The sequence below is a fragment of the Rutidosis leptorrhynchoides genome, chromosome 1 (assembly GCF_046630445.1).
Source record: "Rutidosis leptorrhynchoides isolate AG116_Rl617_1_P2 chromosome 1, CSIRO_AGI_Rlap_v1, whole genome shotgun sequence".
NCBI lineage: Eukaryota > Viridiplantae > Streptophyta > Magnoliopsida > Asterales > Asteraceae > Rutidosis > Rutidosis leptorrhynchoides.
The window spans coordinates 336,845,860-336,917,948 of NC_092333.1; positions in this window are offsets into that span (position 1 = coordinate 336,845,860).

The following is a 72,089-nucleotide window of genomic DNA, read 5'->3' on the forward strand; positions in this document are numbered from 1 at the left end:
TTATTATTTTTATTATTTTTATTATTATTATTATTATTATTATTATTATTATTATTATTATTAATAATTATTATTTATTTTTTTTTCTTTTTTTATTTTTTTTTTTTTTTTGAAAAGCAGTAGACTTTATTAACTCAATTGAAACAATACAATGTTTACAACTCACAAGACATTAGCTTTAATCCTATCCTCACAATGTTAACTAACGAGGCATTGTGCTAACAATTTAAATAATGATACACTTAGGATTATGAAGCCACTCATGCCACTCATTCTTTTTTGGTTTACATCTTTTCGAGATCCATTCGAATGATTTAACTTTTATTTCACATAGAGCAACCGAAGGTGTCCCACAATTATTGTTGAAAACCTTTTGATTCCGATTCCACCATATGAAGTACCCGCATGTCCAAAGCATAGCTTGCCATATCAAACAACCAACTTTCGTCATCGCAATACTTGGAGAAGTCGTGAACATTTCGTTAATACTTAGTGAGGAAGCCATATTCAAACCCCACCAATCAAACACCTTAGACCAAACATCGAACGCGTGCTTACAAAATAAGATGGCGCAGTCAACCGATTCCACATCATCGTCACAAAGAGGGCAACGAATGGTGTGCAAGTCGATCCCACGCTTATCCAATTTTATAAGTGTTGGAATCCTTTTCTTTCTCGTACGCCAAACAAAGACTTCTACTTTTTTGGAACAAATTTGTTTCGAAGTGTATCCGCAAAATTCAACCCGGCACATAAGAGTTTAGAGTCAAGCAGGCGCGATAATTCCTTTGTAATGAAATTACCACTTCCGCCTAACTTTCAAACCCAAGAATCTGGTTTATCACTTAATCTGATGTCCGCAACCAACTCGCATAGCTCACGAAACTGTCCTTCCCCTCGACCTGTCAGAACCCGAAGCCAATCCCACCGTCCGACACCATTGAAGATGATTCTGTCGTTAACCGTCGCATTAGGGTCTCGGTCAAGCCTATAGAGTCTTTCGAACCTGTTTTTGAGGATGGCCGAGCCCACCCAAATGTCTGTCCAGAACTTTGTTGCACACCTATCGCCTAGTGATTTGCTGAAGGAGTCTTTAAACGTAGCACCGAAGGAGTCCATTGAAATGTCCCGTTCATATTGATTATAAACGTTCCATATTAATTGATTTCGTCGCGAGGTTTTGACCTCTATATGAGACGTTTTTCAAAGACTGCATTCATTTTTAAAACAACCATAACCTTTATTTTATCGATAAAGGTTTAAAAGCATTACGTAGATTATCAAATAATGATAATCTAAAATATACCGTTTACACACGACCATTATATAATGGTTTACAATAAGAATATATTACATCAAAAAATAAGTTTCTTGAATGCAGTTTTTACATAATATCATACAAGCATGGACTCCAAATCTTGTCCTTATTTTAGTATGCAACAGCGGAAGCTCTTAATAATCACCTGAGAATAAACATGCTTAAAATGTCAACAAAAATGTTGGTGAGTTATAGGTTTAACCTATATATTATCAAATCATAATAATAGACCACAAGATTTCATATTTCAATATACATCCCATACATAGAGATAAAAATCATTCATATGGTGAACACCTGGTAACCGACATTAACAAGATGCATATATAAGAATATTCCCATCATTCCGGGACACCCTTCGGATATGATATAAATTTCGAAGTACAAAAGCATCCGGTACTTTGGATGAGGTTTGTTAGGCCCAATAGATCTATCTTTAGGATTCGCGTCAATTAGGGTGTCTGTTCCCTAATTCTTAGATTACCAGACTTAATAAAAAGGGGCATATTCGGTTTTGATAATTCAACCATAGAATGTAGTTTCACGTACTTGTGTCTATTTTGTAAATCATTTATAAAACCTGCATGTATTCTCATCCCAAAAATATTAGATTTTAAAAGTGGGACTATAACTCACATTCACCGATATTTCCTTCCTCGGAAATAAGACTTGGCCACGGATCGATTCACGAACCTATACAAATATGTACATATATATCAAAGTATGATCAAAATGTAATTACAACCATTTTTATTATGTTTTAAAGATTTGAGTGTATTAAGTCAGTTGTCCTCGTTAGTAACCTACAACTAGTTGTCCATAATTAGATGTACAGAAATAAATCGATATATATTATCTTGAATCAATCCACGACCCAGTGTATACACGTCTCAGGCTAGATCACAACTCAAACTATATATATTTTTGGAATCAACCTCAACCCGGTATAGCTAACTCCAACATTACTGCATATAGAGTGTCTATGGTTGTTCCAAATAATATATATAGATGGGTCGATATGATATGTCAAAATATTTGCATACGTGTCTATGGTATCCCAAGATTACATAATATATTAGAATACATGTATAATACAATATAAGTTAGCTAGGATATGATTAATATAGATTTGTTACCAATTTTCACGTAGCTACAACAAGCAAAAATAACCAATCTTGTTTTACCCATAACTTCTTCGTTTTAAATCCGTTTTGAGTGAATCCAATTGCTATGGTTTCATATTGAACTTAAGTTTATGAATATATACAGAAAAAGTATAAGTTTATAGTCGGAATTACAGGTTACAAGTCGTTTTTGTAAAGGTAGTCATTTCAGTCGAAAGAACGACGTCTAGATGACCAATTTGGAAAACATACTTCCACTTTGAGTTTAACCATGATTTTTGGATATAGTTTCATGTTCATAAGAAAAATAATTTTCCCAGAAGAACAACTTTTAAATCAAAATTTATCATAGTTTTTAATTAACTAACCCAAAACAGCTCGCAGTGTTACTACAACGGCGTATATCCGGTTTTACGGTGTTTTTCGTGTTTTCCGGTTTTAAATCATTAAGTTAGCATATCATATAGATATAGAACATGTGTTTAGTTGATTTTAAAAGTCAAGTTAGAAGGATTAACTTTTGTTTGCGAACAAGTTTAGAATTAACTAAACTATGTTCTAGTGATTTCAAGTTTAAACCTTCGAATAAGATAGCTTTATATGTATGAATCGAATGATGTTAAGAACATCATTACTACCTCAAGTTTTGTGGATAAACCTACTGGAAAAGAGACAAATGGATCTAGCTTCAAAGGATCCTTGGATGGCTTGAAAGTTCTTGAAGCAGAATCATGACACGAAAACAAATTCAAGTAAGATCATCACTCGAAATAAGATTGTTATAGTTATAGAAATTGAACCAAAGTTTGAATATGAGTATTACCTTGTATTATAAAGATATCTTACTGTAAATAAAAAAGATTTCTTGAGGTTGGATGATCACTTTACAAGATTGGAAGTAAGCTAGCAAACTTGGAAGTATTCTTGATTTTATGAAACTAGAACTTATAGAATTTATGAAGAACACTTAGAACTTGAAGATAGAACTTGAGAGAGATCACTTAGATGAAGAAAATTGAAGAATGAAAGTGTTTGTAGGTGTTTTTGGTCGTTGGTATATGGATTAGATATAAAGGATGTGTAATTTTGTTTTCATGTAAATAAGTCATGAATGATTACTCATATTTTTGTAATTTTATGAGATATTTCATGCTAGTTGCCAAATGATGGTTCCCACATGTGAGTCACCTAACACATGTGGGAACCATCATTTGGCAACTAGCATGAAATATCTCATAAAATTACAAAAATATGAGTAATCATTCATGACTTATTTACATGAAAATAAAATTACATATCCTTTATATCTAATCCATACACCAACGACCAAAAACACCTACAAACACTTTCATTCTTCAATTTTCTTCATCTAATTGATCTCTCTCAAGTTCTATCTTCAAGTTCTAAGTGTTCTTCATATATTCTACAAGTTCTAGTTACATAAAATCAAGAATACTTTCAAGTTTGCTAGCTCACTTCCAATCTTGTAAGGTGATCATCAAACCTCAAGAAATCTTTGTTTCTTACAGTAGGTTATCATTCTAATACAAGGTAATAATCATATTCAAACTTTGGTTCAATTTCTATAACTATAACAATCTTATTTCAAGTGATGATCTTACTTGAACTTGTTTTCGTGTCATGATTCTGCTTCAAGAACTTCGAGCCATCCAAGGATCCGTTGAAGCTAGATCCATTTTTCACTTTTCCAGTAGGTTTATCCAAGGAACTTAAGGTAGTAATGATGTTCATAACATCATTCGATTCATACATATAAAGCTATCTTATTCGAAGGTTTAAACTTGTAATCACTAGAACATAGTTTAGTTAATTCTAAACTTGTTCGCAAACAAAAGTTAATCCTTCTAACTTGACTTTTAAAATCAACTAAACACGTGTTCTATATCTATATGATATGCTAACTTAAAGATTTAAAACCTGAAAACACGAAAAACACCGTAAAACCGGATTTACGCCGTCGTAGTAACACCGCGGGCTGTTTTGGGTTAGTTAATTAAAAACTATGATAAAATTTGATTTAAAAGTTGTTATTCTGAGAAAATGATTTTTATTATGAACATGAAACTATATCCAAAAATTATGGTTAAACTCAAAGTGGAAGTATGTTTTCTAAAATGGTCATCTAGACGTCGTTCTTTCGACTGAAATGACTACCTTTACAAAAATGACTTGTAACTTATTTTTCTCACTATAAACCTATACTTTTTCTCTTTAGATTCATAAAATAGAGTTCAATATGAAACCATAGCAATTTGATTCACTCAAAACGGATTTAAAATGAAGAAGTTATGGGTAAAACAAGATTGGATAATTTTTCTCATTTTAGCTACGTGAAAATTGGTAACAAATCTATTCCAACCATAACTTAATCAACTTGTATTGTATATTATGTAATCTTGAGATACCATAGACACGTATACAATGTTTCGACCTATCATGTCGACACATCTATATATATTTCGGAACAACCATAGACACTCTATATGTGAATGTTGGAGTTAGCTATACAGGGTTGAGGTTGATTCCAAAATATATATAGTTTGAGTTGTGATCAATACTGAGATACGTATACACTGGGTCGTGGATTGATTCAAGATAATATTTATCGATTTATTTCTGTACATCTAACTGTGGACAACTAGTTGTAGGTTACTAACGAGGACAGCTGACTTAATAAACTTAAAACATCAAAATATATTAAAAGTGTTGTAAATATATTTTGAACATACTTTGATATATATGTATATATTGTTATAGGTTCGTGAATCAACCAGTGGCCAAGTCTTACTTCCCGACGAAGTAAAAATCTGTGAAAGTGAGTTATAGTCCCACTTTTAAAATCTAATATTTTGGGATGAGAATACATGCAGGTTTTATAAATGATTTACAAAATAGACACAAGTACGTGAAACTACATTCTATGGTTGAATTATCGAAATCGAATATGCCCCTTTTTATTAAGTCTGGTAATCTAAGAATTAGGGAACAGACACCCTAATTGACGCGAATCCTAAAGATAGATCTATCGGGCCCAACAAGCCCCATCCAAAGTACCGGATGCTTTAGTACTTCGAAATTTATATCATATCCGAAGGGTGTCCCGGAATGATGGGGATATTCTTATATATGCATCTTGTTAATGTCGGTTACCAGGTGTTCACCATATGAATGATTTTTATCTCTATGTATGGGATGTGTATTGAAATATGAAATCTTGTGGTCTATTATTATGATTTGATATATATAGGTTAAACCTATAACTCACCAACATTTTTGTTGACGTTTTAAGCATGTTTATTCTCAGGTGATTATTAAGAGCTTCCGCTGTCGCATACTTAAATAAGGACGAGATTTGGAGTCCATGCTTGTATGATATTGTGCAAAAACTGCATTCAAGAAACTTATTTTGTTGTAACATATTTGTATTGTAAACCATTATGTAATGGTCGTGTGTAAACAGGATATTTTAGATTATCATTATTTGATAATCTACGTAAAGCTTTTTAAACCTTTATTTATGAAATAACGGTTATGGTTTGTTTTAAAAATGAATGCAGTCTTTGAAAAACGTCTCATATAGAGGTCAAAACCTCGCAACTAAATCAATTAATATGGAACGTTTTTAATCAATAAGAACGGGACATTTCAGTTGGTATCCGAGCGTTGGTCTTAGAGAACCAGAATTTTGCATTAGTGTGTCTTATCGAGTTTGTTAGGATGCATTAGTGAGTCTGGACTTCGACCGTGTTTACTTGAAAAATGATTGCTTAACAAATTTTGTTGGAAACTATATATTTTTAACATGTGAATATTATGTGATATATTAATCTCTTAACGCGTTTGATATTATGTGATAGATGTCTACCTCTAGAACAAGTCTCATTGACTCACCTAATAATAATGAAGAGTCAAATGTAAATTGGAATGATTCGTGGACTGATTCACAAGTTCCCGAAGAGGAACCGGAAGAAGAGTCGGAACCGGAAGAAGAATCGGAAGAAGAATCGGAACCGGATGAAGAAATAGAACCGGTGGGGGAAATAATAAAACGGTTAAGTAAAAGAAAATCCTCAACCAACCGACCAAGGTTAATTATGGTCAATGGTGTTTCCGCCAAGGAAGCAAAATATTGGGAGGATTACCAATTCTCCGATGAATCGGATTCCGACAAGAATTCCGATGATGTTATAGAAATTACCCCAACTGAATTTAAAAAGGCAAAAGAAAATAATAAGGGAAAGGGCATAAAAATAGAGAAATCTAATTCCAACCCCGATGAACTTTATATGTATCGTCAACCCCCGAAGTCCTTAAGTTGTAACAATGACCCGGGAACCTCTAAACCACCAGGTTTTTCTAAACCAATGTGGATAACGACGGCTCGTATTAGGGGAACATCATATATCCCTAGAAACTTGGCAAAACGAACCAAAACCGAAGAAGAAGAAGAAACAAGCGAGTCGGAATACGATAGTTGTATTCGTGTGGTGTAATATATGTAATATAGTGTGCTTATGCTTTATGATATATGTAAAAATTGCTTATATTAATAAGTATTTTTTTTATGAATCTAACTCTTGTCTATTTTACAGTATAAAAACACAAAATGGATAGACAACCCAATATTTTAAGAGACCTACCCGGAGACATGATTGATGAAATCTTGTCTAGAGTCGGTCAGAATTCTTCGGCACAACTATTTAAGGCGAGATCAATTTGTAAGACATTCGAAGAACGTTCCAAGAATGCCTTGGTTTATAAAAGGCTTTCGTTCGAAAGATGGGGGATATCACATTGAGAAATCCATAAGTTACGATGTGTTTACTTTGACGCATATATTGCGGGGAACCCAAATGCTATTTTACGCAATGGGTTAAGAAATTATTTTGACTCAATATATCCGAATATTGGACTTCGTGATTTAGAAAAAGCGGCTAACATGCAACATAAAGAAGCATGTTATACTTACGGATTAGTAATGTTCGCTTCTCACCAAAGTGAGAACAAGAACATCGGCCTACAACTATTAAACAAAACGTTCCCACAAGTGACGGAGTCGGTAATTGGGGTAAGAAATGAGGTTTTTAGATTGTTACGGGACTGTTGGACATTACGTAACCCTCGTCCCTTTGATGACGTTACAACACGCTGTCTTATCAACGGCCATAACGGTTATGTTCCACAAGACCAAGGATGGGAAGTAGTCCTAGTAAAACCAGAATGCATGACTTGTTTCTGGACGTATGAATTACGTGTCTTTATTGCCTTTGCTGAACGACTTGTGTACTAGCTAGAATTATCTTCACAACTATCTTGTATCAAAGTTATTGTGTGCTATATTTCATGCTTTATGTAAAATAAACGGTATTGTAAGTTTGTAAAATATTGTATAAAAGTTTGAACGCGAAATATTATTATAATCAGTTTTTCATATAGAATTGTAGTAGTTGAATTGTATATTAGCTACTAAGTATGAACTTAACGGGTAGGTACTACCCGAATTTAAACTTATAAAACGCTAATATGAAGAAAAAGCTTTTATAAATGAGTTCATATTATGCTACGAAATACTATTAACTACTCTTAATATTCTGTATGATTAACTTGTTCCATTTGACTATTTTGAAGGAAATGGCACCGACTACTCGACACACCGTGAATATGAATGAAGAGGAATTCCGTACTTTTCTAGCTTCAAACATAGCCGCAGTACAGGCTGCGCTACATACCAACAATAACCTTGGATCTAGCAGTACAGGAAATCGTGTAGGATGCACCTACAAAGAATTCACTGCCTGCAAACCTTTGGAATTTGATGGAACCGAAGGAACGATCGGATTGAAACGGTGGACCGAGAAGGTCGAATCGGTGTTTGCCATAAGTAAGTGTACTGAAGAGGACAAAGTGAAGTACGCTACGCATACCTTCACAGGTTCTGCGTTAACATGGTGGAATACCTATCTAGAGCAAGTGGGACAAGACGATGCGTACGCACTACCGTGGTCAGCATTCAAGCACTTGATGAACGAGAAGTACCGTCCCAGAACCGAGGTCCATAAGCTCAAGACAGAACTTAGAGGGTTACGAACCCAAGGATTTGATATTACCATGTACGAAAGACGATTCACAGAATTGTGCCTATTGTATCCGGGAGCATTCGAAGATGAGGAAGAGAAGATCGACGCGTTTGTGAAAGGATTACCGGAAAGAATCCAAGAAGATATAAGTTCACACGAGCCCGCCTCCATACAACAGGCATGTAGAATGGCTCACAAACTAGTGAACCAGATTGAAGAAAGAATTAAAGAACAGACTGCTGAAGAGGCCAATGTGAAGCAAGTTAAAAGAAAGTGGGAGGAAAACGGTGATAAGAACCACCAATACAACAACAACAGCAATTACAACAATAATCGCAACAATTATCCCAACAATCGCAACATCAATCGCAACTACAACAAACGGCCCAACAACAACAACAACAACAGCAACTACAACAATCATCCCAACAACAATAATAACCGCAACAACAACAACAATCAGAAGCAGCTATGCCAAAGGTGTGAAAAGTATCACTCGGGGTTCTGCACCAAATTTTGCAACAAGTGTAAAAGAAATGGTCATAGCGCGGCGAAGTGTGAGGTCTACGGACCAGGGGTTAATAGAACGAAAGGAACAAATGGTGTCGGAACGAGTAATGGCGGAGCAAGTAGTGTCGGAGCAAGTTATGCCAATGTAGTTTGTTATAAATGTGGAAAACCGGGCCACATTATTAGAAATTGCCCGAACCAGGAGAACACGAATGGACAAGGCCGCGGAAGTGTTTTCAATATTAATGCGGCAGAGGCACAGGAAGACCCGGAGCTTGTTACGGGTACGTTTCTTATTGACAATAAATCTGCTTACGTTTTATTTGATTCGGGTGCGGATAGAAGCTATATGAGTAGAGATTTTTGTGCTAAATTAAGTTGTCCATTGACGCCTTTGGATAGTAAATTTTTACTAGAATTAGCAAATGGTAAATTAATTTCAGCAGATAAGATATGTCGGAATCGAGAAATTAAACTGGTTAGCGAAACATTTAAGATTGATTTGATACCAGTAGAGTTAGGGAGTTTTGATGTGATAATCGGTATGGACTGGTTGAAAGAAGTGAAAGCAGAGATCGTTTGTTACAAAAATGCAATTCGCATTATACGAGAAAAAGGAAAACCCTTAATGGTGTACGGAGAAAAGGGCAACACGAAGCTACATCTTATTAGTAATTTGAAGGCACAAAAACTAATAAGAAAAGGTTGCTATGCTGTTCTAGCACACGTCGAGAAAGTACAAACTGAAGAAAAGAGCATCAATGATGTTCCCGTCACAAAAGTATTTCCCGATGTATTTCCGAAAGTATTACCGGGATTGCCCCCACATCGATCCGTTGAATTTCAAATAGATCTTGTACCAGGAGCTGCACCAATAGCTCGTGCTCCTTACAGACTCGCACCCAGCGAGATGAAAGAACTGCAAAGCCAATTACAAGAACTTTTAGAGTTTGGTTTCATTCGACCAAGCACATCACCGTGGGGAGCTCCTGTTTTGTTTGTCAAGAAGAAAGATGGTACATTCAGGTTGTGTATCGACTACCGAGAGTTGAACAAACTTACCATCAAGAACCGCTACCCACTACCAAGAATCGACGACTTATTTGATCAACTACAAGGCTCGTCTGTTTATTCAAAGATTGACTTACGTTCCGGGTATCATCAAATGCGGGTGAAGGAAGATGATATTCCAAATACTGCTTTCAGAACACGTTACGGTCATTACGAGTTTATGGTCATGCCGTTTGGTTTAACTAATGCACCAGCTGTGTTCATGGACCTTATGAACCGAGTGTGTGGACCATACCTTGACAAGTTTGTCATTGTTTTCATTGATGACATACTTATTTACTCAAAGAATGACCAAGAACACGGTGAACATTTGAGAAAGGTGTTAGAAGTATTGAGGAAGGAAGAATTGTACGCTAAGTTTTCAAAGTGTGCATTTTGGTTGGAAGAAGTTCAATTCCTCGGTCACATAGTGAACAAAGAAGGTATTAAGGTGGATCCGGCAAAGATAGAAACTGTTGAAAAGTGGGAAACCCCGAAAACTCCGAAACACATACGCCAGTTTTTAGGACTAGCTGGTTACTACAGAAGGTTCATCCAAGACTTTTCCAGAATAGCAAAACCCTTGACTGCATTAACGCATAAAGGGAAGAAATTTGAATGGAAGGATGAACAAGAGAAAGCGTTTCAGTTATTGAAGAAAAAGCTAACTACGGCACCTATATTGTCATTGCCTGAAGGGAATGATGATTTTGTGATTTATTGTGATGCATCAAAGCAAGGTCTCGGTTGTGTATTAATGCAACGAACGAAAGTGATTGCTTATGCATCTAGACAATTGAAGATTCACGAGCAAAATTATACGACGCATGATTTGGAATTAGGCGCAGTTGTTTTTGCATTAAAGACTTGGAGACACTACTTATATGGGGTCAAAAGTATTATATATACTGACCACAAAAGTCTTCAACACATATTTAATCAGAAACAACTGAATATGAGGCAGCGTAGGTGGATTGAATTATTGAATGATTACGACTTTGAGATTCGTTACCACCCGGGAAAGGCAAATGTGGTAGCCGATGCCTTGAGCAGGAAGGACAGAGAACCCATTCGAGTAAAATCTATGAATATAATGATTCATAATAACCTTACTACTCAAATAAAGGAGGCGCAACAAGGAGTTTTAAAAGAGGGAAATTTAAAGGATGAAATACCCAAGGGATCGGAGAAGCATCTTAATATTCGGGAAGACGGAACCCGGTATAGGGCTGAAAGGATTTGGGTACCAAAATTTGGAGATATGAGAGAAATGGTACTTAGAGAAGCTCATAAAACCAGATACTCAATACATCCTGGAACAGGGAAGATGTACAAGGATCTCAAGGAACATTTTTGGTGGCCGGGTATGAAAGCCGATGTTGCTAAATATGTAGGAGAATGTTTGACGTGTTCTAAGGTCAAAGCTGAGCATCAGAAACCATCAGGTCTACTTCAACAACCCGAAATCCCGGAATGGAAATGGGAAAACATTACCATGGATTTCATCACTAAATTGCCAAGGACTGCAAGTGGTTTTGATACTATTTGGGTAATAGTTGATCGTCTCACCAAATCATCACACTTCCTGCCAATAAGAGAAGATGACAAGATGGAGAAGTTAGCACGACTGTATTTGAAGGAAGTCGTCTCCAGACATGGAATACCAATCTCTATTATCTCTGATAGGGATGGCAGATTTATTTCAAGATTCTGGCAGACATTACAGCAAGCATTAGGAACTCGTCTAGACATGAGTACTGCCTATCATCCATAAACTGATGGGCAGAGCGAAAGGACGATACAAACGCTTGAAGACATGCTACGAGCATGTGTTATTGATTTTGAAAACAGTTGGGATCGACATCTACCGTTAGCAGAATTTTCCTACAACAACAGCTACCATTCAAGCATTGAGATGGCGCCGTTTGAAGCACTTTATGGTAGAAAGTGCAGGTCTCCGATTTGTTGGAGTGAAGTGGGGGATAGACAGATTACGGGTCCGGAGATTATACAAGAAACTACCGAGAAGATCATCCAAATTCAACAACGGTTGAAAACCGCCCAAAGTCGACAAAAGAGCTACGCTGACATTAAAAGAAAAGATATAGAATTTGAAATTGGAGAGATGGTCATGCTTAAAGTTGCACCTTGGAAAGGCGTTGTTCGATTTGGTAAACGAGGGAAATTAAATCCAAGGTATATTGGACCATTCAAGATTATTGATCGTGTCGGACCAGTAGCTTACCGACTTGAGTTACCTCAACAACTCGCGGCTGTACATAACACTTTCCACGTCTCGAATTTAAAGAAATGTTTTGCTAAAGAAGATCTCACTATTCTGTTAGATGAAATCCAAATCAACGAAAAACTCCAATTCATCGAAGAACCCGTCGAAATAATGGATCATGAGGTTAAACGACTTAAGCAAAACAAGATACCAATTGTTAAGGTTCGATGGAATGCTCGCAGAGGACCCGAGTTCACCTGGGAGCGTGAAGATCAGATGAAGAAGAAATACCCACATCTATTTCTAGAAGATTCGTCAACACCTTCAACAGCTTAAAATTTCGGGACGAAATTTATTTAACGGGTAGGTACTGTAGTGACCCGAACTTTTCCATGTTTATATATATTAATTGAGATTGATATTTACATGATTAAATGTTTCCAACATGTTAAGCAATCAAACTTGTTAAGACTTGATTAATTGAAATATGTTTCATATAGACAATTGACCACCCAAGTTGACCGGCGATTCACGAACGTTAAAACTTGTAAAAATGACATGACGATATATATATGGATATACATATGGTTAAAATGAGATTATGATAAGTAAGTATCTCCATAAGTATATTAACAATGAGTTATATACATATAAACAAGACTACTAACTTAAGGATTTCGAAACGAGACATATATGTAACGATTATCGTTGTAACGACATTTAAATGTATATATATCATATTAAGATATATTAATATATCATAATATCATGATAATATAATAATTTAAAATCTCATTTGATATTATAAACATTGGGTTAACAACATTTAACAAGATCGTTAACCTAAAGGTTTCAAAACAACACTTACATGTAACGACTAACGATGACTTAACGACTCAGTTAAAATGTATATACATGTAGTGTTTTAATATGTATTTATACACTTTTGAAAGACTTCAATACACTTATCAAAATACTTCTACTTAACAAAAATGCTTACAATTACATCCTCATTCAGTTTCATCAACAATTCTACTCGTATGCACCCGTATTCGTACTCGTACAATACACAGCTTTTAGATGTATGTACTATTGGTATATACACTCCAATGATCAGCTCTTAGCAGCCCATGTGAGTCACCTAACACATGTGGGAACCATCATTTGGCAACTAGCATGAAATATCTCATAAAATTACAAAAATATGAGTAATCATTCATGACTTATTTACATGAAAACAAAATTACATATCCTTTATATCTAATCCATACACCAACGACCAAAAACACCTACAAACACTTTCATTCTTCAATTTTCTTCATCTAATTGATCTCTCTCAAGTTCTATCTTCAAGTTCTAAGTGTTCTTCATATATTCTACAAGTTCTAGTTACATAAAATCAAGAATACTTTCAAGTTTGCTAGCTCACTTCCAATCTTGTAAGGTGATCATCCAACCTCAAGAAATCTTTGTTTCTTACAGTAGGTTATCATTCTAATACAAGGTAATAATCATATTCAAACTTTGGTTCAATTTATATAACTATAACAATCTTATTTCAAGTGATGATCTTACTTGAACTTGTTTTCGTGTCATGATTCTGCTTCAAGAACTTCGAGCCATCCAAGGATCCGTTGAAGCTAGATCCATTTTTTCTTTTCCAGTAGGTTTATCCAAGGAAATTAAGGTAGTAATGATGTTCATAACATCATTCGATTCATACATATAAAGCTATCTTATTCGAAGGTTTAAACTTGTAATCACTAGAACATAGTTTAGTTAATTCTAAACTTGTTCGCAAACAAAAGTTAATCCTTCTAACTTGACTTTTAAAATCAACTAAACACATGTTCTATATCTATATGATATGCTAACTTAAAGATTTAAAACCTGAAAACACGAAAAACACCGTAAAACCGGATTTACGCCGTCGTAGTAACACCGCGGGCTGTTTTGGGTTAGTTAATTAAAAACTATGATAAACTTTGATTTAAAAGTTGTTATTCTGAGAAAATGATTTTTATTATGAACATGAAACTATATCCAAAAATTATGGTTAAACTCAAAGTGGAAGTATGTTTTCTAAAATGGTCATCTAGACGTCGTTCTTTCGACTGAAATGACTACCTTTACAAAAACGACTTGTAACTTATTTTTCTGACTACAAACCTATACTTTTTCTCTTTAGATTCATAAAATAGAGTTCAATATGAAACCATAGCAATTTGATTCACTCAAAACGGATTTAAAATGAAGAAGTTATGGGTAAAACAAGATTGGATAATTTTTCTCATTTTAGCTACGTGAAAATTGGTAACAAATCTATTCCAACCATAACTTAATCAACTTGTATTGTATATTATGTAATCTTGAGATACCATAGACACGTATACAATGTTTCGACCTATCATGTCGACACATCTATATATATTTCGGAACAACCATAGACACTCTATATGTGAATGTTGGAGTTAGCTATACAGGGTTGAGGTTGATTCCAAAATATATATAGTTTGAGTTGTGATCACTACTGAGATACGTATACACTGGGTCGTGGATTGATTCAAGATAATATTTATCGATTTATTTCTGTACATCTAACTGTGGACAACTAGTTGTAGGTTACTAACGAGGACAGCTGACTTAATAAACTTAAAACATCAAAATATATTAAAAGTGTTGTAAATATATTTTGAACATACTTTGATATATATGTATATATTGTTATAGGTTCGTGAATCAACCAGTGGTCAAGTCTTACTTTCCGACGAAGTAAAAATCTGTGAAAGTGAGTTATAGTCCCACTTTTAAAATCTAATATTTTGGGATGAGAATACATGCAGGTTTTATAAATGATTTACAAAATAGACACAAGTACGTGAAACTACATTCTATGGTTGAATTATCGAAATCGAATATGCCCCTTTTTATTAAGTCTGGTAATCTAAGAATTAGGGAACAGACACCCTAATTGACGCGAATCCTAAAGATAGATCTATCGGGCCCAACAAGCCCCATCCAAAGTACCAGATGCTTTAGTACTTCGAAATTTATATCATATCCGAAGGGTGTCCCGGAATGATGGGGATATTCTTATATATGCATCTTGTTAATGTCGGTTACCAGGTGTTCACCATATGAATGATTTTTATCTCTATGTATGGGATGTGTATTGAAATATGAAATCTTGTGGTCTATTATTATGATTTGCTATATATAGGTTAAACCTATAACTCACCAACATTTTTGTTGACGTTTTAAGCATGTTTATTCTCAGGTGATTATTAAGAGCTTCCGCTATCGCATACTTAAATAAGGACGAGATTTGGAGTCCATGCTTGTATGATATTGTGTAAAAACTGCATTCAAGAAACTTATTTAGTTGTAACATATTTGTATTGTAAACCATTATGTAATGGTCGTGTGTAAACAGGATATTTTAGATTATCATTATTTGATAATTTACGTAAAGCTTTTTAAACCTTTATTTATGAAATAAAGGTTATGGTTTGTTTTAAAAATGAATGCAGTCTTTGAAAAACGTCTCATATAGAGGTCAAAACCTCGCAACGAAATCAATTAATATGGAACATTTTTAATCAATAAGAACGGGACATTTCATATATACCAATAGTACATACATCTAAAAGCTGTGTATTGTACGAGTACGAATACGGGTGCATACGAGTAGAATTGATGATGAAACTGAACGAGGATGTAATTGTAAGCATTTTTGTTAAGTAGAAGTATTTTGATATGTGTCTTGAAGTCTTTCAAAAGTGTAAGAATACATATCAAAACACAACATGTATATACATTCTAATGGAGTCGTTAAGTCTTCGTTAGTCGTTACATGTAAGTGTTGTTTTGAAACCTTTAAGTTAACGATCTCAATTAATGTTGTTAACCCAATGTTTATTATATCAAATGAGATGTTAAATTATTATATTATCATGATATTATGATGTATGAATATCTCTTAATATGATATATACATTAAAATATCGTTACAACGATAATCGTTACATATAAGTCTCGTTTCGTAATTCTTGGGTTAGTAGTCTTGTTTTTACATATGTAGTTCATTGTTAACACACTTAATGATATATTTAAATATCATTTTATCATGTTAAATATAGTATATCAATATCTTAATATGATACATATGTATTTAGTAGACGTTATCATAACGATAATCGTTATATATATCATTTCGAGTTTCTTAACTTAGTAATCTCATTTCTTATGTATATCACACATTGTTAATATACTTAGTACAATACTTACTCATCATAATCTTATGTCAACCATATATATATGTTTATATATATATACCACAGCATGTAGTTTTTACAATTTTGTAACGTTCGTGAATCGCCGGTCAACATGGGTGATCAATTGTCTATATGAAACTTATTTCATTTAATCAAGTCTTAACAAGTTTGATTGCTTAACACGTTGGAAACATTTAGTCATGTAAATATCAATCTCAATTAATATATATAAACATGGAAAAGTTCGGGTCACTGCATCCATGATGTCACCTGCTTTAATGATATTTGCCCAAGTAGTGTTACAAGTGATAAGATTAGGATTTCGATCCAAATCGAACCCGCCCGAGGGACCATAAATGCTCGAAATAACTTTGACCCACAAAGTGGTGGGCTCGGTTAAAAACCTCCACCACTATTTTCCGATCAAAGCCAAATTTTTTCTTTTTAAAGAACCCAAGTTTAACCCACCCTCCCCGTATGGTAAAAGAATCTCCTCCCATTTAACCCATGAAATTTTTGAGTCGTTCCCCGTCCCGCCCCAAAAAAAATTACATCTCACACTCTCAAGTTTTTTGATCACGCAAGGCGGTGCACGGAAGAGTGAGAAGAAGTACAGCGGAAGACTAGTTAGCATAGATTTAACAAGAGTTAGGTGTCCACCAATTGACATCATACGTGCTTTCCAATCCGAGAGCCTTTTTGAGAACTTTTCGATAACCGGTTCCCAACTACTAAATTTATTCAATTTTGAACCAATTGGTAACCCTAGATAAACAAATGGCAATTTATCAAAGTCACACCCGAATTGTTTTGCCATAGATTCGACCTCACAATTATTGACTCCCACTCCGTATAATTTACTCTTTTTATAATTGACTTTAAGGCCCGAAGTTAATTCAAAGCATTTGAGGAGTTTCATCAAGTTCCGGAAATTTTGTGTACTCCAATCTCCAAAGTAGATTGTGTCGTCCGCATATTGTAGATGTGAGACACAAATTTTATCGCTACCAATTTCACAACCGACAAAAAGATTCGAGTTAACCGCGGCTTTAGTAAGTGCATTAAGGCCTTCGGCCGCAAGAATAAAAGGAAAAGGAGAAAGTGGGTCTCCTTGTCGCACACCTCTTTCCAAATTAAACTCACTAGTTGGGGAGCCATTGACTAGAACCGAAATAGAGGCCGATTTAAGACAAGAAAGAATCCAATGCTGCCACCGAACACCAAAACCCATAAATTCCATCACCTCTAAAAGAAATTCCCAACTCAAACAATCGAATGCTTTCTCAAAGTCCACTTTGAAAATGAGACTTTTCAAGCGTGCTCTCTTTAAAAAATCTAGCGTTTCGTTTGCAATTAGTACGCCATCTAAAATATTCCTACCTTTAATAAAAGCGCTTTGTTCATTACCCACAAGTTTTGGAACGACTTTACGAAGGCGATTTGAAAGCAATTTTGTGACAATTTTATAGTAGCTCCCAATCAAAATAATCGGTCGGTATTCATTTAGTGAGGTTGGATCCGTCTTCTTTGGTACAAGGGTAATGAATGACGCATTACAACCATTGGAAAATTCGCCCTTATCCCAAAAAGAGTTGATTGCATTTAAGAGATCACTTTTGATTAAGTCCCAATATTTTTTGTAGAATTTTAGATTGAACCCATCGGGACCCGGAGCCTTTGAACTCCTACATTCCTTAATTGCTTCCCAAATTTCCATTTCACAAAACTTATCCTCTAATCCAGCAGCTTCCTCGACCGTGAGTTGGCCCACAGTCGGCCCAACAGGCCCGATATTCGGAGTAGGCCCAGACTGATTGAAACAGCCCGATATACTCGGCCTGTTACTATTTTTTACACCGAAAATGTATTGGAAGTGGAGCCTGACATGATTTTTGACCTCAATTGGATTATTGTTCCATTCATCATTAATGTTAAGGCCTCGGATGTTGCACTTATTGTACTTTATTTTGAGTGAGGAATGGAAGAACTTTGAATTTTCATCACCCTCGACGATCCAACGATTCCTAGCTTTTTGTTTCAACATATTTATCTTTGTGTTTTCTTTCTCCAACCACAATTTCCTAGTCTCGAGCCATAATTTCCTCTCGTTGTCATCAAGAGGACATGTTTCAGCCTTTTCTTCCCATACACTTACCTTCTCCTTAAGATTGTTGATTTCATTCTCAAGATTACCGAACTCCTTGTTGCTCCATTCCTTAAGTACAAATTTCACATTTTTCAATTTATCTCGAAAAATACAACCAAGACATCTACTAGTAACTGGTTTCCCCCACGCACCTTGAATGATGTTGTCTACCCCATCCTTTTGAAACCACACATTAAATACTTTAAACGGCTTAGGACCATAATCAATAATTTTATCTCTCAAGATTAGAGGGCAATGATCTGATATTCTTCGATCTAATGGATCCACCAAGAGGTCTTTCCAAAGATCAAGGAATAAGTTGGAAACGAGAAATCTATCAAGCTTACTAAACTTAATCCCGTCGTCACTTATTCTCGTGAATTTTCTACCGTTGATTGGGATCTCAATTAGCTTGTTCCGATTGATGAAATCATTGAATCTAGAAGCCCTCCGTCTAATGAATTCACAATTCTTTCTATCCGACTCAACCCTAACCTCATTAAAATCACCACATAACACCCATTCCGAGTCAATTCCCCACATAATACTATCCAAGGATCTCCACATTATTTTTTTACTTGCATCGTCGTGAGGCCCATATATGTTGACAATAATTGAATCTTTCCCAGACCCGACCCAATTGCCACGCACCGCCAAAAATACTCACTACACTTAGTACTAGAGGCTTTAAAAGATTTTGTATCCCATATCAATAACATCCCTCCTGAATTCCCAACCACTTCTTTTTGTATGTACCCAAAATCACTACTCCCCCAAAGTAAACCAACCCACTGATCATTTACAAATTTACACCTTGTTTCTTGAAGTGCCATAAAATTCGGTTTCTCACTAGAGCATAAGCTCTTTACCCACCCGAATTTCCCCTTGACCCCAAAACTACGTACATTTAAAGTAAGTATCTTCATAAAAAAGATTAACTAATGAAAAAGGGGGTATGGCACTTACTGAGGGTTGAAGGTATTCCACCTTAACCCAATTTGGTTGCCGAACTCCCTGATTTCTTCCTCACTGATCGAATGTAAATGAGAATTGGTGCACCTGCTGGATCTTCTAGGTCTTGGCTTCGGTTTAGAACCACAAGATTTACACTTATGTGTATCATCAAGATTAATACCCCTTCTGGCCATATCCTTCATTCTTTTTATTCTGGAAGAAGCTCTATGATTACCAATTGCACTCCAGTAGCAATTATTACAGAATGAAATCTCTGATCCACTTTTTGAGCTAGAAGTCGAATTTGAGTTACGATTGGAACCTGGTCGTGGTTGTCGGCAGGAATTGGGATTAGGAATATTTAGAGTTGGACCATTGGTTTTGTATGCATGACTTTTATTGATAAAATCTTCTTGGATAACTGACGGCCCAGCCATATTCGAGTCAGGCCCAATGCTTGTATTCTTAGGCCCAACTGAAGGTAATTTTTCTGGCTCATTTTCAACGACATCATTTGGATCACTACTTGGCCCATCACCATTTTGGTCCGTTACAGGAACAAAATTAATATCATCACTTAAGGATGGCCCACCTTCATAATCATTACACTTTTTATTAGAAGAAGGGGAGCTCGTAACATCTTTTTTGGGACTAGGGTTTACAAAATTGCAACTCATCGTTTCTGCCACCATGTCATCATTATTGTTATTCTCAACAGATTCATTAGTTCCCATGCATCCTGACGGTAGGTCTTCCACCGGAGAGTTAACCACTGGTGAGTTAAAGGTAACTGGAATAACTCCCTCACCGTCGATAAAATCATCAAACTCATCATCTACGTCTTCATCGCCATACACATCTGACGCCTTGGAGGATCTATCGTCGCCTGACAGATCGTCTTGACTGTGTGCCCAATCATCAGAATCAATAAAATCTGAACTATAAAATGATTCCTCATCATCATCTGAAGGATAATCAATGCTTGACCGGACATTCTTTTCTTCCTTTACAGTAATGAAATAACACTTCGAACAATACATCAACTTGAGATTGCATTTGACCTTGTCAGGGGTAATAAGCTTCACAAAAACTCTCCCATGATTGAGAGTTTGGTGTCCTTCAAGAGAACAATTATCTAATTCATACGGAACCCCCCATAGGTTAGCGATAGCCATGAACGTGCCATCAGTCCAACAATGGATAGGCACACCGGTGATCCTTAACCATACCATTCTACCTTTCGGCCAAAAATCATCATCCCATAGTTGGACCTTGTGAATCCACTTCTTGAGAGGGTGGTTAGTCTCGTGTACTACCTTAGAGGCTGTATCAATGTCTTTGAAGATGATTAATACACTAAGACCCCCAGACTTCTAATCTGGGTATCCACATGCCCTTCTTCAAAACAGATGCTTCTTAGATTTTTAAGTATTTTAAGTGTTTTAGCCTCACACAAGATTGCTCGATTCAACAGGTTGTTATTGTTATTATCTTCCTTGATCAGCACAATCTTATCTTTTTCCTGTCCCATAGCATTCGGAGCCGAGGTTGTATTTCTTCCCTCATACCCACCTTCTTCCTGCATTCTTTTGGAGTTTAGGGTAGATCTAAGGTCTTCTTTGTTGTTATTGATTTTTGACCTTAAATCTTCCACCTTGTCGTTTAACACCTCATTAAATCGACGACCATCCTGGAACCTGTTCCCCACCAGGAACACACGCGCTTGTTGTCTATTCGCCATATTAGGATTAGGGTTGTGTGTGTGACGACCTGGAAACTTCCGACCAAATTTAAACTTTAATCTTTATATATTTTGACACGATAAGCAAAGTATGTTAGATTGAGTCTCAAAAATTTTAAACTGTTTCTTATATTTATTTACCCTTTGACTGTGCTCGACGATTCACGAACAACGGATGTAAATAAATATGTATGTATGTATGTATATATATATATATATGTATGTATATATATATATATATATATATATATATATATATATATATATATATATATATATTTCTATACTTAATTGATGATTATACGTATAGGGTAATATATTAAAATGTATAATATTGAATATTTAATATATGATATTATATATACATTATATAATTTCTAAATATTACATAACTAATAATATGTGCTATTAATATATTTAATTACAAATTAAGAAATAGTTGCTGTTGTAATATTATTATTATTACTTTTAGTATTACTACTAATATTAATATTAGTATTATTAATACTATTATTTTAATTATAATTAAAAGGTTATGATTATCAAAATAAAGATGTTAAATATAAATATTATTATAGGAATGACTAAAACTATAATTGTAATTATTATTATGATTAATATTATTATCATTATTATTACTAAAATTATCATTTTTATTTAAAAATATTATTATCATTACTTTTATCATTAACCTTATTGTTATTATCATATTATTATCATCTTTATTATTAATAGTATTATTATTAATATTAATTTAATCATCATTATTATTTGTATTATTATTATTATTAATATATTCATTAGTAAATATTTTATTAATTACACATAAAAACAATGACATATAACAGTATTTGATTCCTATCTGCTTTACTATTATAAATTGATTTTCTGGTTCCCTTGCTTTTTGACTTTGTCACCGAATCTTTTTGTTGTATACACCCTACACATGCATACTAACAAGAATCCATCTATTTTACTACAATTGAGAACCATTACATTCCCATCTAGCAATCACTCTACCTTTCTGCTCTCTTTCTTATTCTCTTGATCAAATAAACCACAACCATTGAAGAACACCACTACCCACCACAATTATAAATTAACCGTCACTGTTTTTGCTCTGATCGAACTAATCTCCTTACTTGGAAACAACTGTGAAGTTCTTGTCCAACGGGTTTCAAATTCAAGCTAATACTATGGGTAAGCTATCTATCTATCTCTGTGTAAATTTAACTTATGGTTTGATCATCACCACAAAATCACCACAAACACCTTCATTATATCGAAACCCAAACCACCACCTTCGAACCCCATATTCAATCACCACGACACCACTTCTACTGCTCCTGTCTCCCGCCTCATGACTATCCATTCCGTTATCATGAACAACCACAAGAATAACCATTTAAAACACCATAGACCGCCACATGGTTAACTCAGGCTGCTACTACTCAGCTTTCTATTTCTGTTTCTAAACTATAACGAACCACCACTTTATTGTTCCTTTTGTTTTAAACCTTGTTAACCAAACCCCACGAATAAGATTATCACCTCACGGCCACCATTACCATCCCTCAACCGTCATCTCCTTCATCATCATCTCTCTTGTTCTCTCTCTTAATTGAAACCGAGACCACCATCGAACCACACCATCATCTTTTGCAACCTCCATTTATACTGCAGTTTTCTATTTTTATGTTTCTGATCAAACACCATAACCAACGCCATTTTTCTTTTCTGCACGATCATACTGCTTTTACTCTTGTTTGAATCAAACAAATCCCAAACACAATCAAAAATCACGATTACTATTCTTGATGTTGTTGAACCTTATTCTTCTGTCGAGTTTTTTTTAACAAAAGGTGAGGGGTAGGATATTTTCACAATATAAAATTTTGCCAAGTTGATTATAGAATAATAATATATGGCGTTTTATAAATAAATCTTGTGGGGCAAATGAGGCTTCAAGACCGACCAACATGGGTCGCCAATATTGACGATTCACATTTTTTTTATAAGTAATGGCGTATGATTATGACCATATGGTTAATGAACACAATAATTGATGGTGGAAGATGATGAGATAATGATGGCTTGATGATGCGATAACAATAAAAATTGTTGAAGTCTTATCTCTGTTTAATCTACTTCCTGATATCAAGACACAATAAATGGACTGGATACTTGAATATATTTTGGGCTTTAAACGAAGGAGATGTTGGGCTAATTAGTATTAGGATAACTTGAAACTTAGGGCTGTATTTGTTGTGCTATTGGGCTGTGAAACCAGCTCACGCTTTCTCTTCTTTTAGACTGAGCGAATGACCAATGAGTCATAAAGACAGGAATATGATGATGAATGAGATACAATGATTATGATAATAATTTGGAATATGATCATGAATATGATAACGATGTTATGTTAATATGAATATGATGATGATGTAAGGTTGATGATAAAGATGTAAATGGGTTTGTATTAAGAAGGTGGTAGACACTTAAGGTTAAAAGAAATAAATGAACATATTGAAATAGAAATGATTAAGCAGAACCATGGTTAGGAGTGTTGGGTGTAACCGAGAGGTCTCGGGTTCGAGCCTAAGTTGTAACATTTTTTTTATAAAGAAGAAGTAGAAGAAACAGTTAACAGGTTAAACAAATTTAAGTATAGTTATTATCAGAAAATATGAAATAGAGGAGTGGTTTTGGTGTTATCGGGTTAGCGGGACGTCGCGGGTTCAAATCCGGACTTGGGCATTTTTTTAGAACTACTTCTATGAGGTAGTTTACTTATTACTCATTATTATTACTATTATTATTATTAAAGATGAGTATTATTGTTACCATTAACATTATTATCATATTATGTATTATTATTATCATGACTATTAAAAATTATCATTTTTAAAATTACCATTAGTATTATTATTAAAATTATTATTATTAATCTTATTCGTAGTAGTATTATTTTTAGTGACATTATTATCATTTTTATCATTATTATTATTATCATTATTTTAGTAATATTATAATTATCTTTTAACAAACAAATGATATTTATATAAAAATATATATTTTACATACAACTAAATTAATATTACTTACTATTTTGTTAATTGTTATTATTTATAATAATATAACACAATATCTATATATATAACATTTGGATTAACAATTATATTACTAAAATAAAATAAGTGATATAGTGTATATATATATATATATATATATATATATATATATATATATATATATATATATATATATATATATATATATATATATATATAAGTTGTTGGATTGTGATTACATGTTTTAATATACATAACTGATATAGGTTCGTGAATCCGAGGTCAACCCTGCATTGTTCAATTTTGTTATATGTATTTTTACTACAAAATACATTAGGTGAGTTTCATTTCTCCCTTTTTAAATGCTTTTGCAATATATATTTTGGGGACTGAGAATACATGCGTTGCTTTTATAACTGTTTTACGAAATAGACACAAGTAATCGAAACTACATTCTATGGTTGAATTATTAAACCGAATATGCCCCTTTATAGTCTGGTAATCTAAGAATTAGGGAACATACACCCTAATTGACGCGAATCCTAAAGATAGATCTATCGGCCTAACAAGCCCCATCCAAAGTACCGGATGCTTTAGTACTTCAAAATTTAAATCATGTCCGAACGAGGATCCCGGAATGATGGGGATATTCTTATATGCATATTGTGAATGTCGGTTACCAGGTGTTCAATCCATATGAATGATATTTTTTGTCTCTATGCATGGGACGTATGTTTATGAGAAATGGAAATATGAAATCTTGTGGTCTATTAAAATTATGAAATGATTATTTATGTTAAACTAATGAACTCAAAAACCTTTTGGTTGACACTTGAAAGCATGTTTATTCTCAGGTATGAAAGAAGTCTTCCGCTGTGCAATTGCTCATTTTAAAGATATTACTTGGAGTCATTCATGACATATTTCAAAAAACGTTGCATTCGAGTCGTTGAGTTCATCAAGATTATTATTAAGTCAATTATAGTTAGATATATTATAAAATGGTATGCAAGCCGTCAACTTTCGATGTAATGAAAGATTGTCTTTTCAAAAACGAATGCAATGTTTGTTAAATGTATCATATAGAGGTCAAGTACCTCGCGATGTAATCAACTGTTGTGAATCGTTTATAATCGATATAGACTTCGTTCGGATGGATTAGGACGGGACTTCAAGTTGGTATCAGAGCAGTGGTCGTAGCGAACCTGGTCTTGCATTAGTGTGTCTAACTAGCAGTCGTTAGGATGCATTAGTGAGTCTGAACTTCGACCTGGTCTGCATGTCAAAAAGTTTTGCTTATCATTTTGTGTCAAAAATTATCTGCTTATCATTCTTAGTCTATACACGTCTTGCTGCATTGATTGCATGAATAGTATAGATAAAATCCATATCTTAGCGTATCTGTCAATGTAGACCTTATCTGACACGTTTCCTTAATTTTTTCCGTAATTCACGGGATCTTTGGAAGTATGTGTAGATATTCTATATATAATTAGAATATCATTCGATATTCAAAAATCATTTCATATCAAAACCCTTTAACTGATCGTGAGAGATGGATCCTACACCTAGCTTAGATTCCATTAGTTCTGGAAGCGATTTCAAGATGTATATTGAAGCAGACTCCGAAGTCAATGAACCAGAAGTGCCTCAACTAAATAGTTATTTTTCTTTCTGGAGGAGATGGGGGTGGGTCCGAGACTTACTCACTCGATGGAGAAATGAAGAAGGCGAGCCCTACCGCGAACCAAACCTACCACCTAACATCGAAGAAAATGATGTACTCACCGGTGAACCTATGCGCAACACTGTATTCACCCTTCTTGCTAAAATATTCCGCCTCGAAGGTCGCATTACTGCAATCTCAGAAAATATTCAACCTCTACTTCCGAATACCAATCGAAGGGGAATATTAGAAGAAGTTAGTGAACTTCGAATTGATAATCAAGATCTATCGAATCAGATGAGTGGATGGATAGAAATGATAGCGGGTAGGATAGAAACCCTGACAAGAATGGTGCGTGATCTACAAGCTATATTTACTACACCAACATCATCACCAACCTCAACACCAACAACACTTGTAGCACCGACAGCAACAGTACCACCATCAGCAGCACCAGTAGCATAACCAGTACCAACAACAACAACATCATCACACCTCTCAACCTCGCAATATATACCTCAAGCATAATCATCGTTCTACGAATTGTTCTACATAAACTATCTTCATCCTTCGTGATGATTATGTAATCTCTAATGTTTTAGAGATTACGTACTCTAGTTCTAGCCATAAATCTGATGAGTTTAATATCACATTGACTCATTAAATCTGTAGTGACCCGAACTTTTCCATGTTTATATATATTAAATGAAATTGATATTTACATGATTAAGTGTTTCCAACATGTTAAGCAATCAAACTTATTAAGACTTGATTAATTCGAATAGGTTTCATATAGACAAATGACCACCCAAGTTGACCGGTGATTCACGAACGTTAAAACTTGTAAAAACTATACGATGACATATATATGGTTATATATATAGTTAACATGATTTTATTATAAGTATGTATCTCATTAGGTATCTCATTAGGTATTTTAACGCTAATTTTTCAAAGTGTGCATTTTGGTTGGAAGAAGTTCAATTCCTCGGTCACATAGTGAACAAAGAAGGTATCCAGGTGGACCCGGCAAAGATCGAAACCGTTGAAAAGTGGGAAACCCCAAAAACTCCGAAGCATATACGTCAATTTTTAGGATTGGCTGGTTACTACAGAAGATTCATCCAAGATTTCTCCAAAATAGCAAAACCCTTGACTGCATTAACGCATAAAGGGAAAAAATTTGAATGGAAGGATGAACAAGAGAAGGCGTTTCAATTATTGAAGAAAAAGCTAACTACGGCACCTATATTGTCATTGCCTGAAGGGAATGATGATTTTGTGATTTATTGTGACGCATCAAAGCAAGGTCTCGGTTGTGTATTAATGCAACGGACGAAGGTGATTGCTTATGCGTCTAGACAATTGAAGATTCACGAGCAAAATTATACGACGCATGATTTGGAATTAGGCACGGTTGTTTTTGCATTAAAGACTTGGAGGCACTACTTATATGGGGTCAAAAGTATTATATATACCGACCACAAAAGTCTTCAACACATATTTAATCAGAAACAACTGAATATGAGGCAGCGTAGGTGGATTGAATTGTTGAATGATTACGACTTTGAGATTTGTTACCCCCCGGGGAAGGCAAATGTGGTAGCCGATGCCTTAAGCAGAAAGGACAGAGAACCCATTCGAGTAAAATCTATGAATATAATGATTCACACTAACCTTACTACTCAAATAAAGGAGGCGCAACAAGGAGTTTTAAAAGAGGGAAATTTAAAGGATGAAATACCCAAAGGATCAGAGAAGCATCTTAATATTCGGGAAGATGGAACCCGGTATAGGGCTGAAAGAATTTGGGTACCAAAATTTGGAGATATGAGAGAAATGGTACTTAGAGAAGCTCATAAAACCAGATACTCAATACATCCTGGAATGGGGAAGATGTACAAGGATCTTAAGAAACATTTTTGGTGGCCAGGTATGAAAGCCGATATTGCTAAATATGTAGGAGAATGTTTGACGTGTTCTAAGGTCAAAGCTGAGCATCAGAAACCATCAGGTCTACTTCAACAACCCAAAATCCCGGAATGGAAATGGGAAAACATTACCATAGATTTCATCACTAAATTGCCAAGGACTGCAAGTGGTTTTGATACTATTTGGGTAATAGTTGATCGTCTCACCAAATCAGCACACTTCCTGCCAATAAGAGAAGATGACAAGATGGATAAGTTAGCACGACTGTATTTGAAGGAAGTCGTCTCCAGACATGGAATACCAATCTCTATTATCACTGATAGGGATGGCAGATTTATTTCAAGATTCTGGCAGACATTACAGCAAGCATTAGGAACTCGTCTAGACATGAGTACTGCCTATCATCCACAAACTGATGGGCAGAGCGAAAGGACGATACAAACACTTGAAGACATGCTACGAGCATGTGTTATTGATTTCGGAAACAGTTGGGATCGACACCTACCGTTAGCAGAATTTTCCTACAACAACAGTTATCATTCTAGTATTGAGATGGCACCGTTTGAGGCACTTTATGGTAGAAAGTGCAGGTCTTCGATTTGTTGGAATGAAGTGGGGGATAGACAGATTACGAGTCCGGAGATAATACAAGAAACTACCGAGAAAATCATCCAAATTCAACAAAGATTGAAAACCTCCCAGAGTCGACAAAAGAGCTACGCGGACAGTAAAAGAAAAGATATAGAGTTTGAAATTGGAGAATTGGTCATGCTTAAGGTTTCACCTTGGAAAGGCGTTGTTTGATTTGGTAAACGGGAGAAACTAAATCCAAGGTACATTGGACCATTCAAGATTATAAATCGTGTCGGACCAGTAGCTTACCAACTGGAGCTACCTCAACAACTAGCAGCTGTACATAACACTTTCCACGTCTCAAATTTGAAGAAATGTTTTGCTAAAGAAGATCTCACTATTCCGTTGGACGAAATCCAAATCAATGAAAAACTTCAATTCATTGAAGAACCCGTCGAAATAATGGATCGTGAGGTTAAGAGACTTAAACAAAAAAAGATACCGATTGTTAAGGTTCGATGGAATGCTCGTAGAGGACCCGAGTTCACCTGGGAGCGTGAAGATCAGATGAAGAAGAAATACCCGCATCTATTTCTAGAAGATTCGTCAACACTTTCAACAGCTTAAAATTTCAGGACGAAATTTATTTAACGGGTAGGTACTGTAGTGACCCGAACTTTTCCATGTTTATATATATTAAATGAAATTGATATTTACATGATTAAGTGTTTCCAACATGTTAAGCAAGCAAACTTATTAAGACTTGATTAATTGGAATAGGTTTCATATAGACAAATGACCACCCAAGTTGACCGGTGATTCACGAACGTTAAAACTTGTAAAAACTATACGATGACATATATATGGTTATATATATAGTTAACATGATTTTATTATAAGTATGTATCTCATTAGGTATTTTAACAATGAGTTATATACATAAAAATGAGACTATTAATTTAAGAAACTCGAAAACGATATATATAACGATTATCGTTATAACAACGTCTTACTAGGTACATATGAATCATATTAAGATATTGATACACTTGGTTAATTATGTTAAATGATAAGTAAATATATTATTAAGTGTATTAACAATGAAATACATATGTAAAAATAAGACTACTAACTTAATGATTTCGAAACGAGACATATATGTAACGATTATCGTTGCAACGACATTTAACTGTATATATATCATACTAAGATATATTATATATCATAATATCATGATAATATAACAATTTAACATCTCATTTGTTATAATAAACAATGGGTTAACAACATTCAACAAGATCGTTAACCTAAAGGTTTCAAAACAACATTTACATGTAACGACTAACGATGACTTAACAACTCAGTTAAAATGTATATACATGTAGTGTTTTAATATGTATTCATACACTTTTGAAAGACTTCAAGACACTTATCAAAATACTTCTACTTAACAAAAATGCTTACAATTACATCCTCGTTCAGTTTCATCAACAATTCTACTCGTATGCACCCGTATTCGTACTCGTACAATACACAGCTTTTAAATGTATGTACTATTGGTATATACACTCTAATGATCAGCTCTTAGCAGCCCATGTGAGTCACCTAACACATGTGGGAACCATCATTTGGCAACTAGCATGAAATATCTCATAAAATTACAAAAATATGAGTAATCATTCATGACTTATTTACATGAAAACAAAATTACATATCCTTTATATCTAATCCATACACCAATGACCAAAAACACCTACAAACACTTTCATTCTTCAATTTTCTTCATCTAATTGATCTCTCTCAAGTTCTATCTTCAAGTTCTAAGTGTTCTTCATAAATTCTAAAAGTTCTAGTTTCATAAAATCAAGAATACTTCCAAGATTGCAAGTTTACTTCAAAGTTTTCTAAATCCATTCCAAGTAATCATCCAAGATCAAGAAACCTTTGTTACTTACATTAGGTTATATTTCTAATACAAGGTAATAATCATATTCAAACTTTAATTCAATTTCTATAACTATAACAATCTTATTTCGAGTGGAAATCTTACTTGAAATTGTTTTCGTGTCATGATTCTGCTTCAAGAACTTTCAAGCCATCCAAGGATCCTTTGAAGCTAGATCTATTTTTCTCATTTTCAGTAGGTTTATCCAAGGAACTTGAGGTAGTAATGATGTTCATAACATCATTCGATTCATACATATAAAGCTATCTTATTCGAAGGTTTAAACTTGTAATCACTAGAACATAGTTTAGTTAATTCTAAACTTGTTCGCAAATAAAAGTTAATCCTTCTAACTTGACTTTTAAAATCAACTAAACACATGTTCTATATCTATATTATATGCTAACTTAATGATTTAAAACCTGGAAACACGAAAAATACCGTAAAACCGGATTTACGCCGTCGTAGTAACACCGCGGGCTGTTTTGGGTTAGTTAATTAAAAACTATGATAAACTTTGATTTAAAAGTTGTTATTCTGGGAAAATGATTTTTATTATGAACATGAAACTATATCCAAAAATTATGGTTAAACTCAAAGTGGAAGTATGTTTTCTAAAATAGTCATCTAGACGTCGTTCTTTCGACTGAAATGACTACCTTTACAAAAACGACTTGTAACTTATTTTTCCAACTATAAACCTATACTTTTTCTATTTAGATTCATAAAATAGAGTTCAATATGAGACCATAGCAATTTGATTCACTCAAAACGGATTTAAAATGAAGAAGTTATGGGTAAAACAAGATTGGATAATTTTTCTCATTTTAGCTACGTGAAAATTGGTAACAAATCTATTCCAACCATAACTTAATCAACTTGTATTGTATATTATGTAATCTTGAGATACCATAGACACGTATACAATATTTCGACCTATCATGTCGACACATCTATATATATTTCGGAACAACCATAGACACTCTATATGTGAATGTTGGAGTTAGCTATACAGGGTTGAGGTTGATTCCAAAATATATATAGTTTGAGGTGTGATCAATACTGAGATACGTATACACTGGGTCGTGAATTGATTCAAGATAATATTTATCAATTTATTTCTGTACATCTAACTGTAGACAACTAGTTGTAGGTTACTAACGAGGACAGCTGACTTAATAAACTTAAAACATCAAAATGTATTAAAAGTATTGTAAATATATTTTGAACATACTTTGATATATATGTATATATTGTTATAGGTTCGTGAATCAACCAGTGGCCAAGTCTTACTTCCCGACGAAGTAAAAATCTGTGAAAGTGAGTTATAGTCCCACTTTTAAAATCTAATATTATTGGGATGAGAATACATGCAGGTTTTATAAATGATTTACAAAATAGACACAAGTACGTGAAACTAAATTCTATGGTTGAATTATCGAAATCGAATATGCCCCTTTTTATTAAGTCTGGTAATCTAAGAATTAGGGAACAGACACCCTAATTGACGCGAATCCTAAAGATAGATCTATCGGGCCCAACAAGCACCATCCAAAGTACCGGATGCTTTGGTACTTCGAAATTTATATCATGTCCGAAGGAGGATCCCGGAATGATGGGGATATTCTTATATATGCATCTTGTTAATGTCGGTTACCAGGTGTTCACCATATGAATGATTTTTATCTCTATGTATGGGATGTGTATTGAAATATGAAATCTTGTGGTCTATTGTTACGATTTGATATATATAGGTTAAACCTATAACTCACCAACATTTTTGTTGACGTTTAAAGCATGTTTATTCTCAGGTGAATACTAAGAGCTTCCGCTGTTGCATACTAAAATAAGGACAAGATTTGGAGTCCATGTTTGTATGATATTGTGTAAAAACTGCATTCAAGAAACTGATTTCGATGTAAAATATTTGTATTGTAAACCATTATGTAATGGTCGTGTGTAAACAAGATATTTTAGATTATCATTATTTGATAATCTACGTAAAGCTTTTTAAACCTTTATTTATGAAATACAGGTTATGGTTTGTTTTAAAAATGAATGCAGTCTTTGAAAAACGTCTCATATAGAGGTCAAAACCTTGCAACGAAATCAATTAATATGGAACGTTTTTAATCAATAAGAACGGGACATTTCAGTTGGTATCCGAGCGTTGGTCTTAGAGAACCAGAAAATTTGCATTAGTGTGTCTTATAGAGTTTGTTAGGATGCATTAGTGAGTCTGGACTTCGACCGTGTTTTCTTTAAAAATGATTGCTAAACATTTTTGTTGGAGACTATATATTATTAACATGTATATATTATGTGATATATTAATCTCTTAACATGTTTGATATTGTGTGATAGATGTCTACCTCTAGCACAAATCCCATTGACTCACCTAATAATAACGAAGAGTCGAATATATATTGGACTGATTCACAAGTTCCAGAAGAAGAACCGGAAGAAGAATCAGAACCGGAAGAAGAATCAGAACCGGAAGAGGAGGAACCGGAGGAGTAAATAGAACCGGTGGGGGAAATAATAAAACAGTTAAGTAAAAGAAAATCCTCAACCAACTGACCAAGGTTAATTATGGTCAATGGTGTTTTCGCCAAGGAAGCAAAATATTGGGAGGATTACCAATTCTCCGATGAATCGGATTCCGACGAGAATTTCAATGATGTTATAGAAATTACCCCAACTGAATTTAAAAAGGCAAAAGAAAATAATAAGGGAAAGGGCATAAAAATAGAGAAATCTAATTCCAACCCCGATGAACTTTATATGTATCGTCAACCCCCGAAGCCCTTAAGTTGTAACAATGACCCGAGAACCTCTAAACCACCAGGTTTTTCTAAACCGTTGTGGAAAACGACAGCTCGTATTAGGGGAACATCATATATCCCTAGAAACTTGGCAAAACGAACCAAAACCGAAGAAGAGGAAACGAGCGAGTCGGAATAAGATAGTTGTATTCGTGTAGTGTAATATATGTAATATAGTGTGCTTATGCTTTATGATATATGTAAAAATTACTTGTATTAATAAGTATTTTTTTTAAGAATCTAACTCTTGTCTATTTTACAGTATAAAAACACAAAATGGATAGACAACCCAATATTTTAAGAGACCTACCCGGAGACATGATTGATGAAATCTTGTTTAGAGTCAGTCAGAATTCTTCGGCACAACTATTTACGGCGAAATCAGTTTGTAAGACATTCGAAGAACGTTCCAAGAATGTCTTGGTTTATAAGAGACTTTCGTTTGAAAGATGGGGGATATCACATTGGGAAACCCATAAGTTACAATGTGTTTACTTTGAAGCATATATTGCGGGGAACCCAAATGCTATTTTACGCAACGGGTTAAGAAATTATTTTGACTCAATGTATCCGAATATAGGACTTCATGATTTAGAAAAAGCGGCTAACATGCAACATAAAGAAGCATGCTATGCTTACGGGTTAGTAATGTTCGCTTCTCACCAAAGTGAGAAAAAGAACATCGGGCTACAACTATTAAACAAAATGTTCCCACAAGTGACGGAGTCGGTAATTGGGGTAAGAAATGAGATTTTTAGGTTATTACGAGACTGTTGGTCATTACGTAACCCTCGTCCATTTGACGACGTTACAACACGCTGTCTTATCAACGGCCATAACGGTTATGTTCCACAAGACCAAGGATGGGAAGTAGTCCTAGTAAAACCAGAATGCATGACTTGTTTCTGGACGTATGAATTACGTGTCTTTATTGCCTTTGCTAACGACTTGTGTACTAGCTAGAATTATCTTCACAACTATCTTGTATCAAAGTTATTGTGTGCTATATTTCATGCTTTATGTAAAATAAGCGGTATTGTAAGTTTGTAAAATATTGTATAAAAGTTTGAACGTGAAATATTATTATAATCAGTTTTTCATATAGAATTGTAGTAGTTGAATTGTATATTAGCTACTAAGTATGAACTTTACGGGTAGGTACTACCCGAATTTAAACTTATAAAACGCTAATATGAAGAAAAAGCTTTTATAAATGAGTTCATATTATGCTACGAAATACTATTAACTACTCTTAATATTCTGTATGATTAACTTGTTCCATTTGACTATTTTGAAGGAAATGGCACCGACTACTCGACATACCGTGAATATGAATGAAGAGGAATTCCGTACTTTTCTAGCTTCAAACATAGCCGCAGTACAGGCTGCGCTACATACCAACAATAACCTTGGATCTAGCAGTACAGGAAATCATGTAGGATGCACCTACAAAGAATTCACTGCCTGCAAACCTTTGGAATTTGATGGAACCGAAGGACCGATCGGATTGAAACGGTGGACCGAGAAGGTCGAATCGGTGTTTTCCATAAGTAAGTGTACTGAAGAGGACAAAGTGAAGTACGCTACGCATACCTTCACAGGTTCTGCGTTAACATGGTGGAATACCTATCTAGAGCAAGTAGGATAAGATGATGCGTACGCACTACCGTGGTCAGCATTCAAGCACTTGATGAACGAGAAGTACCATCCCAGAACCGAGGTCAATAAGCTCAAGACAGAACTTAGAGGGTTACGAACCCAAGGATTTGATATTACCACGTACGAAAGACGATTCACAGAATTGTGCCTATTGTGTCCGGGAGCGTTCGAAGATGAGGAAGAGAAGATCGACGCGTTTGTGAAAGGATTACCGGAAAGAATCCAAGAAGATATAAGTTCACACGAGCCCGCCTTCATACAACAGGCATGTAGAATGGCTCACAAACTAGTGAACCAGATTGAAGAAAGAATTAAAGAACAGACTGCTGAAGAGGCCAATGTGAAGCAAGTCAAAAGAAAGTGGGAGGAAAACGGTGATAAGAATCACCAATACAACAACAACAGCAATTACAACAATAATCGCAACAACTATCCTAACAATCGCAACATCAATCGCAACTACAACAAACGGCCCAACAATAACAACAACAACAATGACAACAACAACAACAACAACAACAACAACAACAACAACAACAGCAACTACAACAATCATCTTAACAACAATAATAACCGCAACAACAACAACAATCAGAAGCAACTATGCCAAAGGTGTGAAAAGTATCACTCGGGGTTCTGCACCAAATTTTGCAACAAGTGTAAAAGAAATGGTCATAGCACGGTGAAGTGTGAGGTCTACGGACCAGGGGTTAACAGAACGAAAGGAACAAATGGTATCGGAACGAGTAATGGCGGAGCAAGTAGTGTCGGAGGAAGTTATGCCAATGTAGTTTGTTATAAATGTGGAAAATCGGGCCACATTATTAGAAATTGCCAGAACCAGGAAAACACGAATGGACAAGGCCGCGGAAGAGTTTTCAATATTAATGCGGCAGAGGCACAGGAAGACCCGGAGCTTGTTACGGGTACGTTTCTTATTGACAATAAATATGCTTACGTTTTATTTGATTCGGGTGCGGATAGAAGCTATATGAGTAGAGATTTTTATGCTAAATTAAGTTGTTCATTGACGCCGTTGGATAGTAAATTTTTACTCGAATTAGCAAATGGTAAATTAATTTCAGCAGATAATATATGCCGGAATCGAGAAATTAAACTGGGTAGCGAAATATTTAAGATTGATTTGATACCAGTAGAGTTAGGGAGTTTTGATGTAATAGTTGGCATGGACTGGCTGAAGAAGGTGAAAGCAAAGATCGTATGTTATAAAAATGCAATTCGCATTGTACGAGAAGAAGGAGAACCCTTAATGGTGTACGGAGAAAAGGGCAACATGAAGCTACATCTTATTAGTAATTTGAAGGCACAAAAACTAATAAGAAAAGGTTGCTATGCTGTTCTAGCACACGTCGAGAAAGTACAAACTGAAGAAAAGAGCATCAATGATGTTCCCGTCGCAAAAAAATTTCCCGATGTATTTCCGAAAGAATTACCGGGACTACCTCCACATCGATCTGTTGAATTTCAAATCGATCTTGTACCAGGAGCTGCACCAATAGCTCGTGCTCCTTATAGACTCACACCCAGCAAGATGAAAGAACTACAAAGCCAACTGCAAGAACTATTAGAACGTGGTATCATTCGACCAAGCACATAACCATGGGGAGCTCCTATTTTGTTTGTCAAGAAGAAGGATGGTATATTTAGGTTGTGTATTGACTACAGAGAGTTGAACAAACTTACCATCAAAAACCGTTATCCACTACCGAGAATTGACGACTTATTTGATCAACTACAAGGCTCGTCGGTTTATTCGAAGATCGATTTACGTCCTGGATATCATCAAATGCGAGTAAAGGAGGATGATATTCCAAAAACTACTTTTAGGACGCATTATGGTCATTACGAGTTTATGGTTATGCCGTTTGGATTGACTAACGCACCAGCTGTGTTCATGGACCTTATGAACCGAGTGTGTGGGCCATATCTTGACAAGTTTGTCATTTTTTTCATCGATGACATACTTATTTACTCAAAGAATGATCAAGAGCACGAAGAACATTTGAGAAAAGTGCTAGAAGTATTGAGGAAAGAAAAACTGTACACTAAGTTTTCAAAGTGTGCATTTTGGTTGGAAGAAGTTCAATTCCTCGGTCACATAGTGAACAAAGAAGGTATCCAGGTGGACCCGGCAAAGATCGAAACCGTTGAAAAGTGGGAAACCCCAAAAACTCCGAAGCATATACGTCAATTTTTAGGATTGGCTGGTTACTACAGAAGATTCATCCAAGATTTCTCCAAAATAGCAAAACCCTTGACTGCATTAACGCATAAAGGGAAGAAATTTGAATGGAAGGATGAACAAGAGAAGGCGTTTCAATTATTGAAGAAAAAGCTAACTACAGCACCTATATTGTCATTGCCTGAAGGGAATGATGATTTTGTGATTTATTGTGACGCATCAAAGCAAGGTCTCGGTTGTGTATTAATGCAAGGGATGAAGGTGATTGCTTATGCGTCTAGACAATTGAAGATTCACGAGCAAAATTATACGATGCTTGATTTGGAATTAGGCGCGGTTGTTTTTGCATTAAAGACTTGGAGGCACTACTTATATGGGGTCAAAAGTATTATATATACCGACCACAAAAGTCTTCAACACATATTTAATCAGAAACAACTGAATATGAGGCAGCGTAGGTGGATTGAATTGTTGAATGATTACGACTTTGAGATTCGTTACCACCCGGGGAAGGCAAATGTGGTAGCTGACGCCTTGAGCAGAAAGGACAGGGAACCCATTCGAGTAAAATCTATGAATATAATGATTCACACTAACCTTACTACTCAAATAAAGGAGGCGCAATAAGGAGTTTTAAAAGAGGGAAATTTAAAGGATGAAATACCCAAAGGATCGGAGAAGCATCTTAATATTCGGGAAGACGGAACCCGGTATAGGGCTGAAAGAATTTGGGTACCAAAATTTGGAGATATGAGAGAAATGGTACTTAGAGAAGCTCATAAAACCAGATACTCAATACATCCTGGAACGGGGAAGATGTACAAGGATCTTAAGAATCATTTTTGGTGGCCAGGTATGAAAGCCGATATTGCTAAATATGTAGGAGAATGTTTGACGTGTTCTAAGGTCAAAGCTGAGCATCAGAAACCATCAGGTCTACTTCAACAACCCAAAATCCCGGAATGGAAATGGGAAAACATTACCATGGATTTCATCACTAAATTGCCAAGGACTGCAAGTGGTTTTGATACTATTTGGGTAATAGTTAATCATCTCACCAAATCAGCACACTTCCTGCCAATAAGAGAAGATGACAAGATGGATAAGTTAGCACGACTGTATTTGAAGGAAGTCGTCTCCAGACATGGAATACCAATCTCTATTATCACTGATAGGGATGGCAGATTTATTTCAAGATTCTGGCAGACATTACAGCAAGCATTAGGAACCCGTCTAGACATGAGTACTGCCTATCATCCACAAACTGATGGACAGAGCGAAAGGACGATACAAACGCTTGAAGACATGCTACGAGCATGTGTTATTGATTTCGGAAACAGTTGGGATCGACACCTACCATTAGCAGAATTTTCCTACAACAACAGTTATCATTCTAGTATTGAGATGGCTCCGTTTGAGGCACTTTATGGTAGAAAGTGCAGGTCTCCGATTTGTTGGAATGAAGTGGGGGATAGACAGATTACGGGTCCGGAGATAATACAAGAAACTACCGAGAAAATCATCCAAATTCAACAAAGATTGAAAACCGCCCAGAGTCGACAAAAGAGCTACGCGGACAGTAAAAGAAAAGATATAGATTTTGAAATTGGAGAAATGGTCATGCTTAAGGTTTCAACTTGGAAAGGCATTGTTCGATTTGGTAAATGGGAGAAACTAAATCCAAGGTACATTGGACCATTCAAGATTATAGATAGTGTCGGACCAGTAGCTTACCAACTGGAGCTACCTCAACAACTCGCAGCTGTACATAACACTTTCCACGTCTCAAATTTGAAGAAATCTTTTGATAAAGAAGATCTCACTATTCCGTTGGACGAAATCCAAATCAATGAAAAACTTCAATTCATTGAAGAACCCGTCGAAATAATGGATCGTGAGGTTAAGAGACTTAAACAAAACAAGATACCGATTGTTAAGGTTCGATGGAATGCTCGTAGGGGACCCGAGTTCACCTGGGAGTGTGAAGATCAGATGAAGAAGAAATACCCGCATCTATTTCTAGAAGATTCGTCAACACTTTCAACAGCTTAAAATTTTGGGACGAAATTTATTTAACGGGTAGGTACTGTAGTGACCCGAACTTTTCCATGTTTATATATATTAAATGAAATTGATATTTACATGATTAAGTGTTTCCAACATGTTAAGCAATCAAACTTATTAAGACTTGATTAATTGGAATAGGTTTCATATAGATAAATGACCACCCAAGTTGACCGGTGATTCACGAACGTTAAAACTTGTAAAAACTATACGATGACATATATATGGTTATATATATAGTTAACATGATTTTATTATAAGTATGTATCTCATTAGGTATTTTAACAATGAGTTATATACATAAAAATGAGACTATTAATTTAAGAAACTCGAAAACGATATATATAACGATTATCGTTATAACAACGTCTTACTAGGTACATATGAATCATATTAAGATATTGATACACTTGGTTAATTATGTTAAATGATAAGTAAATATATTATTAAGTGTATTAACAATGAAATACATATGTAAAAATAAGACTACTAACTTAATGATTTCGAAACGAGACATATATGTAACGATTATCGTTGCAACGACATTTAACTGTATATATATCATACTAAGATATATTATATATCATAATATCATGATAATATAACAATTTAACATCTCATTTGTTATAATAAACAATGGGTTAACAACATTCAACAAGATCGTTAACCTAAAGGTTTCAAAACAACATTTACATGTAACGACTAACGATAACTTAACGACTCAGTTAAAATGTATATACATGTAGTGTTTTAATATGTATTCATACACTTTTGAAAGACTTCAAGACACTTATCAAAATACTTCTACTTAACAAAAATGCTTACAATTACATCCTCGTTCAGTTTCATCAACAATTCTACTCGTATGCACCCGTATTCGTACTCGTACAATACACAGCTTTTAGATGTATGTACTATTGGTATATACACTACAATTATCAGCTCTTAGCAGCCTATGTGAGTCACCTAACACATGTGGGAACCATCATTTGGCAACTAGCATGAAATATCTCATAAAATTAGAAAAATATGAGTAATCATTCATGACTTATTTACATGAAAACAAAATTACATATCCTTTATATCTAATCCATACACCAACGACCAAAAACACCTACAAATACTTTCATTCTTCAATTTTCTTCATCTAATTGATCTCTCTCAAGTTCTATCTTCAAGTTCTAAGTGTTCTTCATAAATTCTAAAAGTTCTAGTTTCATAAAATCAAGAATACTTCCAAGATTGCAAGTTTACTTCCAAGTTTTCTAAATCCATTCCAAGTAATCATCCAAGATCAAGAAACCTTTGTTACTTACAGTGGGTTATATTTCTAATACAAGGTAATAATCATATTCAAACTTTAATTCAATTTCTATAACTATAACAATCTTATTTCGAGTGGAAATCTTACTTGAAATTGTTTTCGTGTCATGATTCTGCTTCAGCAACTTTCAAGTCATCCAAGGATTCTTTGAAGCTAGATCTATTTTTCTCATTTCCAGTAGGTTTATCCAAGGAACTTGAGGTAGTAATGATGTTCATAACATCATTCAATTCATACATATAAAGCTATCTTATTCGAAGGTTTAACTTGTAATCAGTAGAACATAGTTTAGTTAATTCTAAACTTGTTCGCAAATAAAATTTAATCCTTCTAACTTGACTTTTAAAATCAACTAAACACATGTTCTATATCTATATGATATGCTAACTTAATGATTTAAAACCTGGAAACACGAAAAACACCGTAAAACCGGATTTACGCCGTCGTAGTAACACCGCGGGCTGTTTTGGGTTAGTTAATTAAAAACTATGATAAACTTTGATTTAAAAGTTGTTATTCTGGGAAAATGATTTTTATTATGAACATGAAACTATATCCAAAAATTATGGTTAAACTCAAAGTGGAAGTATGTTTTCAAAAATGGTCATCTAGACGTCGTTCTTTCGACTGAAATGACTACCTTTACAAAAACGACTTGTAACTTATTTTTCCGACTATAAATCTATACTTTTTCTGTTTAGATTCATAAAATAGAGTTCAATATGAAACCATAGCAATTTGATTCACTCAAAACGGATTTAAAATGAAGAAGTTATGGGTAAAACAAGATTGGATAATTTTTCTCATTTTAGCTACGTGAAAATTGGTAACAAATCTATTCCAACCATAACTTAATCAACTTGTATTGTATATTATGTAATCTTGAGATACCATAGACACGTATACAATGTTTTGACCTATCATGTCGACACATCTATATATATTTCGGAACAACCATAGACACTCTATATGTGAATGTTGGAGTTAGCTATACAGGGTTGAGGTTGATTCCAAAATATATATAGTTTGAGTTGTGATCACTACTGAGATACGTATACACTGGGTCGTGGATTGATTCAAGATAATATTTATCGATTTATTTCTGTACATCTAACTGTGGACAACTAGTTGTAGGTTACTAACGAGGACAGCTGACTTAATAAACTTAAAACATCAAAATATATTAAAAGTGTTGTAAATATATTTTGAACATACTTTGATATATATGTATATATTGTTATAGGTTCGTGAATCAACCAGTGGTCAAGTCTTACTTTCCGATGAAGTAAAAATCTGTGAAAGTGAGTTATAGTCCCACTTTTAAAATCTAATATTTTGGGATGAGAATACATGCAGGTTTTATAAATGATTTACAAAATAGACACAAGTACGTGAAACTACATTCTATGGTTGAATTATCGAAATCGAATATGCCCCTTTTTATTAAGTCTGGTAATCTAAGAATTAGGGAACAGACACCCTAATTGACGCGAATCCTAAAGATAGATCTATCGGGCCCAACAAGCCCCATCCAAAGTACCAGATGCTTTAGTACTTCGAAATTTATATCATATCCGAAGGGTGTCCCGGAATGATGGGGATATTCTTATATATGCATCTTGTTTATGTCGGTTACCAGGTGTTCACCATATAAATGCTTTTTATCTCTATGTATGGGATGTGTATTGAAATATGAAATCTTGTGGTCTATTGTTACGATTTGATATATATAGGTTAAACCTATAACTCACCAACATTTTTGTTGACGTTTAAAGCATGTTTATTCTCAGATGAATACTAAGAGCTTCCGCTGTTACATACTAAAATAAGGACAAGATTTGGAGTCCATGTTTGTATGATATTGTGTAAAAACTGCATTCAAGAAACTGATTTCGATGTAACATATTTGTATTGTAAACCATTATGTAATGGTCGTGTGTAAACAGGATATTTTAGATTATCATTATTTGATAATCTACGTAAAGCTTTTTAAACCTTTATTTATGAAATAAAGGTTATGGTTTGTTTTAAAAATGAATGCAGTCTTTGAAAAACTTCTCAAATAGAGGTCAAAACCTCGCAACGAAATCAATTAATAAGGAACGTTTTTAATCAATAAGAACGGGACATTTCAAAATCCATGATTATGTCTGAAGAAAATATATATGTATATATGTTTTCATAAAGATTGTAATTAAAATTTTTATTGTACAAACTGTTAATGATGAAAATATTTTAACGGGTAGGTAATACCCGGGGAATATTTAAATTTCGCATTAATAAGTTACACTGTACATTTTACGAATTTGATTCAACTGTTATTTACTATCTTACTTACAACCACAGCTATACGAATCCGTTCACCACAAAATAACCATATTCATCCAATTTCATATTTGGATTTTGATTTATCAGAATCTAACAAGTGGCATAATGAAGAAAATATTTGACAAAATAAAATTTGTTAGAAAAAACAAATTAACTATGAGTAATTTTGTTAAGAATCCACGCTAACTGTTCCTAGCTAATTATTCCTAGCTAACTGATTACATTTTATTTATCGCAATTTAATTATCGCAATTTACATTCTCTCAATTTTCTTTATCGTCATTTAATTTCTGTTATTTACTTTACGCACATTATTTATCGTCATTTAATTTCTGTTATTTATTTTTATGCACTTTAAATATCGGGATATGTATACAAGGTTTTGACATATCATATCGACACATCTATATATATTATTTGGAATCACCATAGACACTCTATATGCAGTAATGATCGAGTTCTCTATACAGGGTTAAGGTTGATTCTCAAATAATATATATACTTTGAGTTGTGATCGAGTCTGAGACATGTACACGGGTCACGATATGAATTAATTAATTCAAATATTATATATTAAACTATGTATGAATTATTGGACTGTTAACTGTGGACTATCGACTGTGGACTGCCAACATTGGACAATTAAAATGAATTAAAATACTGATTATAACATATAAAACTAAACAATTCTTCAAGTTTGCCACTTGATTTCATCTTAAACCTCATTTGTATCTTGACGATTACAATCCGTGTTCAAACCATTCATGATTCTTGAAAACACCTCAATTGAGAGGATGAACCAACCTCACTTCATCTACGGAAGGAAAGATTTATGCATATAGTATTGCACAGGAAAAACTCTCGGAAACTGAGTAAACGTTTAACGCGTAGCTGTGCTAATTTCTTTAGTGTTATTATTACCCAAAATAACTTGGCAATCCCTTTTCAAATTAGACAATTTTGTCACAGCTTCAACAAGTCAACTTCGACTTTTCACTCGGATTAGCTTATTATAACCCTGATATATAAGTTGTCTTTCGTCATCGATACCGGGAAACCGTTTATATCTCACCACATTAGCAGTAAATTTACCAACAACTCCGTTGATCTCTGACTTTTCAAAAAATCACTATATTCAGTGAAACCCTATCATTTACTCATTTACATCTTATAACAAGAATTACTATACCAACCATCGGGAATTAGCAATCAGTATTTAGAAATCTCGCAGCATGTCTACATCAATAGTTATATGTATACAAATAACAATTATCTCCTAGAATTACAATCTTCAATTCTGAAATTTTGAAAAGGCACCCGCTTACGAATCAATACATTGAACTTTGAAAAAGCTGAATGAAGCAGCAAAAACTGTAGGCAACCGTAAACGACCTTAGTCGTCGGAAGTTTGATGATAAAGAATAGTATGTTGGAAAAGCTCAGAAACGTTGGAACTGGAAAACGGATTTAGCTAACCACGAAGGAAACCAAGGACAAATACAAGGACCATACCATATATTCAAAGAATCCAGGTAATTCTGGATCCGATGAAACCTTCAACGAATATCTTCCTCCGTACTCATGATAAAATCTTGCGTAAAGCCTTCCCCATCAACCATCGAACTTAGAAATTCCAAAATATCATCATAAATATCTTCGATATTTCTGAAGATATTTTCATAAATATTCTTGACCGAATTTATTTATCTATTCGTGCTATCTATATTACATCATAAAGTTAACTACTTTAGTTTCTAAAATTCTTTAAGATTCGAGTTTAAATTATGAATGTTTTTGAAGTAGTCTTGGGAATTGATGCATGAGTTAGTATAATATAATGACACTTGATCAACGTGATTATATTACAGTAAGTCATGCTGAGTTTCTAATGGAACGTGATGATTCACAGATCATAACGTCATCATGTGCCATGTTACATGACTCGTTCATTCTACCTCACCTCCGAACATATCAAGAAAATATATTCTTGATAGTTCATTCCGAAGTTTATATCTGCGAATTCTGAACCATTACAAGCAATGCTTAATCGCAAGAAGAAGAAACGAAGGGACAAATCTCTGAAATAGAAATTGGGGTATAAATCACAGTAAATAAAAGAGAGCATTAACTGGGGATGACAATGGGTATGGAAAACATAAGAAGGGACTTTGAAATATAAGGGAGAATATACAGCTCGATAACAACACATAAATTATAAACTGTGTATATCAATGTTTATTGTAACATAAAGACACGGGAGAATTAAAAATAATATAACACCAAGGGCGAAGTGGAAGAAAATAGAATCCTCCTGTGGAAATTAGAAAAGGAGAATGAGTATTGCGATAGCCAGGATAAGGACAAGAAGTAGAACTGGATTAAGCATTTTTACAATCTTTTAGATGTAGGAAATAAGAAAGAAAGTATAGGAATGGTGTGAATAATGGAACGGAAGAGTTTAATTTATAATGGAAATATCAGACAGAGTAATCGAGGCAGATCACCGTATTTAATTATAGAAATCTTAATCTCCTTATTCGCCGAAGAATCAAATCTCTCATATTTCGAAGATTTACTTAAATCCCTTGAATTCCGGAATTCAATCGCGACTACGTCAAAAATTATGGAAAATCTCCATTTCTTCATCTCGATCTTTTGTGATAACTTCATTTATACGTTTCGATTAATCGAATCATTTTATCCATGTTACTCAATAATAATAAAACTCTATTTATCAACACATATTCGTCATGAAAACATTTTATTGTTAACCATGACCACCTCACTCAAATTTCAAGACGAAATTTCTTTAACGGGTAGGTACTGTGACGACCCGGAAACTTCCGACCAAATTTAAACTTTAATCTTTATATATTTTGACATGATAAGCAAAGTATGTTAGATTGAGTCTCAAAAATTTTGAACTGTTTCATATATTTATTTACCCTTTGACTGTGCTCGACGATTCACGAACAACGGATGTAAATAAATATGTATAATATTTATACGTATATATATGATTATACGTATAGGGTAATATATTAAAATGTATAATATTGAATATTTAATATATAATATTATATATACATTATATAATTTCTAAATATTACATAACTAATAATATGTGCTATTAATATATTTAATTACAAATTAAGACATAGTTGCTGTTGTAATATTATTATTATTACTTTTAGTATTACTATTAATATTAGTATTATTAATACTGTTATTTTAATTATAATTAAAAGGTTATGATTTTCAAAATAAAGATGTTAAATATAAATATTATTATAAGAATGACTAAAACTATAATTGTAATTATTACTATGATTAATATTATTATCATTATTATTACTAAAATTATCATTTTTATTTAAAAATATTATTATCGTTACTTTTATCATTAACCTTATTGTTATTATCATATTATTATCATCTTTATTATTAATAGTATTATTATTATTAATATTAATTCAATCATCATTATTATTTGTATTATTATAATTATTAATATATTCATTAGTAAATATTTTATTAATTACACATAAAAACAAGGAAATATAACAGTATTTGATTCCTATCTGCTTTACTATTATAAATTGATTTTCTGGTTCCCTTGCTTTTTGACTTTGTCACCGAATCTTTTTGTAGTATACACCCTACACATGCATACTGACAAGAATCCATCTATTTTACTACAATTGAGAACCATTACATTCCCATCTAGCAATCACTCTACCTTTCTGCTCTCTTTCTTATTCTCTTGATCAAATAAACCACAACCATTGAAGAACACCACTACCCATCACAATTATAAATTAACCGTCACTGTTTTTGCTCTGATCGAACTAATCTCCTTACTTGGAAACAACTGTGAAGTTCTTGTCCAACGGGTTTCAAATTCAAGCAAATACTATGGGTAAGCTATCTATCTATCTCTGTGTAAATTTAACTTATGGTTTGATCATCACCACAAAATCACCACAAACACCTTCATTATATCGAAATCCAAACCACCACCTTCGAACCCCATATTCAATCACCACGACACCACTTCTACTGCTCCTGTCTCCCGCCTCATGACCTCCATTCCGTTATCATGAACAACCACAAGAATAACCATTTAAAACACCATAGACCGCCACATGGTTAACTCAGGCTACTACTACTCAGCTTTCTGTTTCTGTTTCTAAACTATAACAAACCACCACTTTATTGTTCCTTTTGTTTTAAACCTTGTTAACCAAACCCCACGAATAAGATTATCACCTCACGGCCACCATTACCATCCCTCAACCGTCATCTCCTTTGTTAACACCTATTTCCTTATGAGGTAAGGCTTAGTGTGCCAACAAGATACTAGAAGTAATCTAGCTTTAGGAGGGCGGAGTGTTGCCGATTGATTTTTACCCTCGTGAAATAATCCCTGCAGACCCGGTTCACAAGTGTAGAAACTTGTGGGGTGGCTTAATCAATCTGTCGTCCGTAGATCGTAGAAATGCTAGCCGGATGACTTCTAGTGAGAGAAAGTAGAGGGAGAAAAGAGAAGTGAAGTCTCAGCTCTCAAAGTTGTCAGAATATCTGAACTGTGTAAAATGACGACCCAAGGGGTCTATTTATAGTGTCAGATCCACCAGATTGCTTGGGGACACGTGGTAGATGATGATACGTTCTGTTATTCGTGATCCGAAATTTATGCTGAAGGTGGCGTTCTCCGGCCAGGGCTTACGCGCTAGGCGACCTTCAGGGCTTACGCATGACGGAGCAGCCTGTACAGCGGGGAACGCTGGATGGATAACTCTACAGAACTGTTGTTTCCAGCCTTCTTAATGCTACTTTTATGCAACCATTATGCCTTTTATGCGTGTATACGATAGGATACACCATTAAGTCCCCCCAGTTTAATGACTTAAGCATTTGAAGAATGATGAAGTCGTTAAACTTTTGAAAACGCATGCCAAACCAGCCTGCTCATTGCCCACTTGCATTGGGGAAAACATTTTAGGCATTAAATGCAGACGAATTTACTGACGCTGTTATGATTAATTTTTTACGGCTGAGATCATCCACGCGCCTCCAGCTGTAAAAAGTGTTACTTCATACCCTTTGTTTAAACTAACCCATACACGTGTCTCAATCATGGCCATAAAAATTGCACCGATGAACCCCTATAAAAACCGTCATAACCCTGTTACCATCACTTTTATACTTTTGCTAAGATCTAAAAAGCGTATTTCTCCCCCAAATCTTCATCGCCTTCTTCAATCTTCAACTTTTTAAGGTTTACCGTCTTCCAAGGTCAATACACTTCATCTTACTGCTATTTTCTTCTTGTTGATATCTTTTACTGTATTATCATGGCTTCTTCACGGAGTACTGGCCAAGAGCACGCCAAGCCTTCTTCATCAAATACCGCTAACATTCCAGAAGTTAGCACGATGGCTTTATCATTAACCAGTGAATATTTTGATGGCTTAAAGATTGCCTTTCGTCATCTCAATCAATACAACCCTGTTCTTCCCACCATCGGACAAACTGCTGACAACCCTCCTGAGGGGAAAATTACTTTATACGCTTTACAAATTACACACGGCAACCTCCGTGTTCCCCTTACTAACTTTCTTCTTCGCCTTCTTAGATATTATGGGGCCTGTCTTAGTCAGATGCATCCCCATGGCCTTCAAAAAAACATCCTTTTTGAAATGTATTGCAATGCTATTAATATAAAGCCTCGCATTAATGTTTTTATCCCTTTATTTAGAATCCGCACAATTAGCGATTGCTGGCTTACTATTGATAGTAAGAAAAATAATCATTTTGTTGGTCTAAATAGAGTTTCAAACTTGAAGGACTGGAAAAGTCCATTTTTCTTTGTTGATGAAACTGTTATTCCGGAGGAATACTTCGTTGTCCGGGAGTGGGGTGCTATTGATGCTGGCATAGGAAAGGGTGTTAAGATTTCTCCCGCAGAACAGCGGATAGTAAATAGTTTGAAAGGACTCCGTCTTCCGCCCAGATCATATGAAAGGTATGAGGGAATTCTTGTGCTGTGCAAAGTGAGCCAAGAATGGTCGAGCAATTCTGTGCCAGTACTTCGTGGGAAAAAATAGGGTAGGATGTGATATGATCATCCTATTATATATATATATATATATATTGATTTGTGTCTACTGTTTGTCATGTGTACTTATATTGCTATTCATGTGTAACTTTTGCAGGCAACTCCGTGATGCAGGTTCGCTCTGCTCTTTTATCCGCTGATCTTGATGATGATGTAGAGGTCACTGCCCGTGACAAAACTGCTGAAGAGCTAGAGGAGGAGAGAGTTGCAGCTGAAACTAAAGCTGCTGCTCATGCCGAAAAGGGAAACGAAATTGCTGTGAGCAGCTCAGACAGCGAATCCGGGTCTGAACATACAGACACTGAGCGGACAACGGATGATACCACCACCGCCGATCAGCAAACATCGGCATCAGTTGACATCACAGGTGAAACTAACCCTACTCCTCCTCCAACCCAAAAGACAAGAAAGAAGAGCATAGGCTCTAAAAGGGCGAAGAGTACAGAGGAGGGTAATAAGCAGAAACGCAGGAGAAGTATGTTCATTCTGCTCTTTCTTGAAAATGCACATGTTTTTGCTTATAACTGTTATGTTTGTTCATAATGCTAATTTGTTTTTGTTAGTAATTTTAGTAGAGTCGGATGATAGCCAAGGGAAGGCTACGGAGGGAGGTGACCGGAGGCCGGAGGGGAATCTTGAAAGTGAAGGAGAGAAGGGCCTGAAAATGCCTGACCCAGACTTTGCTCCCTTTGATGAATCTGAATTTCATGAAGATAGGCCGGAAGGAAACTCTGCTTATGATTCTCCTCTTCCTAATATCACTAACCCTGCTGTCACCTCCTCCAATGTTGAAGAGCCAACTCTTCCTGCTCATGTGAGGGCTTTGCAGGCCATCATTGCAAACCCTGCCACTAAGGATAAAGAATTTGCAACTCTTCTTCAGGTATGAATGATAAGACCATCTACATGTATATGCTTGTAAGTTATTGATGTGAGTTGCCTGAATTTACTCATAAAATTTTGTTTTGTACAGGGTGAGCTGAAACCCCAATTCACTGCTCTCCGTTCTGATCAACTCAGGGAATCAACTATGGCAGCTCATGTACTGCTAACCAACCACCTGGACTCTGTGCTGCAACTGCAGGAGCATCAAGAGTCTATTCTTGCTTTAGCCCGTAAGGACATAACTGAAGGTGCAAATGCTCACAAAAGAGCTGCTGATGCTGAGCGTGCCTTAAGTGATGCGCAGAAAATAATAAAGGCTAAAGAAGTTGAGCTAAAAAGTGCTCAAGATGTTGCTGCTGTTCTGCAAGGGGAAAGGGATGCTGAGAAGAAGAGATTGGAAGAGGAACAGGTGAAAGTTGGTGAGCTGGAGAAACAGCTGAATGCAGAGAGAGAAAAGTCTGCTGAGCTTCTCCGAAGGGCGGAGAAAGGCGAGGGCAATTTTGCTGAGCTTAAGAAGGATGTACCAGGTCTGATAGCTAAGGTGCTTGGATCCAATCTTGTAGGGAATCCCTACAATGATTATGTTGATGCTGCATGCGCCCATGCTATTGCTGATGTGACCGGCAAGCTGTTCAAACGCCTTGCTCCCAACCAAACCCTTTCTGCTGCTATTGCCAAACTTATGCCCCCTGGTACTCAAGAAAAAGTTGATGAGGCCAAAAACAAATTGATAAATTTGAAGATAAACGTTTTTGATGAAGTATGCAGCAAAGAAGATTCATCTGCTCAAGATGTGCTTAGCGTGCAGTTTGATTGATCTTTGTAAAAATATCAAACAATGTTTTGTAATAATTTTCCATCTGATTTTGACATTATATATATATATACTGACTTTATTGTGATGACTATGTGTGTTTACATGCTTGTTGCAAATATTTTGATGTTTAACACTTTAAAACCAATCGATTATGCACCTGAGCATAAAATTTCTATACACAATTGTGCAGTGTATAATTGAGCAAATCATTTTGAAAAGTGTATAAGGTAATTCATATGTAGACGCTTTGCAATATCAAGTTTTGATAAATGAATATGATGTCTGAATTCTGTTACACGCTTTCCGTCATAAAATTAATGAGGAAGAATTATGAAGTGTTTTAGAAGAATGATTACAAATCAATAAACTCTCCGTCTTACGCCTTCCGTTATAAAGTATATGTGGAAGAATTGTGAAGTGTTTTAGAAGAATGATTACAAATCGATAAACTCTCCGACGTACGCCTTCCGTCATAAAGTATATGAGGAAGAATTGCTAATTATTTTACCTTCATACATAAAATATAGAACTTCGTTCTGTGAAGTAAGTTTTTTATAATGTTTGTCATGACAAGTATCTGAGTTTTGTATCATGCCTCGGTGCGTTCTAGTAAAACTTAAATGTTTTCTAGCCGATCCCTTGTGCCTTTACTGGCCGACACAAAAGCTTTCGCCATCGGAGGTATTTTAAAAATACACTCCTTCTGTGGGCAGGTTATAAATGTAATGTTTTACATTTGTCACGGGCAGCACTTTGTTTAAGAAAAATATATAATATTTTGTTCGGTACTGTGCAGTACATAAACGATTGATGACGAATTTAGGTGGATCAAGCCTAATTAGTATGCCATGAATGTTTAATGTATGCAATTGCTAATATATGCACTGTAAAATTAGCACAATGGCTCACAGTAAATTGATAAACGCTGCTCTTCATTATAATGCGAAAATATGTTCTTCAAATGCCAAACATGTGTATTTTGGCATGAATACAACGATTGTAAAAGACAATGCCTTCATAAAAATGCTAAAAAACTGCTCTTGATAGTAAACTTCTGTTCTTGATAACATGCTAAGATTTGCTTCTTCATACGTCGAGCGCCCAGCGCTATCCGGCCTACACACTTGATTATGGAATGAAAAACTCCTGAACTTCATCATTACTAAAAAACCGATCATGCTTTCTCCAGTTTACGTTGCCTTTTGGTAAGTTCACAAATGTGAATCTCTCCCTAGCCGGTGCCACATACTATGAATGTATGGCGGCTACTCCGTTAGGAGTTGGGAACCTGATCTCTGCATGAGCTGTCGATGTTATTGCTCCGAATTTAGCCAACATTGCCCTTCCAAAAAGGACGTTAAACCGAGAATTTCCATCTATGATTGTGAAATCAATTGTTTCTGTTCTCAACAATGGGAATGTGCCCATAACAACTTCCAAACGAATCTGCCCCATGGCATTTACCGGTGCTCCCGTTAATCCAGAAACTTTCAATCTCGTTTGCCTAGCTCTGTCCAGCACATGCCTTGGAAAAGTCTTCAAGCAATGCCAGTAAATGATGTCAGCTTCACTTCCCGTATCTGTGTAGATACAGTTGACAAAATTATTTGCTATCTCTGCTGAAATGATCACTGGCTGAACGGACAACGCTCAATTCTGAATTGGCTGAAAGATAATTGGAGCATATCTCCAGCTGTCCAAATTGCTATTTGATGATTCACCTTCTGCATAATAACTGTCGTTGATCCAAACCATCCTAATTACAACTTCTGGAGTTGTCTCACGCTCTGTGACCCGGTCTCCGTACTGCGGTTGGTTCCGATTATCTCTTCCGCCATGCTGCTCTCTTCTGTTCTCTCCACGGCGTCCTCTGTTACCATCATTCCTTTGCCACGCAAATTTCCTGCGAGGATCATTCCTGCTGTACTGTTTGCCAGGCAACAAATGATTCAATTCTCCTGCCTTGATTTTCGCTATGATTTCCCTCATCAAAGATTTACAATTGTCCGTATCATGGCCCCATGCCTCATGGAAATCGCACTACAACTCACTCTTTGGACCCTCCCTTTCTTCCATAGGTGCTGGAGCATTGAAAGTGGTCCGAATTGGTTCAGTGAAGAGGATATCTTTTGGAGTTTTGGTAAGCACCATAATCAACGGGTGCCTTTCTATTGGCTTTCTGTTGTGGTGAAAATCATTAGGGTGATTGTTTCCTCTCCATCCTCCATTTGAATTGTCATTCCTTCTCTGATTTCTGTCAAAATACCGTCCTCCATTGTGCGGCTTGCTACTACTGCCAGTATCAAACTTGTTCAACCCACGCTCACCAGCTCGAACATGCCTCTTTGCAACCTCCAACGCTTGATGCAATGTTTTTGGCAAGTCATACCGTAATGCATGAACAAGTGCACTAAACCGTCGCTGGTCCAAACAGAAAATGAAGCCAGACACAAGCTGTGATTCTGGACAATCAGGAATCTTCTGTGCTTCAAGTGTATAACGCTTCATAAAATTGCTCAAAGATTTGTTATGATGCATTGTGATCTCGTGTGCATCAAGATGTGTCAGAGTATAGCTCCGTAGATTTTGGTATTGCATCACAAATTTTGCTCTCAAATCAAGAAAATTGGTAATACTCCTTGGCGGCAAACTAGCAAACCATTCGCGTGCCATTTTCTGCAATACCATAGGAAACATATGGCATGCAGTTTCATCCTCCCAATGCTGCAACCTCATAACACCTTCAAACATAGTCAGAAAATCTTCTGGATCCGTTGTGCCATCATAAACTCCAATTGCTGGTATAGCAAGATTTCTGGGCAATGGATAATTAGCATTTCGATCAATGAAACACTGTGTAGATTTTGCCATGGCCGGTGGCTTGGTGGCTTACTCTCCAGTAATGAGGCAAAGAAATTGTCCACGGCCACAGCCCGGATGGCGGGCTGCGCTAAGCGTTACTTATATTTTACCGGAGCTGTCTGCTTAAGAATGTCATTCAAAAGCAACACTGCCTGCTTCTCTGACATGAACTCATCTTTGTCAGTTTCATCATCAGAGTCATTATTATCATAGCTCAGGTCGTTATCATCCCCAGAATCATCAATAAGACTGCCCAGCTTGTCGAGTAGCCTAGATAACTTGTATTTTGATATAGATTGCCATTTCATTATTTGCTTGTCTCTGCCATCCGCCATCTGCCGAAGAGGTATAAATGATGGACATCGCCGTGGTTGCATCAATGGTCGTCGTTCTGGATTAGTAATAAAATTTGAAAGTCTTTCTGCACTTCTGGCTGTCGTTTCTTCGATTACTTGCCTTTTCTCCGAATTAGTTGCCAAATGTTTAAGCCTTTCTGCAGTTTCAGCAACTGTTTCTTCAATCGTACCATCTAGTGGCTGAACGGGTACATCTTCAACAGTTATCATGTCATCAGTTGATGGATTGTTGACTGCTTCAAGTATAAATGGAGCTTCAGTTGTTTTTGTTCCTTTTCCGTTTCGTGTGTTCTTTGTATTAGTGGATAGCGCCATTGTTAACACCTATTTCCTTATGAGGTAAGGCTTAGTGTGCCAACAAGATACTTGAAGTAATCTAGCTTTAGGAGGGCGGAGTGTTGCCGATTGATTTTTACCCTCGGGAAATAATCTCTGCAGACCCGGTTCACAAGTGTAGAAACTTGTGGGGTGGCTTAATCAATATGTCATCCGTAGAGCGTAGAAATGCTAGCCGGATGACTTCTAGTGAGAGAAAGTAGAGAGAAAAAAGAGAAGTGAAGTCTCAGCTCTCAAAGTTGTCAGAATATATGAACTGTATAAAATGACGACCCAAGGGGTCTATTTATAGTGTCAGATCCACCAGATTGCTTGGAGACACGTGTCAGATGATGATACGTTCTGTTATTCGTGATCCGAAATTTATGCTGAAGGTGGCGTTCTCCGGCCAGGGCTTACGCGCTAGGCGGCCTTCAGGGCTTACGCGTGACAGAGCAGCCTGTACAGCGGGGAACGCTGGACGGATAACTCTACAGAACTATTGTTTCCAGCCTTCTTGATGCTACTTTTATGCAACCATTATGCCTTTTATGCATGTATACGATAGGATACACCATTATCCTTCATCATCATCTCTCTTGTTCTCTCTCTTAATTGAAACCGAGACCACCATCGAACCACACCATCATCTTTTGCAACCTCCATTTATACTGCAGTTTTCTATTTTTATGTTTCTGATCAAACACCATAACCAACGCCATTTTTCTTTTCTGCACGATCAAACTTCTTTTACTCATGTTTGAATCAAACAAATCCCAAACATAATCATAAATCACGATTACTATTCTTGCTGCTGTTGAACCTTATTCTTCTGTCGAGTTTTTTTTTTAACAAAAGGTGAGGGGTAGGATATTTTCACAATCAAAAAATTTGCCAAGTTGATTATAGAATAATAATATATGGCGTTTTATAAATAAATCTTGTGGGACAAATGAGGCTTCAAGACCGACCAACATGGGTCACCAATATTGACGATTCACAATTTTTTTTTATAAGTAATAGCGTATGATTATGACCATATGGTTAATGAACACAATAATTGATGGTAGAAGATGATGAGATAATGATGGCTTGATGATGTGATAACAATAAAAATTGTTGAAGTCTTATCTCTGTTAAATCTACTTCCTGATATCAAGACACAATAAATGGACTGGATACTTGAATATATTTTGGGCTTTAAACGAGGGAGATGTTGGGCTAACTAGTATTAGGATAACTTAAAACTTAGGGCTGTATTTGTTGTGCTATTGGGCTGTGAAACCAGCTCACGTTTTCTCTTCTTTTGGACTGAGCGAATGACCAATGAGTGATAAAGACGGGAATATGATGATGAATGAGATACAATGATTATGATAATAATTTGGAATATGATCATGAATATGATAACGATGTTATGTTAATATGAATATGATGATGATGTAAGGTTGATGATAAAGATGTAAATGGGTTTGTATTAAGAAGGTGGTAGACACTTAAGGTTAAAAGAAATAAATGAACATATTGAAATAGAAATGATTAAGCAGAACCATGGTTAGGAGTGTTGGGTGTAACCGAGAGGTCTCGGGTTCAAGCTTGAGTTGTAACATTTTTTTTTTATAAAGAAGAAGAAGAAGAAGAAACAGCTAACAGGTTAAACAAATTTAAGTATGGTTATTATCATAAAATATGAAATAGAGGAGTGGTTTTGGTGTTATCGGGTTAGCGGGACGTCGCGGGTTCAAATCCAGACTTGGGCATTTTTTTAGAACTACTTCTATGAGGTAGTTTACTTATTACTCATTATTATTACTATTATTATTATTATTAAAGATGAGTATTATTGTTACCATTAACATTATTATCATTATAAGTATTATTATTATCATGACTATTAAAAATATCATTTTTAAAACTACCATTAGTATTATTATTAAAATTATTATTATTAATCTTATTAGTAGTAGTATTATTTTTAGTGACATTATTATCATTTTTATCATTATTATAATTATCATTATCATTATTTTAGTAATATTATAATTATCTTTTAACAAACAAATGATATTTATATAAAAATATATATTTTACATACAACTATATTAATATTACTTACTATTTTGTTAATTGTTATTATTTATAATAATATAACACAATATCTATATATATAACATTTGGATTAACAATTATATTACTAAAATAAAATAAATGATATAGTATATATATATATATATATATATATATATATATATATATATATATATATATATATATATATATATATATATATATATATATATATATATATATATATATATATATATATATAAGTTGTTGGATTGTGATTACATGTTTTAATATACATAACTGATATAGGTTCGTGAATCCGAGGTCAACCCTGCATTGTTCAATTTTGTTATATGTATTTTTACTACAAAATACATTAGGTGAGTTTCATTACTCCCTTTTTAAATACTTTTGCAATATATATTTTTGGGACTGAGAATACATGCGTTGCTTTTATAACTATTTTATGAAATAGGCACAAGTAATCGAAACTACATTCTATGGTTGAATTATTAAACCGAATATGCCCCTTTATAGTCTGGTAATCTAAGAATTAGGGAACAAACACCCTAATTGACGCGAATCCTAAAGATAGATCTATCGGGCCTAACAAGCCCCATCCAAAGTACCGGATGCTTTAGTACTTCGAAGTTTATATCATGTCCGAAGGAGGATCCCGGAATGATGGGGATATTCTTATATGCATATTGTGAATATCGGTTACCAGGTGTTCAATCCATATGAATGATATTTTTTTGTCTCTATGCATGGGACGTATGTTTATGAGAAATGAAAATATGAAATCTTGTGGTCTATTAAAATTATGAAATGATTATTTATGTTAAACTAATGAACTCACCAACCTTTTGGTTGACACTTGAAAGCATGTTTATTCTCAGGTATGAAAGAAGTCTTCCGCTGTGCAATTGCTCATTTTAAAGATATTACTTGGAGTCATTCATGACATATTTCAAAAAACGTTGCATTCGAGTCGTTGAGTTCATCAAGATTATTATTAAGTCAATTATAGTAAGATATATTATAAAATAGTATGCACGCTGTCAACTTTCGATGTAATGAAAGATTGTCTTTTCAAAAACGAATGCAATGTTTGTAAAATGTATCATATAGAGGTCAAGTACCACGCGATGTAATCAACTATTGTGAATCGTTTATAATCGATATGGACTTAGACCGGATGGATTAGGACGGGACTTCACAGTGTGCTCCACCAGGTTTGGGACCCCTTGATGTAGCCTTAAAGATCTTAATAATGCTTTCGAGGGATTTCAGCAATCTATCCCCATCAGTCACGTCGCCAAATCGGATAAACGCATAACGCTTTTCGTTACATAGAGGTTTGGATGGGATGAAGACATCTCGCACCGCTCCATATGGTTTAAAGAACTTCCACAAATCAACGACTGCCCAATCATTCGGAATATTGAAACACATGTATGATGTTAATCGATTTCTACATGAACCCTTGTTTTGTCGCCTGAAGTCACCGCTGTACTCACCTCCGTGTCTAACCGTGCCCGCCTTCCCTTTCCATGCTCTCTCTCTATTTTCTCTCTCTACACTCTCTCTCCCCATGATGCTTTAGTTTTTCAGATAAAGTAAACTTTTGATTATTATTTTATTATTATTATTATTAGAATTAGATTACTAATATAACAAATAAAATTACTAAAATGGACATTCTATTAGAATTAGAATGTCCATTTTAGTAATTTTATTTGTTATATTAGTAATCTGATTTTTCCAAACACTTAGAAAATTAATCATCAGATTATTGCGATATCAAACAGCATAATCATATCCAAACACCATTATTTAATCACGTTTAGATACAGCTGATTATTTGATTCTGATTATCTAAAACGCATAATCAATTTTCAAATCGCTAATCCAAACACCCACTAAGTTACGGTTTCGTCCATCCGTATCTCACTCCATTCATTTGGCGAAACCCTAAAATTGCACGACTAAACCAAACCAAACAATTCATCTAGCAGTCGAAATCTGCTGTTCAAATCAATCTCGATTTTAGTGACGCAGTTACTGACCGGTTTTGTTTAAGACGATGATTGGATCTAAATTTACGACTGTCGTCTTTATGCTTTTCCTATATTTTCCTGCGGCGGTGCGTTAAAGCATTGATAGACTTATTGATTTTTCTATATTTTATGGAGGCAGCGATTGTACCACAAGTATGGAGTCTGTACCACAAGTATGTAATCATCGAAAATTAAAAGCTTTGATTTAAAGTGGATTGTTTCTCGATTATTAAAATCAAAACTTCTTTTTGTCCGTGTTTCTCGATCACCCCGTATTTGTCACCTTTCAGTATTCAAGGATGCGATTATCGGCTTTCTGCGTTTTCTATATCTTCGACGGCTGCGATAGAACCACGGGCTTGTAGTCATCGAAATTTGAAAGCGTCAACTTCTGCTTTAGCATTGTTGTGTTTGTAAAGTTTTTGTTGATATGTTTGTTGTTTTGTTAACTAGTTTAGAGATGAAATTGGGTTTTTCCGTGTTGCTGTATGTGTTTAGGAAAAATAATTTGAAACTTAGATGAGTTTTTGGTAGAAACATTAGCATTTGTTATTATTTGATCTTCTGTTAATCCTGATGACTATTCGCTTGTATCTTTTTTGATGAATTCATGTAGCGTATATGTTTTGAAACAATTGAGGGCACTCTTTTTTAAGACATATCATGTATACAGAGAAACATGAATTTGTAGAGAAAGAAAACATTCAAGTGGTGCATGTCAATTACTCTATTCATTTCATCAATTTTGTTTGTTAAGTTCTTGCTTTCTAGGTTTTTATTAGTGCATATTGTATATTTGTTAATTTCACTTTGATATGTGAAAGGAAACTGCGAAATTTTAGGAGGCTATAAAATGTATGCATCATTCAAAGCAAATTGCTATGACTTTTGATGATGTGTATACTGCCCTTCAAATAAGAAGTATGGAGGTATTTATGTTTTTCCAATCTAATTGATATTTGCCTGTGCTGGCAATTATTATGAATTTCAGTTAGTACATGTGAGAATTCACTACCAATATCCCTTCACCCAGTCTCATCGTTTGACATTACGTCTTGTCACAGCAATTAGACGTTGGAACGGGGAATTATTTGCGGTATAAAAGAGCTGCCAGGAGTAATGATATGTTCTATCTTGAGAGTAAGGATGTGGAACTTAGAGAGGTAATTAAATCAAGCGGTTTTTCTTATAAAAACCAGTTGTTACAACACTCGAGTTGTCTGTCACGGCTCGCTAATTAAGGGATACAACCTGCTACTCCTAAAAATGCTCCCCTTGAAGGTTTTTAAACTTAAGCTTGTTGCAAGTGCATGAATTCTTGAAATATGTTTTGGTGATTGGCGATGTTCCTTTGTCTGCAGTACTTTTAACTCCTCTTTATAACAAGAAACCTGACAGCAAAGAAGATGCTGTTTTTGGCGGTGAAAATAAAGCTGCTGTGAGCATGTGCTTTCGATAGAGCTTCAGGTACGTTACTTGTTATTAAAGCCTATTGGCACAATGATGCAGGATTATTTAGTGAAGATACGTATCATTCAGATTAGAAGAAGTGTCTGACTTTGTCCAGGAAGTCACAAGTTGGGCTGCACAATTATATTGGGCTATCAGAGGATCGAATGGGCTTGGGGTGATAGACTCGGAGGAGAAGAAAAAAAGGTTAAAGCAGATCTCGGTTTCAATTTTAATTATATTGTTTCCTATTTAAACTTATTTTGTTTTAGTATTTAAATCTTTTTCAACATATTGTTTTGATAAGTTTTTCAGAATTATTTTTACGTGCATAAAATTCTAAACCGTGAGGGTTTTATCTTCTGCCAAACCATGAAGGTTGGTTTTTTTTTTTTTTTTTTTTTTTAGAACGGCTTGTTAGTGGTTAGACTCGACTCACGAGTTTCCAGGAGGAACCCCCTGGCCCATAAACCCTTTCGAAGAGCGGGCGGATTCCAGAAGTAAACCCCCTGTGTAGGATTCGAACCTGAGACCTCCCGGAGGCTCAGACCCTAGCACCTGGTACCGTTGAAGCAAAGCTACATTGGTTGAAGGTTGGTTTTCGTTATTTGTTCCAGCAGTGAAGGCCTGCTTTGTTTAAACCAAGAAGGTTTATTATCTTGCTAAACCGTGAAGGTTTGCAACCTATCTTCTATTTTCAGTTTGAGAATTAATATTGTTTGTAATATGTTGGTACTATTTTCCATCTAGCGGCTAAAAGGTACCAGTACATATACTAGAACAGTTTAGCGTGGAGAATAGTTGCCGATTGATGTTTGCCCTCGGGAAAGAATCCCTGCAGACCCGGAACATGGATGAGATATCCATGGGGTGGCCTGATCAATCTTATTGGACCACACTGAGAGTTGGTCCGTTTAGCGTTCTGTTGCTAAGCCGTGAAGGTTCTAGAGTGAGAAAATACTGTGTAAGAGAGAAAATGTACTCTCTGAAAAGTGACTGAACTGTGAAATGTGGTGACCCAGGGGTCTATTTATAGGCGTAGAATGTCCGAAATTCTCAGAAACACGTGTCAAACGCTGATTAATTTAGTTATGTGAAATATCCGGAACTGCCTTCGGCGTAGGCTGACGTGGTTGCGTGCCGCTCACGCGCCTAATCAAGAGCTTAAGCATATAAGCTGCATGTAGGGCTTACGCATGGCGTTGGGCGGCCTGGCTAAGCGCTGGACGGATATTAATAAAAAAACTGCCACAATTGCCATCTTTTATGCTTTTCGATCCATTTTTTGTATAAAAATGATGCTTTTATGTGTGTATCCCCTAAGATACACCATTTAGTCCCCTCAGTTTAATGTTTTTATTTTTGTAAAAAAAATGTCATTAAACTAAAAAATAAAAAGGTGCCTTTATCCTCGAGAACATAAACCTGACAGCCGACTGTGTCCCTATGCTAACAGTAACCTTTTTGATGATTGTCTGCAAAGTTACCTTTTCAAATTTTGAATTTTCTTTTTGAATTTTGCATTTACCTTATTTTTTTTACACTTGCCACATGGCTGTTTATGGACCGCTCAATTAACATCGAGTGTGTACCTTCTCGCCCTATTTAAACCCTGTGTTTTACTGTTTCACATTTACACCAAACCCTAATTTCATCAACTACCTCAAATTCCTGCCAAAATCCAACCTCATCATCATCTAATCAATAGCTCCCTTGAATGCAGACAATATTCGCAGCGGTATTACTCCAAACTATTTAGATTGTGTTAGGGAATTTTTTTCCTAAATTTCATAAGGCCGATGTTGTAATTCCTCTACCTCATGAATGTGCATCAAGTCCTCCTTCTAGCAAAGTCGCCATTTATGACCGTGCGTTATTTTATTCTCTTCTTCGTATCCCTTTTACTAAATTCTATTTGAACGTTTGATGTTTTTATGGCATTAGCGTTGGTCAATTTGACCATGCATCTATTCGAAAAATTATGCTTTTCGAGATGTACTGCCATGCTCGTAATATAACTCCGTCAATTCGCCTCTTCTCTCATCTTGCTACTGTTAAATCCTATGATAAAGGTTGGTTTGATATTACGAAGTTTAACGGATTCTTTCGTACAGCTAGCGATTCTCTAGAGGAATGGCAAAATTCCTTCTTCTTTATTAACAGTGACATAATTCTCAATACCTCATCAAAAGCTCGTTATTGGCGTACATCAATGGAACCCTCCCAAAATTATCTATCCAAGATTGTCACCAGAGGAACAACAACTAGTAAATGGCATGATTAAAGAGAGAATTCCTAACAGACGCTATCTAGAGCATATGTTATCTCTATGTACCATTAACGCTGAGTGGGATTAATTAGCACGTGGTATCCCGAATGTTATGCTTAGAAATAAAGGTATGTTCGGAAAAATAACTCTTCATATTGTTCATTATGTTTTCTGTGTAATTGTTGTGTGATTTTGTTGTTTTAGTAATTACTCCGCTCTCCGCCTTGCGCTATGAAAATTTTGAGGATCTTCAATTTAAATTTCTGAAAAGCTTGTTGATGAAACACTTGAGAAAACTATATCTGATTATGAGCCTGTGGATGATTCAGCATTAACCCGGGCAAACTCTCGTAAACGCTGTGCTGCTAGTAATCTTTCTTTTGAACGCATTGCAGAAGAAAACCTTTTTTGCTTTTTCCAAATGCCTAGTAATGACGGCTATTATCATGCTGACCCATTTAAATATCTGATATTAAATGTTGAATCATCCTGTTTAGACTGGAAAAACTTTGTAAATAATAAATGTTGTTTTGATTCAGCATTGGCTCCTGAAGTAGGGGTACCAAAAAGACTTGCTCTTCCGTCTTCCATACAGGATAATACAATGGGCGAAAGTAGTTCACAAATCAGCCTTCCTAATTTAGATACAACTAGTCTATCATCATTCCTTGCGGGTCCACCCAGTAGCTATGCGGAATTCATGAAATATCTACATGCTATGGTATCACCATCACTTGTTAATTTCTTCCAAAACCTATTCGATAGTGATGCTCGTAAATCTCGTGAACAAAGCGTTATTTTCAATATTGCTTCAGAGTTTGACAGTTTAAAACGCTTGGAGTATTCTGATCAAGTGCATCGAGAAAAATGTGAAAGAACTGTAAAGGATTTGGGAAAAATTACAGAACTAGCAGGTGCTGAAAAAGCTGCTAAACTGGAATTAGATGTTTCCATTGCTGCACAGCGTGCTGTAGAAGCTCGTGTTATTGAGCTAGAAACAAAAGAAAAATGGTGTACACAAGGTTGAAACGTTGACGAATTCTAAAACAGCTTTAAAAGAACAATTGCAGGCAAGCAATAATGATACAAGACGTCTTGCTGCAGGTATTCCTAAGATTTTAAAGAAAGCTTTTAGACCTGAAACATTGACAAAACCATTCGACGAATTTATAACTGCTGCGCTAGACGCTGAACGGATAAGGTTTCTTGAAGAGTTGAGGGCAAAGGTGCCCAACTTTCAAGATTCGTTGCCTGATTCCATCACTTCTAAACTGAAGCCGGATGTCGTGAATAGGGTTAAAGTTGTAGGTCAATAAATAGAAGAGCTAACATTTCCTGAGTTTGATGTTGTTTGTAACGATCCTTGTTCATCAGTAGATGATATATTGAATTTCAAACTTTGATATGTATTACTTTGTGTAATTTGAAAGAACATAATATTTTTAATACTTTGTTCATATTTTCCAAAGCTTTAAATGTTAGATTTTAAAAAACAACTGTATTGGCTAGCCATGTATTGTTTAAAGTTTTTTTCGTCATGACGGTCGTAGATACAATCTATTGTGTGGATGCTCAGCGGAATCTACGCCATCCGCTGCCATTTCAACCTTTTGTGTATGATTGAACTTTTGCCACCGAGAATAAATTTCTCTTTTGTGGGCAGGGATGACACACAGTTTTGTGTCACCTGATTAAAAATTCTTGGCCAAATAAAAATATGAATATTGTGCCACAAGAATAATTGTTTCAATTCTTATTACATAAATAAATTTTTACATTTATGATTGCATCTCATATTCAAAATAGTTGATCAGACTACTTGAATATGCAATACTACGCATAAAATTTCTTTAGACTCATTGCATTCCATGTTCGCTGCATTTCCTCGCTGGAGGGCGCTGCAAGGGTATAGGACCTATTTGGCTGTGCCTTTATGATCTTGTATGGCCCTTCCCATCGTGGCCCAAACTTTCCTTGCTTTACTTGTCTGCTTGCCTCGTTATCTCTGTAACATCCCGCATTTTTCCGTTAAATTTATTTTTAACACCGTTTTTTTTAGATAATATCTTTTGTTATCTAAATTCGTATCTTTTGTTAGCTAACGTTCTTAATATTTCCGTTATTTGATTTAACATCTCTCGGTTACTCTAGCGTTTTTAAAATATTCGTTTGGTTAATTCACGCACCCGCTTTCAAACACGAGGGACCGAAGTTGCCAAGTGGGCAAACTAGTTGACTAGGTCAACTAGTCAACCCACTTACCACCACTCATTCATTCATCTTCAACCTCCTCACCTCTAACACTTCCACCTTTACTCTCAAACACCCAAATCATTCATTCATCATCTAAATTCGATCTAGGAGGCTTACAACAAAACAAATTACATATTCGTGATCATCTCATCATCCTCTACATTTTGGTACCAATTTCATCTCGTTTGGGTAACATTTCTAAAACTCTAGATTTCATATTCTTAGTGTTTTTGACTTGAAATGGTGTTAATTAGTGTCTATGGCTCAAGTCTAACATGAATATGTGTTGGGTTTGCTTGATTTGTTGTTTTGAGTAACTAGCTTGAATATGAAAAATGGGTGTGCTTAATCTTGAATTTTGGATGATTAAATGTTGTTTAAATGTTAAAGTTCATGTATTAAATGTGTTACTAGCATCATTAGCTTCAATTTGATGTGTTGGTTGATTTAGAAAAGCTTCAATTGCAAAATGGTTGAATTCTTGATTTTGGTTAGGGTTTGATGAACTTTGAAATGAACTTTTGATACATTGAATGCTATGACATGTTGTTAGTAAGTGTTTAGTTGCAATGTATGTTTAATTACCTTCGAAACGGCGTATCGTATGTGTAAATTGGGTTCCCGAATCACCGTTTGCATTTTTGAGCTTGAAACGTTAAATAATGATCATTTATTGAGGTTTTCATTATTTTTAATGATGGATTTGATTGATGAAATATGTTTAGTTGTATTCCTCATTAAATTACCTTTCCAACGATATAAGATACGTATTTTGAATGTTTACGGTTCATAAGTTATGATTGTTTGAAGTTGGATTCGTGCTTGAGTGTTCAAAAACTGCCAGACTTGCTGAACAGCCATACTGAGCGCCGCTCAGGGTCCTGGAGCGCCGCTCCGGGCCCCGGCTGTCCAAAAATACACATTTTTGTTTAATTTTAACTATGCTACGCACCCCCGATCAACATGAAACTTTGCCAACATGCTTATATATGATTAAAAACATCAGAAAAATTGTCGGATACCCGACCCGACCCCGTTGACTTTTTTGTTGACTTTGACCAAGTTTGACTTTTAGTCAAACTTAACAAAACACTCATGCAATCGTTCTAATCTTATTTTATACTTGATTTTTGCATGAAACTTGACAACGTGATTCACATGCTATATATTCGAGTCGTAACGAGCCAAAGGACTAATTGAACACATTTCGCCCGACCTTGTGTCGTGACCGGTTAATTGATACAACTTACTTGTTTAGGTCAAGGCTAAACAACTTTCATGCACACGTTTACTTTGTGAAGTACATTTATACTCGTGCACTCGAGGTGAGATCATAGTCCAACCTTTTCAAAAACTTTTATTCTTTTAAATCGTGGGCTGAGATGAAAGGACCCGTCCTAATCCATCCGTACGAAGTCCATATCGATTATAAATGATTCACAACAGTTGATTACATCGCGAGGTACTTGACCTCTATATGATACATTTTACAAACATTGCATTCGTTTTTAAAAGACAAACTTTCGTTACATCGACAGTTGACAGACATATATAACATTTCATAATATATCCAAATATAATTGACTTAATAATAATCTTGATGAACTCAACGACTCGAATGCAACGTCTTTTGAAATATGTCATGAATGACTCCAAGTAATATCCCTAAAATGAGCAAATGCACAGCGGAAGATTTCTTTCGTACCTGAGAATAAACATGCTTTAAAGTGTCAACCAAAAGGTTGGTGAGTTCATTAATTTAACATAAATAATCATTTCATAAATTTTAATAGACCACAAGATTTCATATTTCCATTTCTCATAAACATACGTCCCATGCATAGAGACAAAAATATCATTCATATGGATTGAACACCTGGTAACCGACATTCACAATATACATATAAGAATATCCCCATCATTCCGGGATCCTCCTTCGGACATGATATAAATTTCGAAGTACTAAAGCATCCGATACTTTGGATGGGGCTTGTTGGGCCCGATAGATCTATCTTTAGGATTCGCATCAATTAGGGTGTATGTTCCCTAATTCTTATATTACCAGACTTAATAAAAAGGGGCATATTCAGTTTCGATCATTCAACCATATAATGTCATTTTGATTACTTGTGTCTATTTCATAAAACAGTTATAAAAGTTGCGCATGTATTCTCAGTCCCAAAAATGTAAAGAGTAAAAGGGGATCAAAGGAACTCACCATACTGTATTTTGTAGTAAAAATACATATAACAATATTGAACAAAATGTAGGGTTGGCCTCGGATTCACGAACCTATATCATTTATATATATATTAACACATATAATAACAATTTAAACAAGTTTTATATATTAATATTAATATACTTTATAATTTGTATGTTATATTAATAAATAGTTTAATTATACCTATTTTATATATTTTATATGATTATATATATATGATTATATTAAAAGGTATTTATCTATTAGACATAACTTAGTTAATATTTTATAATAATAACATTTTATTTAAATTAATGTGTAAGATTAATATAGTTAGGATATATGTAAAAATATATTTTTTATATAAATACCATTTGTTGATTATAATATTACTAAAACAATAATAATAATAATAATAATAATAATAATAATAATAATAATAATAATAATAATAATAATAATAATAATAATAATAATAATAATAATAATAATAATAATAATAATAATAATGATAAAATAATGATAATTCTAGTAAAAATGATAAACTTAATAAAAATGATAATTTTATAAATTAATGTTACTTTTGATAAAAATAATAATTTTTCTAATAATGATACTCCTAATAATAATAATAATTAATTCCTAATAATGATAATAATAATAATAATAATAATAATAATAATAATAATAATAATTATAATTATGATAATAATAATAATAAATGATAACTAATAATAATAACAATAATAATAATGGTAATAAAATAACAAGGTACAACCTTTGAAGACAAGCTTTTAAAATAAAACGCCACCGCCCGGGCTCGAACCCACAACCTCTCGTCTAGCAAATCATCTCCAAACCAATGAACCATTCATTTAATCTTGTAAGAACTCGCAGTTTTTAAAATATATAACATATACGAATTTTGCTTGCTTTTCTTCTTACAACACAAATCATTATCATCTTCACAATCACTATTATCATTGGATCCTAAATTCCTAATATCATATTTATTGTAAACATCATCATCATTCTTACTTTACTATAATCATCATCTCACTATCATATATCATTTCATGTGTCATCTAACATCACTAACTCATGTATACCCATCGTGATCATCAATTGATCATACCCAACTCATCATCGTTATTTCACTCACCATCATCATCGTTAGCTCGTTCGTTTAACATCACAGTCACCATCATCATCGTTAGCTCGTTCGTTTAACATCACAGTCACCATCATCATCTTTTAATTCCGACTGTACACCACCATCATCTTCGAATCGTCGAAAGAAAGAAAAAAGTAATAATAATATAGCGAAGGTGCTTGATTGTGGCTGTTCGTACATCAGCGAGTGGTAAGAAAACAGTTTCATCATTATCGTGGTATTTAATCATCATTCTATCCTAATTATTTCATCCGTAACATCCTCATCATATCATTCGTTCACACATGATCATCATCATCATCATTACATCTCGCTGTAACATGATCATGTATCATTTACCCTCCTTAAAACTCATCGGAATCATCATCATCAATATTTCAATTATAACGGATCACCATTCATAACTATTCATCATCACTCTCGTTTTACATAATCACAATCATCATGGTTACCTTCATGGATCATCATCGTTTGTTAGGTTGCAAAAAGGAAAACAGCAGCGACAGGTGGCCGGCTGTAGAATCAACGAAGAAAAGAGAGAGAGAAAAAATGGTGGTGTTGAGATGGTTTAGTGACGGTTGTGGTGATTTTTCCTCGACAAATAGTAACTGTTTTTAATGTATTCCGATTGTGATTAAGATCAAGCTGAGCAGCAAAAATGGTGATTGTAGAGGCGGTTTATGGGTGAAATGATGGTGGAGGTGATTCGCGTAAAGGGTGATGGAAGAAGTGATCGTTTTTAGTTGGTGAGGTGGGTGGTTCACGGAGGTTGTAGAGGGTGGTGACCGGTGTTGGAAGGTGGTCACGGTGATGGGTGGAAAGAAGTGATACTCATTTTAAAATGCATTGTATGTTTATGTAAGATAAATATTAAGTTAAAAAGTGGTAATTGGATAGTTGCACCGAAAAATGGAAATTAATATATAGAAGATAAAAGTGGGGTTTATATTAAAGCAAAAAAAAAATATGAGGTATTATTACCGATAGACTTTTGTGTGTTGTGTGCTCCACAAAACATCACAAGTTGCAATATATTAGATAACTTTTTGACTAGTAATATGTCTCAAACAATTATTAGAATCAAATGGGCATATAAAAATAGTAGTAGTAGTAAAGGAGATGATGACTATATATCTTCATATTTCATATATGTATATATTTTATATTGTAGTGTTAGATGATTGGGTTGCAATTGACATAAAGCAGAAAGATAGAGATATATCGATGGTATGCATGCATTCATATTCAATATTCATATATAAAGTTTAAAAAGTAAACACTGTAGCAGATAGTAATAGAATTTAAATATTCAAAACCCACATGTTTAATTAAAAAGGCTGTCATCTTGTAAATATATCTGCCGACAGTTTTCACGGACTGCTAAATCATACTCCGTTGTTAAATTAGTGGCGGATAAAAAGGTCTCAGAAAAATCTCAAACTTTTAGATTAACTATATTTAATTATTTTAATCATTATGGTATAAAATTCAGTTATTAATTTAATAAATAAAAATTACAACAACTGTCCCACTCATTTAAGGGTAAAATATAAAAAGTGTTAAAATTAAATAATTAGATCCTAAATATACTTTTAATAAGCCTATACCATATATAACTTATTTTTGTATCACCGTCTATTTTAAAATTACGTAAGTTTGAATTTAACTTGCTTAATATCAATCGAAACATCAAACGAGTATTATAATCATTTAATATTTATTTTTAATATATTTTATTTATATATAAAGATATATCTTAAATAATAATTATTATAATATCCTATTTTTATTTTATTAATTTTTTTAATAACAACAACATATAATACTTCAAATTATATTTCGAATTATTATTTATATATACATACACACATATCTATTTATAATTAATTGTTCATGAATCGTCGAGAGCAGTCGAAGGTCAATTAAATATATGAAACAGTTCAAACTTTTTGAGACTCAACCTAACAGACTTTGCTTATCGTGTTGAAATCATATAAAGATACAATTTAAATTTGGTCGGAAATTCCCGGGTCGTCACAGTACCTACCCGTTAAAGAAATTTCGTCCCGAAATTTGAGTGTGGTCGTCATCACTAACAATAAAAAATGTTTTCATGACGAATATGAGTTGATAAATAAATTTTTATCATTATTAATATCTACGGTTTGTAATTTTGGTGTTGTCATTGGGCTTTATATTTTCTCTTATATTTTGGATCTCTTTGCCTTGTTATTATCCTCTCGACCTCTAGTAAAGCGAGCAACGGTCCAGAATTCATAGATATGAATTTCGGAATAATCACAGTTAATGTTTTAAGAAGGAAATTGTAATGGTACGATCTTGACTTTTCAAGTTACCAGAATATCACGGAAAAGATAGAACTATCTAGAAAAATATTTTCTTGATATGTTTATATATCAGATAAGATGTAAGAGTCGTGTAACATGGCACATGATGACGTTATAATCTGTGAATCATCATGTCCCATTAAGAAACTCAGCATGACTTACTGTAATATAATCACGTTGATCAAGTGTCATTATATTATACTAACTCATGCATTAGTTCCCAACATTACTTCAATAACTTTCATATTTTAAGCTCAAAAGTTTACAGAATATAGAAACTAACAGTTTCTATATGATGTAACACTGATAGTACGAAGAGATTAATGATTTTAAGTAAGAATAGTTATAAAAATATCTCCGGAAATATGGAGGATATTTATAATGAAAGATACGATAATATCTCGAAATATCTAAGATCAGAGGATGATAGAAACTATTGTCTGCAAGGGTTTAGAGTAATGAGCAAGATATTCACTAAAGACCTTAGCAGACATTGAATCATTTGGATTCTTTGAAGTCAAACTTATTCTTTGTGATTTGTCCACGGCTTTCTTCATAGTTTCGCATAATCTGCTTTTCGGTACTAAATTTTCTATTGAATGTTTCCATTATAATGATACACAAGAAGCACGAAGAATATAATTTCGGAAGAGAATATTTATGAAAATATCCTCAGAAATATCGAAGATATTGATGATGATTTTTCGGAATTTCTAAGTTCGATGGTTGATGGAGAAAGATTTTTCCGTAAGATTTTAACATGACTTCGGAGCAAGATATTCTCTAAAGATTTCAACGGATCCAGAATTATCTAAATTCTTTGAATATAGGGTATGGTCCTTGTATTTGTCCTTGGTCTCCTTCATGGCTAACTCTATCCGTTTTCCAGTTCCAACGTTTCTGAGCTTTTCCAACATATTATTCTTTATCATCAAACTTCCGACGACTAAGGTCGTTTACGGTTGCCTACAGTTTCTGCTGCTTCATTCAGCTTTTTCAAAGTTCAATGTATTGATTCGTAAGCTGGGTACCTTTTCAAAATTTCAGAATGAAAGATCATAATTCTAAGATATAAATGCTATATGGATACATATAACTGTTGATGTAGATATGCTGTGAGTTTTCAAAGTACTGATAGCTGATTCCCGGTAATTGGTATGGCAGTTCTCGTTACAAGATGCGGATGAGTATATGATAGGGTTTCAATGAATAAATATAATGATTTATCAGAGAGATTTAAACCAAGAAGCAACGAGGTTGCTGCTACGTCTGCTGGTAATATGGTAAAATATGAAAGGTTCCCCGGTAACAATAAAGAGCACGTATATATATCAAGGTTATAATAAGGTTGTTTCGAACGAAAAGTCGAAGTTGACTTGTTGGAGCTGTGACAAAATTGGCTAATTTGGAAAGAGATTGCAAAGTTATTTTCGATAATAATAACGCTAAAGGAATTAGCACAGCTACGCGTTAAACGTTTACTCAATTTTCAAGAGTTTTTAGGTGCATAACAATATGCATCGATCTTTTCTTCCATAGGTAATGTGCAGTTGGTTCATCCTTTCGATTGAGGTGTTTTCAAGAATCATGAAAGATTTTGAACGCAGATTTGTAATCGTCAAGATACAAATGAAGTTTAAGATGAAATAAAGTGGCAACTTGAAGAAATGTATAGTTTCATATGTTATAATCAATGTTTTAATTTATTTTAATTGTCCAATGTTATTAGTCCACAGTCGACAGTCCAATAATTCATATATATAGTTTAATATATAATATTCGAATTAATTAATTCATATCGTGACCCGTGTACATGTCTCAGACTCGATCACAACTCAAAGTATATATATTATTTGAGAATCAACCTCAACCCTGTAT